The sequence below is a fragment of the Dermacentor silvarum genome, chromosome 3 (genome assembly GCF_013339745.2).
Source record: "Dermacentor silvarum isolate Dsil-2018 chromosome 3, BIME_Dsil_1.4, whole genome shotgun sequence".
Classification (NCBI taxonomy): domain Eukaryota; kingdom Metazoa; phylum Arthropoda; class Arachnida; order Ixodida; family Ixodidae; genus Dermacentor; species Dermacentor silvarum.
In genome coordinates this window covers 81397804-81469892 of record NC_051156.1, presented here as the reverse complement: position 1 = coordinate 81469892, position 72089 = coordinate 81397804, and the positions used below count along the sequence as shown (strand labels likewise).

The following is a 72089-nucleotide window of genomic DNA, read 5'->3' as shown; positions in this document are numbered from 1 at the left end:
CCGTCCCAGGCAACGCTTCAGTGCATCCTTAATTGTGCGGATTACACGCTCCCAGAAGCCTCCCCACCACGGCGCACATTCAGCAATAAAGCGCCATTGGATTCGGTGAGAGCTGGCATAGTCTTGAACGTTGTCTTTGACAGGGGAGCACAAATGCTTGGCGCTGCAGCGGAATGTTTTCGCGTTGTCAGAGTGCACGATAGCAGGAATTCCACGTCGTGCTGCAAAGCGTCTGAAGGCTAGCAAAAATGCTTGCGCTGTCATATCTGTGGTGAGCTCCAGGTGTACTGCCCTCGTCACAGCACAAGAAAAAACAACGATGTACACTTTTACAGTGGATGGTAATTCAGCACGACAATAGAGTGGCCCGCAGAAGTCAATTCCCACCACTTCAAACGGTGTTGCTTCACTAATTCTTTCCCTTGGCAAGGGTGCTACAGGGGCAGCTTCGGGAAGTAGGCGCCGTCGGCGGCATGCTAAGCACGCTTTCAGAACGCGCTTCACTGTGCGACGCCCCTTGAGGATCCAAAAGCGTTCCCGAAGGTCCAGGAGGGTGAGCTGAACTCCTCCATGTAGGAGCCTTACGTGTGTTGCATCAACCAAGAGGTCGGTGAACCGGTGATCTGAAGGAAGCAAGATCGGATGCTTCAATTCCTCTCGGTCGTTAAGCTGCTGCAGTCGGCCTCCTACACGAAGTAGTCTGTCACGGTCGAGAAACGGCTGTAGCGTCAGCACACTGGAGGTGTTGGGAACTCGTTGTTCTTCCTCCAAGGCCTTGACTTCGATTGCGAATGCGGAGTGTTGGACATGCCTCAACCAATACATCTCCGCCTGGTGCAACTCTGACGCCGTAAGTGGTCCGGTACAAGATGGCATGTTCTGCGAAGCGTTCCGACGAAACCGCATGATCCAAGCCGTTACTCGCAGTAATCGGGAGAGGCGTCCAAAGCTTGCAACCTCAAGCAATGGCTCGTGTGGGGGCGACGAGAGTACCACTACTGCGGTGGGGCAAGCGGATATCTCTTCACTGGTCTCGCTAGAAAGGGCCTCCGGTGAAGGAGCAGAACAAATATTCGCAGGCCATTGCAAATGGGGCTGTGACAACCACGTAGGACCGGTCCACCAGCAAAACTTGCGCGTCAATAACTGGGCTGCTACTCCACGCGTGAGCAAATCTGCTGGGTTGTCGGTGCCTGCACAGTGCCTCCAAGAATACCCCGAAGTCAAGCGTTGGATTTCGAGAACACGGTTTCTCACGAAAGTCTCCCAACGTCTCGCGTCAGCAGCAATCCAGTGTAGGGCTATCGATGAGTCGCTCCAAAACACGCCCTGACAGCTGGATGTCTCTGGAATTCCTCGGAGGTAGTTCCAAAGCCTGGCAGCCAACAGGCACGCAAGCAGCTCTAGGCGTGGCAGCGAGGTAGTCTTCAGCGGTGCGACCCTGCACTTGCTCATGAGCAGCTGAACCTTAACTGTTCCTCCTCTGATCTCGTAGCGCATGTAGACGGCTACGCCGTATGCCAGTGGGCTTGCATCGCAGAACAGGTGAAGTTCAAACGGTGAAATCTGTCGCGGATTGTGACAGATGACGCAGCGTGGAATTCGCAGCGAGGAGAGCGTTGGTAGTTCGGATGTCCAGCCTTCCCACTGTTTCTCGACGTCTTCCGGTAATGGCTCATCCCACGGTGAGTTCCTACGCCACAGCTGCTGGAACAATAATTTCGCTCGAATGATGAACGGAGCCATAAGACCTAAAGGATCATAGATTCTTGCGAATGACTGCAGAATGGTGCGTTTCGTGGCTGAGTGCGCAGCGACATACTCGGAAACGGCTTTGGTGGTAAGCACGATATCGTCAGCTTCGCGGTCCCATACTAAGCCAAGCAGCTTTGTTGTTGCTTTGGCTTCTCCAATGGTGTCGAGAGAAGTGTTGTCCTTCAGGAATTGATGGCAAAGAACGCTGGAGTTGGAGCACCACTTTCTCAACTCCATACTTGCATCTGCTAAGATGGCTAATGCAGCACGGTAGATTTCGAGGGCCTCTTCTTCAGTGGAAGCTCCTATGACGAGGTCGTCCACGTAGAATGATGTCTTTAGGCGTGTAGCTATTATTGGCTGAGCCCTTTTCCACATTTCGAAGTGATGCTGCAAAGTAGCAGATAGAAGGAAAGGGCTAGACGACGCTCCGAAGGGCACACGAGTCATTCGCCATTCGACGATGGAAGGTATTTTCCCCTCGTCGCCGGGCAGTCGGTCAACCCATAGAAAGCGGAGAGCGTCGCGGTCTTCAGGTCGGATTGAAATTTGAAGGAAAGCCTTCCGGATGTCCGCTGTCAGGATAATTGGGTTCATCCTGAACTGTACAAGCAGTTGCAAGAGCTCGGCACCAAGTTTCACCCCTTTGTCCAAGATATCGTTGAGCGATGACTCGCCCCGTTCATGGGAAGAGGCGTCAAACACTACGCGTATCTTCGTAGTGATAGCTTCCCGACGGATGACTGCATGGTGCGGAAGGTAGTAAACCGTCGCTTCGGGTTCTCGAGAGGTGTCGACACGTTCGGCGTGACCTTCTTTGAAGTACTCACTGATGGTGCGGTCATACTCCTGGAGTAGCTCCTGTTGTCCGTCGAAGCGCTGAAGCTGGCGTCTGAGCCGGTTTTCGGCGACACTTCGATTGGTGCTAGTCAGTCTTCCCTGGTGCCTTATCATCAGAGGAACCACGTAACGTCCAGCTTCCTTGTGCACGTACTGTGTGAACTGAGTCATTGCCGTTTGGTCACAAACTCCAGCGGTATCCTGAGGGTCGGTTATCCCTATTGCATCGAGTCGCCACATCTCCGTCGGGTCAGCAATGTCAGGTTCGGCTTGCCCATTCCGCTCACACGCAAGGAATAGGGCAGATGCGCTGCAGTTCCAATTAGGCAAGGCATTGGCGGGCCTTACTGGGTAGACGCCTTGCACTAGCCAACCGAAGACCGTCTCAACCGCGCATAGATCGCTGCGTAGACGTTCTATTCTTCCGGTCACTATGCGCCAATAGCAATCTGATCCTATAAGGACACTGATTGTCGGTATCGGCCGATCGCCCAGTCGATTATCATCTGCGACAAACATCTTGCGTTCACGCAACTGTGCGAGGAGATCTGGTCCGATGGCTGGAGTCTTCACGGTGCAGACTTCCGGTACCTCCAACGCATCTACGGTGACGCTACGTGAGTCGAACCGACTATGAAGTTCGAGCTTGACACTTCGACAGCTGTAAGGGCGGGAACACTTAGAAGTGCCAAACGTCCAGAGAGAGAGAGGTCTTCTGTCCCGAGGGAAGGCAGGTCGAGCCTTTTGGACAGGTCGCGTCGAATAAAGGTTCTCTGGCTGCCGGTGTCAAGCAGTAGTCGAACTAACACGGAATTGTGTTTTCCGGACGCCCAAACTGTGGCCGTTTGCATCAAGACAGGTGCAGACATATCACTACTAGCTGGAGCACTTGTCACTGGCGGCTTGACACTTTTCGTTGGATCATGGTGGACAAGTGGATCCCTGCTCTCCGGAGACGGGTAGTTGCGATCTTGGTTCCATATGGCGCAAAGTACGGAAAGGTGACGTTTCGAGCATAACTTGCACTTGATCCACGCGGCGTTGCGGCACATTCGTGCTACATGGCCCTCTCTGCCACATTTAAAACAACAGTTCTTTCCAGCAAGCCGGCGTCTGATCTCGTGGGCTGACAAAGTGGCGTGGCAGTCCTTTATGGTGTGGTCACGGTCATCACACAGTACACAGCAGGGATGCTCGTTCGATGCTGATCCTGCGGCCAAGGCTAATGCTGACGGTACCGGCGGTGGTAGACAAGGTCGGCACCGCCCTTGTCCCGCGGAGGTAGTTTTCGGTAGGCACCTTGAACGGGAGGCGTGGCTCTCTTCTCTGCTCTCGACTTGCACCTGCAGGAACTTCATGACCTTTCTCACCTCCTCTTGCCGCGACCTCGGAGTAGCCCCGTCATCGGGCTCAGTCTCCTTCATGCGTTGACGGTAGAGAATAGCGATATCTTCGGGAAGCGATCGCATAAGAACGCGATGAAGGATGACCGCGTATTCTGACGCTGGAACGCCGAGGCTGTCGAGGCAGCTTGTACGAAAGTGCACCTCTTCGTAGAGTTCCCGCAGCTGCGATACTTGAGAAGAGCGATCAATGGGCGCAATGGCAAGTAAACAGTCGATGTGGTCGTCAACGAGGGCGGTATGACGGCCGAACCTCTCTTGGAGCAATTTCACTGCTACAGCGTAGTTCGCTTCCGCCAGACGCACACCTTCGATTGCACGCTTCGCTGTTCCGGTTAAGTATGATCTTAAGTACGAAAATTTCTCGATGTCGGACAGCTCGCGGTTGTTATGGATCGTGGCCTCGAAATGTTCCCAGAAGCCCTGCCACTCGCGAAGTTCACCGGAGAAAACGGGTACCTGTAGTTTCGGTAGGGCAACTCGGTGTAACGGTGCTCGGGAACTTGCTTGAGTGGAGACGCCTTGGGTGGCGGTGTCGCTCAGAACGCTCTGTGTGGCGCTGTCTCCGGCTCTTGCAGCAGAATTCAGAATGAAGCGGACCCGGCTCATGGTGTTGCGGATCTTGTCGTGGTACTCCAGAGCGACGGTGGCTTCCGCCTCATACTCGTCACCATCGTCCATGAGGTCGGCAATCATCTCGTTGAGCGCTGCTAGTGCCGAGTCCTTGTCCTGCAGGTCATCCAGAATAACTTGCAGGTCGGATGGCGAAGGATGCTCGGCTTGTAGCGCTTCGGTAGCGGACGAGATGAGCCTTGTAGCAGCGGCTCGAAGTACGCCTCTGCTGCGTCGCAGTCGATCCATCGTCGGTGCAGGACGCCAGTCGTCTCCCGGGTTTCACGGCACCATAAATGTAAGGAACGAAGCGACTGCGCGTCCGCCGGTAGCGGTTTATTGAACCGACTGCTCAAAGATGGCGCTAGCGCGAGCCTTTTTTTTTTTTTCACGCGTTCTCTCCTCTTCGTCGTCTTCAGTTTTCATCAGAGGTTAACAAAGAAGCTCGAGAACAAGTTGGACCGCACAAAGAGCGATGTAACGAAAACTTTTAGGCCTAACGTTAAGAGACGACAGGATGAGAGCGGTGTGGATCAGAGAACAAACGGGGATAACCGATATTCTAGTTGACATTAAACGGAAAAAATGAAGCTGGGCAGGCCATGTAATGCGTAGGGTAGATAAACGGTGGATCATTAGAGTTTCAGAATGGATTCCAAGAGAAGGGAATCGCAGTCGAGGACGGCAGAAAACTAGTTTGGGTGACGAAATTAGGAAATTTGCAGGCGCAAGCAAGACAGGGGTAATTGGAGATCACAGAGTAAGGTCTTCGCCCTGCAGTGGACATAAATATAGGCTGATGATGATGATGATGATGATGAAACGCATTTGCGTTGACAGTCTTCGGGAGATGGATTTCGCTGATTCTTTTGTTTCTTTTGTTTTGAAGCGAAAGCATCATTACGTTACATCGGGCTGCCGTCGGCGTATCAAACCACAAGAGAGCATTTAGGCTCGTTTAGATTCCGGTGGTATCGTTGCTCACACTTTGCCTTGTATTATTTACAAAATTATTCCTCGTATGTTTGAATATGAAAGCCCACATACAAATATCAGGAAAGAAAACGCTGGAGCGCATGCCTTTTATGCTAAATATTGTTACGAGGCATTGCGTATGAGCCTGCCATTAAAGGACCGCTGTGCTACGAGAAGAGGAAGAAGACGGGACATGCTTCGTGAGATGCTGTCAGCATTCTCTGATAGCAGCAGCCTGTATATATTGTCCCTCCTGTGTGCTTGTGAATCCCCGTGACAATTTGGTGGAGGTGCGGGGTACCAGAAGACGCGCTGTACAACGGAGCTCCGCAGTGGTCGTCGAGTCGGGGTCATCATTATGACAGACGAGACCACGACCACGCCGCCTGCGCTGGCCAGTGCGATGCCTGCACCAGCGCCGACCACAACGTCAACGATCGTCGTTACGCACCCTAAAGACCCGGGAACGTTCTGCGGTACGGATGAAGTTGACGTCGATGATTGGATTGCCAATTATAAACGCATCGGTGAGGTCAATCGTTGGTACCCGACGATGATGCTGTCGAACATGCTGTTTTACCCTAAAGGAACGGCAAAGGTGTGGTTCGATAACAATGAGGCAGAGATTGGAAGTTGGGACACCTTCAAAACAAAATTTAGTGCCTTGTTTGGGAAGCCCATGGGTCGAAAGGTGGCCGCTACGCAAGAGCTGTCCATCCGCGCTCAGACGTCCACGGAACCATACATCTCCTACATTCAGGACGTCTTGGCTCTTTGCCGTAAAGTGGACATGAACATGACGGAGTCGGACAAGGTTGGTCACGTACTAAAGGGAATCGCAGACGATGCGTTCAACCTATTACTGTGCCGAAAGTGTGCGACCGTCGACGCAATTATTGAAGAATGCCGGCGTTTTGAGCAGGCCAAAAGTCGGCGTATTGCGAGGTCATTCGCTCGGCTACCGAACACCGCCCCGACGTCATCATGCGAAGACGGACAGGCCTCTCGTCTGCAGTCATCGCCACCGTCGGAAATTACACGAATCGTCCGTCGGGAAATCGAAGCTATTGCTCCTGCTCTCCCCAACAACGGCCACGGCGATTTTCACGTGCCGGCCGTTTCCCTGGTCCAGTCCATTGTGCGGGAGGAACTCGGCAACTTGGGTTTCGCCGTCTGCACCGTTGCTCAATCTCGGACAACCGAATTTCGCCCTAGGTCACCGCCTCGCCCGAGATCACCGCCCCAGGAACAACGGTTTTATCCGCGCTCCCGTAATCCGGCTGAATGGCGGACGGCAGATGATCGGCCGATTTGCTTCCACTGCCGCCGTATCGGTCACGTTGCGCGCCATTGCAACAACCGTTGGGTGTCGCCGTTAACCCGGGATGACACTGCTAGCCGCACCGACAACTACCGCCGTTTTCAGCCCGCTCAGCCATAACAACCGTACCACACTGATAGCTACCGCCGCTTCCAGCCTTTTGAGCCGTACAACGTCGATGCCACCCCTACGCCGCACAGCCGTTCCCCGTCGCCCCGAGGTCATCAGTCTCGTTCGCCGCCAGCGCGTCGGCCGTCGTCTCCTTCGCCTCTTCGACGACGTCCGACATCGCCGCTCAGCCTTCAACAGGGAAACTAAGGGATGCAGCTCTTAGAGGTGACGCTGCATCTTCGACTTGCACCTCGAATCCTCTCCTCGTATTGCCGACGCGACAAAACTTGATCGACGTTGACGTTGACGGCTTAACTGTTCCCGCAGTCGTCAATAGTGGGGCACAAATATCCGTGATGAGTAATCACCTTCGTCGTCGCCTTAAGAAAGTACTTACCCCCGCCGCTACTGGTATTATTCGCGTCGCTGATGGAAGAAGTCCCGTAGTCATCGGAATGTGCAGAGCTCGCATCACCATCGCCGGTCACCATATATCTGTTTTGTTTACGGTTCTCGAGCAATGCCCCAACGACGTCATTCTCGGACTTGATTTCTTGTCGGCCTATGCCGCTCTCATTGACTGTGCAACCGGCATCCTTCAACTTGAGCTTCCTCAACTGGCGGATGATCCAGATTTACCGTCACACCGCTTATGCTCTGTCGATTATGTTCGGTTGGCACCGCAAGCCGCCACGTGTGTTGCCTTGACGACGGCATCTCCAGTTCCAGACGGCGACTACATAGTATCTCCACTAGTTGAAGTACTGTTGACCAGAAATATTGCTGTGCCACACACCCTCGTGACTGTTGTCGACAACGACGTCCAGCTCCCGCTTCTGAACTTCAGCAACTCGACTCAAGCTCTCCCGCAAGGCATCTCAGTGGCAACGTGTCTGCGCTTGATGAATGTGACGTCGCGGCACTAGACGCGGACACTTGTTCATCCTTTCTCGCAAGTGGTCCGGCAAGTCCACTCCCCGACGAAATTACCACGATGATTGCCCCTGATCTTCCGACTTGTCAAGCCACGGAACTCCACCACCTCCTAACGACCTATAGGGATATCTTCGACTTCGATGACCGCCCTCTCGGTCAAACGTCTCTCGTAAGTCATCGAATACATACCGGAGATGCTATTCCTATCAGACGGCGACCCTATCGTGTGTCCCATTGCGAAAGCCAGGTCATACAACGAGAAGTCGACAAGATGATCTATCTCTAAAGACGTCATAGAGGCTTCAAGTCCGTGGGCGTCACCTGTCGTCTTGGTCAAAATGAAGGATGGCAGCTGGAGATTTTGCGTCGACTATCGTGCCTTAAACAAAATAACGCGCAAAGACGTATATCCGCTGCCACGGATCGATGACGCCCTGGACTGTCTTCACGGTGCGAAGTATTTCTCATCCATCGACCTGCCCTCGGGTTACTGGCAGATTTCTGTTGATGACTTGGATCGAGAAAAGACTGCCTTTATCACACCGGACGGCCTCTATCAGTTCAAAGTTATACCCTTTGGACTGTGCAACGCCCCCGCAACGTTCGAACGCATGATGGACTCTATCCTTCGTGGCTACAAATGGTCTATCTGCCTCTGCTACCTAGACGACGTAATTGTGTTTTCGCCAACGTTTGAAAGTCACCTTACTCGTTTGGTGACAATTCTAGCGGTCTTTCGTCGAGCAGGACTCCAGCTAAACTCCAAAAAGTGTAATTTCGGCAGACAACAAATCACTGTGCTTGGTCATCTTGTAAGTGCTACAGGTGTCCAACCTGACCCCGCCAAGATTAGCGCTGTTAAGAACTTCCCTGTGCCCTCGTCTACTAAAGCTGTTCGGAGTTTCGTTGGATTATGCTCCTACTTCCGCCGTTTTATACGCAATTTCGTCATCATAGCCCGACCCCTCACCGACCTTCTCAAGAAGGACGTGCCCTTCTCGTGGGGCCCCGACCAAGCAACCGCATTCTCGGCGCTGACCAACTTGCTCACTTCACCGTCTATCTTGGCTCACTTTGACCCATCCGCGCCTACTGAGGTTCGCGCAGATGCTAGTGGGCATGGAATCGGCGCCGTCCTCGCTCAGCACCAGCATGGCCACACACGTGTTATTGCATACGCCAGCCGCCTGCTCTCCACATCAGAACGGAACTATTCTATCACAGAGCGCGAGTGCCTTGCATTGGTTTGGGCTGTCGCAAAATTTCGCCCGTATTTGTACGGCCGCGCATTCTCGGTTATTACCGACCACCACGTTCTTTGTTGGGTGTCCTCGCTCAAGGACCCAACTGGTCGCCTTGGTCGCTGGGCTCTGAGGCTACAGGAATATACCTTTGGGGTACTTTATAAATCGGGTAGGCTACATTGCGATGCCGATTGTCTTTCGCGCCATCCTATGGACCCTGCTAGCCTCGCCGACCATGCGCATGATTCCTGTCTGCTGGCCATCTCTGATCTACGCGACATCGGCAACGAACAGCGTCGGGATGCAGCCGTAAAGCTCACCATTCAACGACTCTCTTCTGCGCGTTCCGACCCTGCTCTAAGCCAGTATGTCCTACGCGATGACGTCCTTTACCGTCGCAACATGAAACCTGACGGGCCAGAATTCTTGCTAGTTATTCCCCGACACCTGCGCACCACCATTCTTCAACATCTACATGATGCTCCAACTGCCGGCCACCTGGGCGTTTCACGCACCTACGACCGCGTGCGACAGCGGTTCTTTTGGCCTGGCTTATATCGTTCGGTGCGCCGATACGTTGCTGCCTGCGAACGCTGTCAACGCCGCAAACGTCCTGCTCTTCCTCAGGCTGGCCTGCTTCAACCTGTCGACATTCCACCGGAGCCTTTCTTCCGCATCGGCCTTGACTTGCTCGGACCTTTCCCTACGTCCGTATCCAGCAACAAATGGATTGCCGTCGTAACTGACTACGCCACCAGATATGCCATCACGCGCGCCATGCCCAGTAGCTGCGCTACGGACGTTGCAGACTTTCTGCTCAATGACGTCATTCTTCGACACGGAGCTCCGCGTCAGCTTCTTACGGATCGTGGACGCTGTTTCCTTGCAAAGGTCAGTGACGAAATTCTGCGTAGCTGCTCTACTGAGCATCGCCTTACGACAGCCTATCATCCACAGACCAACGGTCTTACCGAGCGGCTCAACCGAACTCTCACGGATATGCTGTCCATGTACGTCTCTACTGATCACCGCGATTGAGACGCCGCCCTACCCTACGTTACTTTTGCCTACAACTCGTCCCGACATGACACTGCCGGCTATTCGCCGTTCTTTCTCATGTACGGCCGCAACCCTGCGTTGCCCTTCGAGACGCTCCTTCCTGCTGATCCATCCGTACCAACCGCATATGCTCAGGACGTCCTCTCCCGAGACAGAATGGCTCGCCAGGTTGCTCACACTAGGCTGTGTGCGTCGCAGGCCTCCCAAAAAGAGCGCTATGATAGCCGGCACCACGAAGTAGAGTACCCTCCTGAATCTCTGGTCCTACTCTGGACGCCGTCTCGACGCCAAGGCCTGTGCGAGAAGCTCCTCCCTCGCTACACAGGACCCTACAAGGTTCTCCGCAAGCTCAACGATGTTGACTACCTCATCACCCCGCTCCGAGATCGCCCATCTTCTTCTTTTGCGTCTGCTGCTGATGCTGTCCATGTGTCGCGGCTAAAACCCGACTACACCAGCAGTGCTGACTCATTTTAGAAGGCGCCGTGACGGCGCTCAGTCCGCCGGGGGTGATGTTACGAGGCATTGCGTATGAGCCTGCCATTAAAGGACCGCTGTGCTACGAGAAGAGGAAGAAGACGGGACATGCTTCGTGAGATGCTGTCAGCCATTCCCTGATGGCTGACAGCATCTCACGAAGCATGTCCCGTCTTCTTCCTCTTCTCGCAGCCATTCTCTGATTACGAGGCATGTTTTGAGGCAACAACAACAACAACATTCTCTGATAGCAGCAGCCTGTATATATTGTCTTTCCAGTGTACTTGTGAATCCCCGTGACAATATTCTCAAACTTAATATTAAAGTGCGAGACAAAACATTGACAGCCACTTTAGCATACGCCAAAGAGGATCAAAGCGAAAGTCTGTACGCTCAAGTGACATTCATTAAATTACTGACATTCTCATTCGAATGCATCGTTACTTTTGAAGCGAAATCTCCATTACGCTACCTCGGGCAGCCGTCAGCGACTCAACAGTTTTCACCTTGAGAGCTAGAGGTCAAACCACAAGAGAGCATTAAGGCGCGTTTATAGTCCGACGCTATCGGCACGCGGGCGAGCGTCATTAGACGCCGGGCGCGTTCGGAGCGCATTGGTCGCGCGTCCGATTACGTTGGCGGCGCCAGTACGTCGAACCATCGGTCGAACTATAGCCGTTGTTGTTCTCGCCAATGTGACATAACCTGTGAGCGCGTTCACGCTACCTCGAACTATATTTAGGCCTTTACGGAGCCCTGAATGGAGACATTGTCGTCGTTTCCCGAGTAAAGTTGGGCCCGTCTTCGAGTTGCAACCAAGTCTCACTACTTTACTGTTAACCGCAGTGTCTTCATAGGCATATAAAATAATGAATAAACACTGTATTTATTTCAAACATGTCTGTATATCATTGCGAAACCACACCTCGGAAACAGATCGACAATGGGCCTAGCCAGGGCAGTGAAGATTTCGTAATCAACCAGGGTTAACGAAAGCTAAGCCACACCAATGTTTTTTGGCATCCTTCACTATCGGCCACCTTTGTCACAACAAAAAAATCTACATGGCATTGATAAAATCATAAGGACGTTGTATACCCGATATTTTAAATACGAATCAAATTGTATTAATTATTAGATTTCATTCAGGAGTTTACTACTCGAAGTTGTCGAATATTTGTTCCAGTTTTAATATTATGGATGCAAACACTAATTACAGTGTGCTGGGAGAAAGAAAAATACAAGTTCTGTAGCCACATGTCTTTGGCATGCTGAAATTGTGTTGTATGTGTATTTAAATAAATTGAAAGTCAAGTCAAGTCGAGTGAAATGGAGACTTGCTACGGAATGCACTGTAGGAGAACCACAATTACCCCTATATGCGTCAGTTCTTGGATCAATACATTAAGAAGGTGATCTCGCGCACAATAGCTTCCTCTCGTTGAATAAACATATCTTGACTTACGCAGCATAATAATTGGTCGTCTTGATCTAGGCAAAGCAATTTATTATTTGTTAAATGTCACCATGTTCGCACTCATTTAAAACAATCTGAGCCTCTGCAGAGCCGCAGATTGTTTTACTGCAGTTGGCTCAATTGTGCCCTCGTATCAGACGTGATGGGCTGCGGGGTTGCCAGAAGCAGAATCCCAATCCTGTAAGGCACATTATTGAAATGGTAGTCAGAGATACCCCTAGACTATGGTATGTGCTATATTAATTGGAAAAACGGAACGTTGCATCAATGACCGACTGAAGGAGCATGCTAATATTCTTGGTAAGTGGGACAATGTGCTCCTTCATGCGCACTGTACGGCCTGTCCTTGTGAACCACGCTTTAAGCAAGTATCGATTCTGGGCAAAAGTGCGGACAAGACTTCCGGAGAGTTGTTGGAAACTTTCTTTATTAAAAAGAAAGAGTCGGATTGTGTAAGCGATACATCTATTACATTGTATTCGGCAGAAATGTGCTTTCTTGAAAAAATGTTATCATGAACATGTTGCTTTATGTCACACCTTGGCTCTCTGCGCACGCGCGGAAGTTAAACTTATTTCCCTATGTTCTGACGCGGTCATTAAACACTTGGTAGTTTGGCGCTTCCCTGTCTCCTCTTTTCTGTCCCCTTTTCACGAAATGTATTTCGCGCCACATTCAAGTATACCTAGGAAATGTGTTGATTATCTGCATCGCGTAAGAGAATTTTTGTGTAACTTTTGTTTGCGCAGTGCCGGCAACTACACAAAAACAGGGAGAAAAGCGACAGCCTCCTACCGTCTATACATCGTTGTTTGTAAAATGGGTGAGAAGATTCTTTCCTTTGTTATTTAACTTAACCGCATCAGTGCTTAACCGAGTCAGTGCTTTGGCCACCAGGGGGGGGGGGGGGCTATGTTATGAGCTATGCACCTATCCTGCGGACGAAATAGAAGTGGCAAAGCAGACGTGAAAGAGAACGAGCTGTATCCCGACCCACCATTTTTGTTGTTGCGGTGTCCCTCGCTGTCACTAGTAAATATTGGATATAAACCCTTTTTGACATCTCCCCGTAACAATATGCACGCGTGCTAATCAAAACACAATCTCGCTTGTATCCTGCTCGGACAGTTAAGGGTAACCTGCCCGTCAACCATGAGCGATAATAAGGGAGTGACAAAATGCTCTTCCACAGTTTAGTTCCACCTTTCTTGGCGAAATTGATGAAAACGTATGCTAGTGCAGTATTTGGCAGAGTAAGCATTGCGTATCTCAGGAATCGATTACGGGCTCCTTGGATGACGGGCTTGAAGTCATCCATTCCACAAAATCATTCGCCCAGGTAAAGATAATTCATAAAGTAATTATGGAAAGTAAACTAAGTACTACCTCAAGTTATTGCAATATGTTTGAATCTTTTGTAAAGAAATCACGAGGAAATCATTTAGACATCACATCTTCCCAATTAATAAGCGCAATATGTGCAATCTTTTTCCTAGACAGCCTCTATAATGGGTGTTCTATTACGTATGTATACTGGCCCGGCAGTTGGGTAGCTGTCGCGTTGCGATGCTGAGCACAAGGTCGCGAGCCCTCTCCCGACCATGCGGCCGCATTTAGGCGGGCACGTAACTCAAAGACGCTCGTGTTCTTAGATTCAGACTCGCATAGGTACACATGGGCCACTCCACCACTGCGTCTCCTACATCCTAAGTTTCGCTTTCGGACGGTAAACTCATGACTAATTCAATCATTGTGTATGCAGGATCAGTACCAGTGTTAGTGCTTGTTTTAAATTTCTTATGAAACCAACATACTTGCATATACTTCATTGAAACCTATTTTCGCATCGAGCGAAGTACTGCGGATGTTCTCTGTTATGCTGAGGATGATAGAAGACGCTACATCACTGGGCCATTTCAGAAATAGTTATCATTTCATAAAGAGCCTCTCCGCAGAATCGGGCATCCGAAACAAGCGCGGTGCGTATATAACACGCTGACGATTGTGTCAACAAAGAATCAAACGGCTTCGTGGTGCGAAAAAAGCTGTAATTTTAAATGAAAGCCATAGTGCCCTTCTACTCAATTGAGACCCTATCCTGCAGGAGAACGAATGTCCCTTGTCTGACCACGTTTAAGTGAGACGCATTGCCTGAAACGCTACCAAATATGGCCTACCACTTCAGAAACCATCCGAGATAGAACGCGGAATAGTGCCGCCGGAAACAAAGAATATCATGGAGGAGCGGCTCATGTCGTAAATATGACGCGGTTGCTCGGCTTCGGTGTGGGAGAAGGCAGAAAACGATCGTCGCTTTCAAAATTTACGATAACGTTTGGAAAGGGCCTTTTTAAGCGAAACAAGAATCTGCCATTCATGAATGCAGTATGTTGACATGGAGACGACATATGCACTCAACGGTGGTGCAGGGTGTCCAGGGGTGTCATGCATTAGTCAGCGCTGCGTCAGTTCGCTGCGTTAGGCTTGGTAAGACTACATTACTGGTACAGAAAATTCTTCTTCGTTCTTGTTTTTCCCACGAAAAAAAAGTTATTACACCTTACGAAATACCTTGCATTGTGCATACATAGTTCCTTTTATTGTAGCAGCGTGTTATTTTTCTTCTTCGAATTTTTGTATTTCTTATCAACAATCAATAAAAATATCCACGCCTGCCTGGGCCACGTGTTAGCCTGCAGTATTCTGTAAATAACCTAAATATTAATATTAAAAAGTAAAATAAACGACTGTTTCAAGGCGATACAAGCATAATAGGCACCTCATGCTAAGCAAACTCTGCAACTTAATACACTGTGGTGCAAATTATACGGCTCTTAGCGATCATTTTGCAATTTACTGAATTCATATGTCAAACAGAAGCACCAATCAAATTCAGATATACATTCCCAACGTATACATTCACATACGATTTCGTGCATCCAAGAGAAAATGGGGACATTGATTAAAATGACAATCTATGCAAGTTTATCTATTTATTTAGGATACCTTACAGGGTCTGAAGCGTTGAGTAAGGGGGACGTACAAGGATAGTATAAGAAAATGCGAGATGCACAGGGCAAAAAGAGAGCTAGGTCTAAAAGACATAAGTACTAGGCACACAATATTATAAGTAGAACATTTTGCTGGGCAAGTTGGTTGACATCTGAGGAAAGCATGTTTGCGCTAACAGGCAAACAAATTGGTTTCTACTGGAAAAGTAGAAAAGGATAGCTCGCGCGGTGAAACAGACGTTTCAGTGCCCGACCTATCCTTTCCTACTTTTCTTTCCAAGTCTTTCTTTTCCTGTTAGCGCAACCATGTTTTCCTCACACAATATTATCATTGGAGGTACACAATATTATCATTATCAGTGATTGTACACAAACAGCCCAAGAACAGCGCAATAGCATAGAAACACAATATGGTACACAAGTAAGCCTTATTGTTGTCTTGATGTGTTTGAAGATATTTGCGCAGCTGAAGATGGGATGGTTGCAGATAGATGCGATCATACCGGGAAGATCATTCCAAAAAATGATGGCACGTAGAAGAGCTGATCAGTTAAAGGGTTATGTTCTTTCGTGTATGTGCCTTATGTTTAGGGATTATGTACGTCGTCTTAAATGCCTGAGGACGCTTCAAGAAGTAACGGAGATGGCCTGGCGCTGTAACAATATTGGTGAAATAAGCCGAAAATTGCAAAGGCGGGAGGAATGTCTCATGACTCGAGAGAAGTATCAAATTTGATCTGTGATATGTTCTAATAGGGACTGTTATGGTGGTCGCAAAATAAAATGTTGCACCTTCATCTAACTCAAGGGAAAGTTTGGCTGTCGTGAAACAACTTCTCAATAAATTTTGATCAAAGGCAAATTTTCAGGAAAAATATGATGTCAGATACCATCGCGAGTTTAGTAGACGCTCGTTCGTGCACTTGCAAATAATTATGTGATTAGCCTTCTTTGGGCATATCACCAAGTTTGCGCTTTGTGTCTATGTATGTATGCATGTATGTGTGTGTGTGCATGTATGTGTGTGTGTGCATGTATGTATGTATGTATGTATGTATGCATTATGTACGTATGCATGTGTGCATGTATGTCAGCACCTAACCTCTTTCCCGCCAACTTGGGTCCATGGTATTTGGCGCTCTTCAACGAACCTTTTTGAAACCTAATTGGGTCACCAGACACGCCCTCTTTTCAAGTTTTCAGTTTTCATATATGAAACACGTAATAAACAGTTACGCAGCAATCATAAAATTATTGGCAATCGTATCAAAATCCCCAATCATCTCTAAATGACGGATACACCGCCGATTTTCATTTTTCTGGTCTCCACTAACGTCCTACACCATTCACTGACCCAAGTAACACAGAACGTTGTGTAAACGTTGCTTGATCATAACAAATGTCAGGCAACGTTAAACAGCCAACCTCAACGTTGAACGTACGTTGCCAGCTGTACGTTCAAGTGATGTCACAAATAAATGTCACAGCAACATCCCGACACCCACGTTGTGTCAACGTTGCATGTAAACATCAATTTACCGTGTAAATGCTATCAATGAAGCAACGTTACAAAACAGCACGTTCCCGAAACGTGGCCGGATGTCACAAATATTGACATTAATGTGATGCCAGGCTGCTGTAGCATTTCGCATGTGTGCGTTCATGCAATTATAAGATATTTTCATTCTCAACTCAAAACTCATCTTTATCATACAGTGAGGTATGGAGATGTATAGTGGTTATGCAGTAATTAATATTTTCTAAGAAATACCATGTTAAATTATGTGTATTGTGCTTCTCCACAGATAAGAACTGCTACAAATTATATTAATTAAATGACACAAGCATTCACATGACGAAAATGCTAATTGTTGCAACGGTTTACCTATAGTAGACAAAGTTACGCATAAAAGTATTCCCTTCTTCCGCACCAAATGCACTAGACCTTGCGACTGCTTGCACGCCAGATGCCCCTATAAGTGGAAACATTAGGCAGTCGCCATCATGAAAGGCACAAGCCCCATGATACCAGCTGCATAAAAATAACGAACACATCCACACTGCACAGTGGATACACACAGATCATATCTACTTGTCGATATGAAAAACAGCGCATTTTTTTCAGTTCACGTATGGCTTACATCATAGAAACGGCACTAGAGCAAATGACTAAGCCACCAATACGGCTACAAACACATCGTACACCACCGAACGTTTCTGCCACAGACCACATAGGACACATGCACGCTGCAGAGACATGTTTTTTTAGGAGGAATCTTCGCGAGCCGCCCGATAAACACAGAAGCCACGGACGACAGGAGCGCAACCCGCTCACATTGAACACACCGACACGAAATGAAATGCGGACGATACGGGTGTAATCTGCGCCACACGAGCTATCAACCCTCGTATAGATTTGATCCTTTCCGACTGAAACAGTCACAACGCGCACGGAAACATCGCACACAGCACATGTGTACCTCCGATATCGTGTCAACAATTCCTGAGGCTACAATTCATGTTGACGACATGAGAAAGTTATTTAAAACGAAGTGGTGGCGTAGGAAAAGTAGGCAGCATCGCGAAATCTCATGGATTGGCTTCGAGACAGCTTCGAGACAGCCCAAACCGTTGAAATCATGCCACAGCGACGGCTTGATAAGGATAACGTTAGCTGATCTCGAAGACCATGCTTTTGCTGGCTGCAGACGGCGGAAGCAATTCAAAGGTAAAAATAAGTGATAGAATTTCTTTCTGCGCAGAACTATAGCGTGAAATATAGATTGTTCTATGATTATTTTGTCTCGCAACATCTATACGTAGTTGGGTGTAACCGGGCACAAAATTTTAGCCTGTGAGTGTACCGGTTAATATTGTTACGGGGAGTATTTAACTCACAGTAAGCGGCTAGCGCTTGTCAAGTCAAGAATGCACAGAGCGCACAACTTCCAGCAGGTTTCAGTCCGACAAGAGAGACTCTGACCCAGCCCCACTATAACGTCTGTCTTTTTCCCATTGCTCGTGACATTATCCCCGGCCGATGAAGCACCGTCCCGGTGCTTGTTGTGGTCAAAATGGATTATCACAGTTGTAAAGTTTGAGGCGGGGAACATGTACGATGTCACTTCGTGGTGCGGCAGTCGATGAGGTAGATGCCATGGGAGATATCTCATAGGTGACAGAAGTCACCTGGCGCACCACGCGGTAGGGTCCGACGTACCGCGACATTAACTTTTCACAGAGGCCGACACGACGAGATGGGAGCCAGAGAAGGACGAGAGAGCCCGGTGGAAAATCAGTATCCCGGTGTCGACGATCGTAGATGGCCTTTTGTGCGGTCTGCGATGACAAGAGCCGAGCGCGGGCTACTGTGCGCGCGACGAGCGCACGCGTGATGGCATCTTGCGGATAGGAAGTCGTAGACGTGGAGGCCTGATCAGAAGGGAGCAAGGTGTCGAAGGGTAGTAAGTGATGGCGTCCAAAGAGAAGATAGAAGGGTGAGTAGCCGGCAGTTTCATGACGCGATGAGTTATATGCAAATGTGAGGAACGCGAGCGCAACGTACCAATCGTGGTGGTCATCGGAAACGTACATGGAAATCATGTCGGTCAGTGTACGGTTTAAGCGTTCAGTGAGTCCATTGGTTTGCGGGTGATATGAGGTCGTGAAGTTGTGATGAGTAGCACATGATCGGAGTACATTGTCAACCACACGAGACGTGAAGCAGCGACCGCGTTCTGTGAGTAGGTGACATGGAGCACCATGTTGGAGGATGACGTCGTAGAGTAGGAAGTCGGCTACTCCTGTGGCGCAGCTGGTTGGCAACGCTCGAGTAATTGCAAATCGAGTGGTATAATCCGTAGCGACTGCAATCCATTTGACGCCTTTCGTGGAAATTGGAAAGGGACCCAGCAAGTCCACGCCCACTCGATAAAACGGCTCGGCTGGAACGTCAATTGGCTGAAGGAGACCAGCAGGTAGCGTTGCAGGTTTCTTGCGACGCTGACACAGGTCACAAGATGTTACGTAGCGGCGAACGGACCGATAAAGGCCCTTCCAGAAAAAACGTCGTCGTATGCGATCATAAGTTCAGGAGACGCCTAAGTGCTTGGAAGTTGGGGCGTCATGAAACTGGATGAGGACATCCCTGCGCAGATGATGCGGGACAACGAGCAGGAATTCTGCGCCATCGGGGTGCATGGTGCGGCGGTAAATAACGTTATCCCGAAGTAAGAACATGTTGATGGAAGGGACGAGGGTGCCGGATGGGAGATGGTCAATAAGAGAGAGTAACGATGTATCTCTACGTTGTTCGTCGGCCACATGGGTGAAGTCTGTTATCCCCAAGACATAGGTGTCGGGGTCCGTTTCAGTGGAGTCGGATGGTTCAACGGGATAGCGGGAGAGGCAGTCGGCGTCATTGTTTAACTTGCCAGATTTGTACACTAGCGAGAACGTGTACTCCTGTAATCGTAATGCCCAACGGCCGAGCCTCCCTGTGGGGTCTTTAAGTGTTGAGAGCCAGCAGAGTGCATGATGGTCTGTTATGACCACGAACGGCCGTCCATATAGGTACGGACGGAATTTCGCGACAGCCCAGACGAGAGTTAAACACTCCCGCTAAGTAATGGTGTAATTCTTCTCCGACTGTGACAGAAGACGACTAGCATACGCTATCACACGGTTGGCGCCGTTCTGTGTTTGGGCGAGGATACCACCAATGCCATGGCCACTTGCGTCGGTGCGAAGTTCTGTTCCAGCAGCCGGGTCAAAATGAGCCAGCACAGGTGGTGTAGTGAGGGAAGAAATCAACGACGCAAAGGAAGACGCTTGGTCCGCGCCCCAAGAAAAGGCCGCATCCTTTTTGAGCAGGTCCATGAGGGGTCGAGAAATGTCCGCGAAGTTGAGGACAAAGCGGCGAAAGTAGGAGCAGAGTCCAAGAAAGCTGCATACTTCTTGCGTGGACCGTGGAACCGGGAACTCGCGGACGGCACGGACCTTGTCAGGGTCCAGTTGGACACCAGTAGCGTCGACTAGGTGTCCAAGTAATTTGATCTGGCGGCGCCCGAAGGTACACTTAGATGAATTGAGCTGGAGGCCAGCCCGGTGAAAGATGTCGAGAATGGCCGACAGACGAGGGAGGTGGCTGTCAAAGCAGGGCGAGAAAACGATGACGTCGTCCAGATAACAAAGACAGGTTGACCATTTCAGAGCGCGTAGAAGAGTAGTCCATCATGCGTTCAAAAGTTGCAGGACCATTACACAACCCAAAAGGCATAACCTTAAATTGGTAGAGGCCGTCGGGTGTGACGAATGCGGTCTTCTCGCGGTCGCGGTCATCGACGGCAATTTACCAGTATCCCGAGCGGAGATCTAGCGACGAGAAATATTTGGCACCATGGAGGCAGTCGAGTGCATCATCGATTCGTGGGAGAGGATGCACATCCTTTTTCGTTACCTGATTGAGATGGCGATAATCGACGCAAAACCGCCAGCTGTTGTCCTTTTTCACAAGCACTACAGGGGATGCCCAAGGGCTAGAGGAAGGCTCTACAACATCTTTATCAAGCATTTTCGCTACCTCCTTTTGGATGACTTGGCGCTCAGAGTGAGATACTCGGTAAGGGTGCTTGTGAAGGGGGCTGGCGTCTCCAGTGTGGATGCGATGGGCCACGACATTTGTACGGCCTAGTGGACTGTTCGAAACATCAAATACGTCAAGGTACGAAAATAGGACACCACGGAGTGCTTCATTTTGGGAAGGTAAAAGGTCAGGAGATATGTTGTCCAGGAGTGCCTGGGTAGGCGCCGGTATGGCAGGTTGCGTCGCGGTCTTAGCGTCAGCAGCGAATGCAGCAACAATACATTCTTCCAAAGGGGACAGTTTGGCTAGTGAAATTCCTTGAGGAAGCACATTGGTCGAAGTAGAAAAGTTGAGGACTGGAAGCAACGTTCTGTTGCTGGCAATGAGCACTACGGTATGAGGAAGTGCGATGTTGCGCGAGAGGATCAAATCTATGAGGGGAGCGACCACATATTCACCATCAGGGACTGGTGTAACGGTGACATAAGGACGTAGGTAGCAGCCTGCGCGGGTAGTCGTAGAAACTCCAGGGAACGCAGACGAGTGTTGCTTGATGCGGCGTCATCAGGACACAATGGCAGTTCGAGCCGCAAAGTGCCAGAAGAACAATCGATGAGGGCAGAGTGGGCACTCAAGAAGTCAATACCAAGAATGACATCATGTGGGCAAGCGTCGAGAACAGCGAAGAGAACTGAAGTGTGGTGGCCGGCAACAGTAACGCGGGCAGTGCACATACCAAGAACAGGTGTTCGGGTGCCATCAGCTACTCGCACAGTAGGAGAGACGGCAGGTGTCAGCACTTTGCGTAGGCGGCGTCGGAGCTTAGAACTCATAACAGATAAGTGGGCGCCATTATCAATGAGAGCTGTAATGGGCACGCCGTCGACGAGAACACCGAGCAAATTGCATCTTGAAGTAGGGGTCAATAGAGGTTTAGCGGTCCTTGTCGTCAATGCAGCCTCACCTCCCGGAGCTGCACTGGCTAGTTTCCCGGGTGGTGTCCAGAGGAAGCCGGAGGAGGAGAGCGACAGCGCTGAGGGGAACGCGACTGGCGACTCTGAGGGGACGGCGATCGGCTGGACCAGTGTCCTTGTACGGCAATGTCGGCATAGGTCGATTGATAGCGCGAAGAAATAGGGTGAGAATCACGGGCCGGGAGTTGGTCGTAGAGAAAAGATGTGCTGTAGCACGATCTTGGCGGCGCTCACCGGGGAAACTGGGTCCGTAATTCCGACGATTGCGGCAGTGACGTGAAATGTGGCCGACGCGAGAGCAAGAAAAACAGATTGGTCGATCGTCAGGCCTCCTCCACTCAAAAGCGTTGCGGTAGCGGGGTGGGAACCGGGGAGCGGAAGCGGCAGCAGCAACAATTGGGGCGGTGTGGTGTTCAGTGGGAGGACCGGAAGCGCACATGGGCGGAGGGGCGTAACTGGGGGCTTGTGGAAATAGGACGCCCATATTTGCAACCTCCTGACGTACGGCGACCTGAATGAGAGATATTGTCGCCAAATGGTCGTGAGCAGGTGCCTGATAAGCGGCTGGAGCCATGGCTTCGAGCTCCTGGCGAACAATCCTGGCCAAGTTAGGCGGCGAGAACGGAGGGGGCGTCACGGGATCATCGCACAAGGAGGTCGCAGCTGTATTCAGGAGTCTGTTAAAGCGCGGAGTAATCCGCCTGCTTTTTGCTTGTTCAAACCGCCCGCATTCTGTGATGGAGTCAACCGTGGTGCAGTGCTTACACATGAGGATGTTGAAGGAATCGTCAGCTACGCCTTTCAAAACGTGGCCAACCTTGTCTGTCTCTGGCATGTCTTTGTCAATGGCACGGCACAAGGTTAGTACGTCTTGGATGTATGCGACATACGACTCCGTGGACGTCTGAGCTCTGACCGCCAGCTCGGGCCGGGCTGTCATTTGGCGAGCGGCCTATCGGCCAAACAATGCGCGCATCTTCTCCTTGCATAGGTCCCAACTTGTAATTTCTTCTTCGTGCGTGTTAAACCACACCCGAGCCGTGCCCCGTAGGTAGAAAATGACGTTGGCAAGCATGAGAGTGTCATCCCACCTGTGGTGCTTGCTGACGCGCTCGTACAATAGGAGCCAATCGTCGACGTCTTTGTTGTCCGTGTCGCAAAACGTGCCGGGGTCGAGGAGCTGCGAAAGGACCACGGTTTTCGGCGCCGCGGGCGCGGGCTGCGATGGCTGCGTACTGTCTTCGGCCATGGAGGCCGGAGAAACGTGGCGTCCGCTCCGAAGATCCAGGGCCGGAAGGAATAGAGCCCGTAACCTCCACGAAAAAGATGTTACGGGGAGTATTTAATTACCAGTAAGCGGCTAGCACTTGTCAAGTCAAGACTGCACAGAGCGCACAGGTTCCAGCAGGTTTCAGTCCGACAAGAGAGACTCTGACCCAGCCCCACTACAACGTCTTTGTCTTTCCCATTGCTCATGACAATATATTTGGCATCACAGAGGCCACAACAGGCTCACAAGCATGCAGGCGGCGCTGTTGTTTTTCCTCCGTGTTCTGTGATAGCGGTCGTATGTCCGGGGTGGCACGATGCGTTTGCTTGATCTTGTGTTTTTGTGTTTGCTGTAATGAAGTGGGTCGCAGTTAGCGTGCACAGAAGTGCCTGAAGATACCTTGTGTCATGCTTCAAACTCGCCGTATGCGTGGCGCGCCAGGCAAATGTGGACCAACGATTTTCTGCCGTGGAGTGTGGCCCCTTTCTCGTTGTGGAATGTTGGGTGGACGCCCCAAAGAAATAATGCGTGTTAGCGCGCCTCAGCTCGTGCACTACGCAGCGGCATGTATGCGGGGAGTAACATCGTCGACGCAGCACCGGCAACTTGGCCACCGCCTTGCGAATGCGTCGTACCACTCAAAAGGTAAGTAATCGTGCTGGCTAACTACACCCGTATTGTGCGAGCTTCGCGGGTGTGCATAGCGTGTGCGAAAGTAGGAAATAGAAGTCCCACGACAACAGTGAAACCTGTGCTGATGCTTGCTGAACGCTGGTTGTCAGCACTTAGTTACGCAAGTTTATTGCTTCGATGCGAAATTAAAAATCTTGATAAGCGTTTTCTTCCGATGAGAAATATAACGTTCGGAAATAATCGTGTTCATCATGTGCGCGCTGTGTGCGATCTCCCGCTTTTCTGCTGAAGTTGCATAATAACGACTCATTTGCCTTTTCACCGATTCTTATTGCAATGATGTTTCCTCGCATATAAATGTTTAGACGTTCTAAATAATCTCTGCTTAAGAAGTTTTCGGCTTACGACAGTTTCAGAGAAAAAAAATGTAAGCAATCACAGCTTGCTACTAGTAAAACTTACTTTTAAAGACATGTTTTGACATACCTTATACGTAACTAAACATGACAGGGGAAAGTTGCTTAAACTGAGTCATGAAAAAAATGAATTGTTTTGTAAACAAACATTTCTTTGCTATGTGCTGCTGCTGCGTGTCAATATTTTACTGTGATGAAAGGGTCACCATTATCAAGACATTCATCCGTGACTTCTACTTTGTGCTCTGTTGCCACCCTGCACTAATGCAAACTTGTTTTCGTGACTTTTTAGGTGCTCCATGCATGTGTAGACAATTTGACTGCTTCATAAAGCTATGTGCCACTGCTATTTCCTAACACAGAACTTATTTTATACTGGCGACACTGTGACCTACAACAGTGCCCACATAACGGAGGAGCCACGAGACCCCTTGGCTATGCCTGCCGTAGCGCAACGTGTTATCTGGATGGTCGGGTCAGGTATGTATGTAGTGTACGTGTTCCAAAAAGTAGAATCTCGGTATCATTCGTGTCTAAGTTAATCGACGCTACTCAACACAGCTTACTAAATAGGTCCGATATTTACGCAACTTGCTGTTTATTTGTGTTCATAGCTGTTATGCACACCTTATCGTGTTCTATATAAAACTACCTAACATGCCCCGATGTTAAGTATTTTTCTTGCATCAATCGCTTGGCTGCAAGTAACATTTTAATTTTGCTTAGTACACACTCGATTTATCACTTTTTATTTTGGTTTTCTTATTTTGAAACTGTTTCCTATGCTGCAGGTTTTATTTCCGAATTTGTTGTGTTTATGCTACACTCTTGTGCAGCTTCTGCGAATGTAAGAATTCAAAGTGTAGTGGGTCAAATATGTCATAGGTGTAAGCACACAGTGTGCTTACCATCGTTTAACATTCATATTCACAATTATTCCTGTCTTGTTCCCAGAATAACTGCCACTGGCAAATACACATTTGATGAGCTTAAACGTCTTGAAATGATACATGAAGGCCAGTATTCACTGTGCTGCAGTTACTACAGTTTTCAAGTGTTTTCTAGTAATCTTGCTTTTTTCAATCCCATGTTAAATTCTTGGGAAGCTATCCCAATTCATGCAAGTGGGCATTGTAGGAGTTGCAAGTCTGTGTCCAGTTACATTATTTTTCACTTTAAGTCAATACATAGAACACAGAGTTAACTGGTAGGTAGTTCATTGTATTGAGTTTTGAAAAATAAGAGTAAAGTAAAGGCAAAGTAAAACAGCTTTACACCAAGGGAAGCAGTAGAGCTGTTTTTTGAATTTCTTGCTTTTCAAACCTTAGTAGCCGCTGCTCGCACGAGGGGACACTGTGGAGGCTGAATTCACCAAAATGATGTGCTTATGCATTCGAATAAGTGTGTTTTGTTCCTATAAATATGTGGTTTCTTGTTTGGACATTGCAGTGCGTTCGAAAGTAATAAGTCAAATTAACCGAGGTCAAGTTACTAAGTGTTGATTGTATGTATGTGTCATTTTTCGTTGTATTGTTGTGAATGTAGCCGACATAAAACTACCTTTTGCTGTTCTTTTTTTTTGCTAAGGCACGCCCCAGCTATCCTCTGATAAAGTACGGGCTTGCCAAGTGGCATCTTTTCAAGAAAAGCTTACGCCCTAACATCTTGTACTGCTATAGTGAGGAACCACAGACCTATATCCTGGAAGTTCACAAAGCTGAGGACTCGCCGAACTATGATGCAAGTGCTACATGTTACCTGCTCGACATGCCACTCAGGCACTCTACTGATGACAAAACATTTATTGTGGGAGTTCCGCAGGCTACAAAGGCAATGTGTAGACATATCTTAAGCTGCACATTAGGACCTAAAAAAAAGGACAATACCCAATAACAACAGCCCACGCGACACTACAGTCCTTCACTACAGTCCTCGCGACACTTCACTCCTTGTCTGTCGTACTCACTTCCGTCCCGTCCTAGCGCTGTTTGTTCCCGTCCTAATCATGTACCAACCAGCCCAGACCAGCAGACTCCTTCTGGGACTTCATACACGAGAGGCATGGATGGACCATTTTTGTCATTTCTCCCTTTCTCCTTTATTTACCCCATTTCCCTATATAGTCTTTCAAGCCAGTAGTTTCTATGCACGTACAAATTTATGGGTGAATTGCAGTGCAGATGTAGGCAATAACAGAGTCAAGACGACAGACATGCGGCAAATTTTAACAAGATTTATTTTCGCTGAGCCATGTTTATAGCCGTCAGTCACCACATTGCACATGCGCAATTCGCACCCTTAGGAAGAAAGTTAACTCTGTCTGACAAGTGTACAGATGGTGTGCTGATACACACAGCCAAGTCGCGAAATCTTTTCAGCCTCAATTATTTCAGGTGTTAGTTTATCACCGCTTCTGCGGGAAACAGTACACTGAGCAAACGACGGTGCACAGTCACATGAACTGCAATAACATTCAAGCCTACCGTCACGCATGTTTTTCTTGAGATTGTATGAGTGTTTTCTCAGCCGGTCGTTGATACAGCATCCCATTTGACCTATATACTGTTTACCATGAGAAAGAGGGATACAATAAACCACGTTGCTAACACAGGTGACTAACATAATTTGGTGTTTTTGTTACATATGTGTGGCGTGCTGCGACATTGCCTTTGATTACACAACTTTAGAATGATATGCAATTTTCATGATATTGTGAGAGCTTATGAATGTAGGGTATGACGGCCAGTGTTTATGTCTGTCAGATGCAGTGACCACATGACCTCTACTCTGAAAAGCGCATGCGCCGAGTGGTTGCCATGTGGTCACTGCATCTGGCAGACATAAAGTGGCTGGCGTACCATACATTCATAAGCTGCAGTATCATGAAAACTGGAGATTGTTTCAAAGTTGAAGTTGTTTTATCTGCACCTCAGAAGCTTATAAAGTTGTGTAATCAAAGGAAATGTGGCAGCGCCGCACAGAAGTGTAACAAAAAGCACGAAAATCCGTTCGTCACCTATATTAAAACATGGTTTAGTGTACCACTCTTTCTTGTGGTAAACAGTACATAGGTCAAACAGGACGCTGCATCAATGACCGGCTGTGAGAACACTCATACAATGTCAAGAAAAACGTGTGTGATAGTTGGCTTGCATGTTGTTGCAGTTCGTGTGCCTGTGAACCATTGTTTGCTCGGTGAACTGTTGTCAGCAGAAGCAGTGATCAACTAACACGTGAAATTATTGAGGCTGAAAAGATTGCGCGACTTGGCTCTGTGTGTGTCAGCATCTGTACACTTATCAGACACAGAGTTGACCTTCCTAAGGGTGTGAATTACGCTTGTGCATTGTGATGAGTGGCGGCTATAAACATGGGTCGCCCTCAAATAAAGCTTTTTGTTGGAAGTTAGCATACCTCTATTGTCTCGTCTTTTCTGTCGTCTATATCTCTGCTGCAATGCACCAATATGTTGTACCAACAAGTCAAATTTATCACTCATTGGAACTTTCTTTCATCACGAATGAAATGTGGATTTGGTACCATGGTAGAGCATTCACTTCATTTGTTAATTATTGTTCTCTGCCAAGACTGAACTAGATGTAACAAGGAGCCGTGGCATTGCAAGGAAGCTTTATGTTAAAGGAATATATTTGTACCAACGTCTTAACTGCTTAGCGCAATAAAGGCTCTCCTGCGTAAGGTCACTATTGTTTGTTTCACAGTTATGTGAAGCTTAAGTTGTTTGTAAGCATTTTTATAGCCTGTTTTCACAGTAAACATGGCTTACTTCAGGTTTTCGGATGGCACTTCATAGTTTGATGTAATTCATGTCTCTGCAGATTACCACATTATTGACTTGGAAACCAGTGAGGTCTCTGGATGCAAGTGAAGCTACCGAGGGAAGGATGTCCTGCATCTCTTGTGCTGCTGACCATCCTCTGCAGAAGTGAAGGCTGGCCGTCAGTCCTTGAATGACTTTGTTACTCTACCCCCTGGGCTGTGTTGAGTACTTCACACTTGCTGCAAGCTTAGGCAAAAAGACCGGCGGGATGCTTGGCTGGACATAGTATCCAACTGCAGTGGTACTGTGCTGTGTTTTTGTACATTACAGAGTGAAGGACAGTATTTGTGCTGTTATTAAGTATAAAATGTGTTCTGCCATTTAAATAAAGAAACTTGACAAAAAAGCGAAAAATTTCGAAGTCTGACCTAAATGGGAAGGCAACAAATATTGTGCTGTAGCTCTTAGTAGTGTCTTAATATGTGATAAAAGACCTTGATGTTTAATGAAAAATATATTTGTGTTATCAGTACAGTTCACATTGTTTTTCTAAGTTACTGTTACCTAAGTGTCATTATTTGTTTGCCAGCATGATGTAAGGAGACGGTAAATAAATGCATGGTTTGACATAATGACCAAGTTTGTCTATGACATATTCACTATTATTTAAGGTGGACCGATGCATATTCATGGGTGCATATTCAACCACCACATATTCCTCCTGCACAAACAATTCCTACATACAAGCGTTTGTTCTTAGAAGGTGATGTTGGCTATTATGCAATTTCTTGAAAGCACATGTAGCTACCGACACATGATTTTTAGAGCAGTAAGTCGGAAGCAAAGAAACTGATTTTTTCTGTGGCCTAAGCTTAAATGATATGTTTAAAGAAAATGAACATTGGTGGAAGATTTTTACTTTCTTCCTGTGCGAGCTTTTATACGAGAACCTTTGCACAATGGACGTGCATGCTGCTCTCTTACTGTTATAGCCGAAATGAAAAAGTGTTCTATGAACCGCTTTGTAGCTTTGCATTATGCTCTTTTACTTGCAGTCAGCATCTAAATGCTGTGCTATGGACAACAGCAAGGCAAGTCAGGCAAGTCCGGATTAGGGCGAGTTGGTACTATAGTGCAAGACAAATCAGCTGCCTGTACAGCAGTGCTGTGAGCATGACATGGCTGACAGCACCACAAACCCTTAAATTTATATTTGTTTGACAGATTATGCATTCTAGTAGTTTTCATGTTGCATATGGATGAAAATGTAATCAAGAATTGGTGAAAAACGGCATTCTTTTACGTATATATCTTGTGTATCTTACCACCACAGGGTAAAATACAGATATCTTGGTACGATGCACAAGATATATACGTAATAGAATGCTGTTTTTCACCAATTCTTGTTTCACATTTTCATGCATATGCAACATGAATACTAGAATGCTTAATCTGTCAAGCAAATATAAATTTAAGGGTTTGCGGTGCTGTCAGCCGTGCCATGCTGACAGCACTGCTGTTATGTATATCGATAAATATTCTGCAATGTAATCGGAGTGTTGCTTGAACGTCACGTACGTACATTGCCTGAAAGCTCAAGTGACGTAAGGCAACATCTAAATTACGTTGTCAGGAAGTTCCGTTAACGTTATGTCAATGTCGCGAATGTGCTGCTCAACGCTGCCACAACGTTACGGCCCAACGTTGCCGGGCGATCAAAAAAGCGGACATTAGCAGCATGTAGGCAACGTTGTGCACTGACATTCGTGCACATTCACAGAACGTTACGGCAACATTTTGTGTTACTTGGGGATACTCACAAAGACTCACAGTCACGTATTAAATACGTGTGCACTCATCACGTTGCGTTTCTAACCTATGTAAGGCCAACGTTAGAGTACGCAAACAATGTATGGGATCCGTCCCAAGTGGGTCTAATAAGCGACCTCGAAAGGGTCGAAAGATGGGCTGCACAGCTTATTTTGTGCAAATATTCCTCGACCGACTCGGTAACAGAGATGTTAAACCTGCTTCACCTACCACTTCTGTCGCAGTGGCGTCTAGTGACAATAATAAAATTCCCAATGTCCCTCTCTAACCACCATTATAACGTCGATATTGCATCCTGCTTAGCTGCCCAAATAAAGCGACATCTCAGAAAAAAGTATGGCTCAATGTTCGTTGTGCCACAGCTACATATAGACGCATATGCAAACTTATTCCTACCTAGTACTATAAAAGATTGCAACGCCCTGCCATCATCGGTTATGCAGTACACCTCAGCTGAAACCTTCGAAAAATGCATAATGACGTCATTACAAACCCGAATGTTTGTTTGCTTCTGTTCTTGTACATATTATACATACTCTTTTTATCAGCTGCTACCACATAGTATGTATGGTCTCTTTTATGAATTCGAATGTTTCTCGTGAATTAAATTTACAAAATTGATTGCCGAAGTGTTATGCTGCTCTTCAAATCACTTGTTTACCGGTTTTCTATGACTGTCACTTCAATGATGTAACTTACTGTTCTAACACTCAGTTCATATTTTAATAACTTATTGTTGATACACCCAGTTTATATTTCTGATGCTTTAAACCCACTTTGTAACGGCCTTATGGCGAACACTACCGCAAATAAAATTAACGAGTGTGCCAACCAGTGTGTTACGTGTTTACCTGTTTTGTGACAGTAACTTCACTAATGTAATTTACTGTTGCAACACCCATTTTACTGCGATAGCAATTATATGGACACTTCAACGGGATTTCTGCCGTCGGCGTCGCCGTCAGGTTCCGTATAGATTCCGAGGGCGATAAAATCGTCGCCGCGCGCCGCACGAGTAAAAGCGCGCGGGGGACGCGCGCTATCACGGAGAGCCAACGCACGGCGGAAAGCAAACGCGATTGTCGCCCAAAAGGCCGTGGGGGAATGGGGGGGAGGGAGGCGGGGCGACGCTGTGCTACGGCACCAAATGCTTATCTTGCAACCCAGCGCAAGGAAAACTGGCAACGCAATCTCCCACGCGAAAGCAAAAAAAAAAGCGGGGAGGCAGCGCGGGAGGGACGGGGGGAGCAGCTTCTACTCTGCCAACAAATACGCTTGCACTGGCTGTGGTAGCCGTCGCCCGCACCGTCTCTTCATCTCCACCACGGCCGAGCCCGGCTGTGTCTCCACACGGCTCTGACCTTTATGCGCTGTCCATTCGCCGCTCAGTTTCCGTTGAAGCGACAGACCACACGATTCTTCGCCCGCTGCAGCGGCCGCGCCAGCATTTTGACAGTCGTTGTCTGCGGTCATTCAGTGTGATCAATTCATGCTGCTTGTGCGCGATGACACCACAATTGTCGATTCAGTTAGAAAGCGAATGTGTCCAAGTTTATGCGGCCGATAAAACTACTCTACTATCCCTACTCCGAATAGCTCTCTACCAATTTGCTATCGCAATTAATGCTTCGCCTTTCGGGCGAAACTGCGACATTTTTTTGTACTTTATTAACTTATTGTTGTAAAGCACAGTTTGTATTTCTGAGGCCTTGAAACCAACTTTCTAACGGCGGTACGACCAATAGCATCGTAAATAAAATTACCGAGTATACGTATCAGTTAATGGTCTACATATGTTCCGTAAGAATGTCAGCAACTGAACGTCTCATCCTGATCCGGAACGTGAACGGGTGACAAACGATATTAGGTCTTTTCTCTAAGATAATATAGACCTTCTAGACATGGACATTCTAGGCTCGGAGAGCAGTGTAAACAAATGTAGCGCAAATAACGCGTTCGCCCGTGATTGCATAAAAATGAATAACGTAAAGGCAATACACCGAAAAAAACGTTACTCAACCCAAGACATGACAGCTACTGGCCGCCCTTGCCAATAAATAAAGAAAAAACGATGAGCAAATGACAGGTAGCCGAATATAATACAGCGCCTAAAATTACGTACCCCTGTGTCTAGCAAAACAATTTCCACCTCCTCCTTCAAGTACGTGCACCCTACTTTAGCGGTGGTGGCATTTGAAGAAGGCGTAATTCGCTCGGAAAAAATGGTTACACGAGTTTTACGTGTCTTCTGTAGTTTTGAGAAACCTATTGTGCTATTCGCGTAATTTCGGCGACAAACGCAGAAACAGTGGTTTGCTGTCCTGCATGCAGTCATTCGCTGCCATAGCAAACAAAGGCAGAGGAGGACGCCTGAGGCAAGTAATGGAGGCGTCATCACGCGATTAAACGTGGCGGACTTACGGTAGCGTAGTGAAAAGGTTCTAGGTCACGAATTATTCAAGAGTGCCACTTCGCATGATTTTGTAGCTCAAATGTACTTCGTCAGGCTCTGCTGCGGAAAACCGTAGTGCACCGCCGCGATATCATAGCTGCTGTCCTGTAGGTAGGGATAACAACGGCACGTAGTAGATTCTCTCGATTGATATATTCCCGCCTTAGCCAGATCTGTGATGCGATATCGTTTGTGCCCCTAGACCACAGATGAAAGAATGTCTTCGCCCTTTCAAGATCATGGGCGCTATTACGTAAACTGATTCCAAACTGTTTTGATCCCAATTTCTGCAATCAGCCTCCACGATTGTTCAAAACATGTTCGGGCGACTACCAACTTCGCCTGCCTGCACACGCGACCCCACGAAAACCGCGATTGGTTCCCATCTGATATAACGTGTATACACTGACAACGCATGATGAAACCGCATATAAGAATAATAATCATTCCTGATTCGACGCCTTTTCACCATTAGCCCTCTGCTATAGGTCCAATGCTTTCTGCCCCGACCACTTCGCCTGTCTGTCATGCGACCTCACAAAACCGTGAAAACTGACCACGTCAAAGTGGCATGTATGCGAAAAAAATGCATTAATATGCCGAACAAAACTGAAAATTTTTCTGAATAGCCACAGACTGCCCCGTTCCGAAAGGAATAGAAGATGGCTGCCCGCCGATTCCTCTGGCCCCCATTACTGGCACCTGCCGGTGAGCATGTATTTATTTGCGAATGATAAACCTTTTTGCGAGGCAGTAAAACGTTATGGAGTCCTTTTGGCATGCATACGACATCGCTCTGCCAACTGTACCTAGCTGAGGATCCGTTTTAGCGGCATCCTTAGCGTACGGCCACGCTAGCGGCAAAAAACGCGCGCGTCATGCCGCGGGCGGCAAGTTGCCGCGCGTCACCGCCTTGCCGCGAGGCCACCGTGGCAAGCGCGAAAAGATCTCCCGCGCTCTCCGAACGCGCGAGCAACACCGCCAGCGCTCGTTGTTTCATGCGAGACGATGACGATCGTCGATTGAAAACCTGGCGATAAAGAAAGAAATTCTACAAGAGGGGACACTCGGCAAAAACTGGCAACAGGAAACACGTCACCATATGTCACGCTATACTTTTGACACCGAACGTTAGCTGCGTCGAGCATCGAAAAAAAAGTGAACTTAAGTTAACAGGCATTGATTTATTTTCTAATTCTTTGCCGCGAAAACTAAAACGTTTTGCGTATAAATGAACTTAAGCTTTGCGACTTAATTTCGTTGCCTTACCTAGCCACAGGTAATGACGCGCCAGATACATGCGTCATCCGCCAGGCACTTCCCCGTAGCCAGCGAGGGTGGCTGCGCGCGCGTTTGAGCGCTCGCCCGCGGCGACCCGTCTGTCTCCTTTTTTTTAAAATCTAACTAGGTTAACAGTCTACGACGCAATTAGGCTTACGGCACGGGACCGAGACTTAAGACGCAGTTTGCGAAAAACAGCTCGGCCATCCTAGCGCAGTTAATTTGAGTTAATCAATCGGGCTGAGACATGTTTCGGACGCTTCCTAGGGGATTGTGGTAACTTATTTCGGTTTTGTAGCCACACACTGGCCGCACAGGGCGCCGTGTCGCAGTTGGCGAGAACTAACTCGACCGTGGTGCGTAGTCTAGTGCATCTTGCTAGGAGAAGTTTGTGCCGCTTTCTCTGACGCCAGACATTACAGAAAAGTAATTTCGTTACTTTCTGGGGTACTTTTGAGGCACGCTGGCCGCACAGCGCGCTGTGACGCAGTTAGCGATAAGCAGCCCCGCCGTCGTGATAAAGCTAGTTTGGCGTGTAATGAATCTGAGGGACAAGTCTGTGACGTCTTTTGTGGCTCCGCAACAACATATACCTTCTTTCGGTACTCACGCCTGTTGAAAACGCGATTGGCGATTGCCAAGAGTGATACCATGGTGTGTGCTGCTGGCGCCGGCAGAACGCGCGAAAGATAACGCCGACGAACATATCAGAAACTTGTAATTCGAAAATTCCGTCTTCTAAAGGACTGAAAAAGGACATTGCACCCACGCATTTGTCTTAAGTGCCTGTTGCGTCCGTCTCTATGTATGTAGCGTACCATCGCGTCGCCCGAGGCCAAGTTTTGGAAACGCGAAGTCGCCCGAGTATTTGTGCTGCCAAAGTGCCGGAAATAATGCCCGGAAATGGGGGAACGCTTGGAAATCAGATGTTTTCATATTTTATGGTATTGTTTTGGTTTAGTCGGGTATTTTATACGCCATGTATGTACAAGCTAATTGCTTTTGTTTGTAATGACGCCCATTCACCGCTTTCGCACGTTTCGCCTCTACACGCAGTATTCCTATGTCTAAATTCCAAAATGACACATGCTCGTAACATGCTGTTACGTGCTTGTAGATGTAACATGCTTATAATTTACTTTTTTTCAGCTGGTGCCGTCCGGTGGAGCTTCATACAGGAACTACTGCCTTACCTGCTGGGGTCACAACGTTGGATGAACGCACAAAAGTGCGGAACGAGCTTTTATATAGTGCAAAATAAATATTTCCTCATTGCACAAAAGGTCTTGCGTCTACTTTGTGAAATTGCACATGGCACAGATTCGATGGGACTGTACGAGATCGCTCGCAATCATTTTAACTAAATAATAAACCGATTCTGCACGAAGAGCAAAAAAATGAGGGGGGGGGGGGACGCAGCCGGCGTGCTAGCTTGCGCTCAAAATACGCGCGCCCAAAACCGAAAGTGATTGACGCCGACCGCTTGGCACGCTGCAGTCAATTCGGCCGCTGGCCCTATGGGCGTGTCCCCTCTTGTTGAATTTCTTTCGCTATGACCCGGCGCGGACCGGCAGCGGTCCAGTTGTGATGGCTCCGTGACGTCACCCTCGTCGCTCTTGATTGGTTCATCTCGTGGCACGCGGCATTTGCCGCAGAAATGTGTCTCGAACCCATTTTGCGCGGCACGCCGCAAGACCCCCGATTCCTGCCGCTTTTGCCGCGCGCGGCATGACGCGTTGCCGCGTGTTTTTGCCGCTAGCGTGGCCGTACCCTTATGCTTCCGTTGCACGCCGCCGCAATTTTTGACTAGCCACCGCAAGCTAAGCAAGGCGAAGCGGACCAATCGGAGAAACCGGCACCACCCTCTTCATGCCGTTATCTATTTTCAGTGTGCTGGCTCGGCCCCATCGAATACCTCTCCACTAGAGCATGCTCCTCGCCTCTTGTCAGCCAATTAGATAAGAAAAACCGCTGAGTGTAGACAATGTTATTGGTTTTGAAAGCGAACAAAGGTAACCTCCTATAAAAGAGGACAGTGTTTGATTGGGTTGTTCAGACAACGTTGCGGGTCACCGCCCGATGCTTGCGTCGGTGGTTACGTAAACTTGACGTCAGGAGTTTGGAATCAGAACAGTTTGGAAACATTTTACGTTATAGCGCCCTATGTCCGCAGTGGCAGAGCCAGCTCAGCACTGCATTTTTCTTTTTAGTTTTCTTTCTCATCGCGCAACGTGAAAATTTGGTTTCTATGTCGCCGGTTTTCTCTGTCTTTTTTCTTATTTCTTTTATTTCGCAACGAGATTCATGAGGCATCCACAATTCATTGCTTGACTGGCTGCAATCTCTTCGAAATTAATTTCGCCTATTTTCTTTCACAACAGGCTGGTTTGGACCTGGGCTGTTTTGATAAAAGAGGAAACAAGTATGCTGACGGAATGGGATGCACAGTAGAAAGAAAATACGTAGGTTTCAAAACTCATTTCACTTTTATATTGTATACAATTTCTTTTTATCTTGCACATGCCAGTACAAAGTGCGCGGACAGTGTACGGAATGAACGTGCGTATAAGATTGTTACACCTCTCTGTGACTGTCAGAGTACATATTGGTCATGCCTGAGGCCTCTCATTTTGGTAGTGGGACGACTGCCCCGACCTTCGTATAGTTGTTTAAGTGCATTACGAAATTGTCTTGTCTGGTAAAAAATACTTGTTGACTGATTACGATGTTATATTACTGCGACTGTCAACGTTGCAAATCTGCGCCTCTGTATTACACGCATGAATATTAGGGTCACTTCTGGTTTGGGCGTTGCTGCTTTGACTCTCAAATATGGAAGAGATGCACACACATGGTCAGTCTGTGCAGGACGAGCTAAATTACGCGCAATAACTGTGTACTGTGATCATGCACAGTAACCTTGGTGGGCAGGAAACAATACCGGTCTCTCTCTCTCTCTGTCTATATATATCTATATATATATACACGCGCATGACATTCTATCATTTGTACATGCGTTTTCAGAGTCGTTTGAAAAACCCCATTGATTGTCACACACTTCGATTCCTTTAGAAATGATATTCAAGGTAAATTATTTCGAATTTTATGGCAATCACTTCTTGCAAGTCAACGGCACATCAATGGGCACTAAACTAGGTCCCAGTTACGCCAACATATTCATGGACATACTGGAATCAGAGTTTCTTGAGAGCGACATGTAAAACCAATGTTTTACAAAAGGTTTAGAGAAGACGGTTTCTAATCTGTTCCCAGGGCGATGAAGAGTTATTGAAGTTCTCAGTTCAATGTAGTTCATCCCACCATCGCACTCTCCCATACACATTCGGCTTCCGCACCCTATTGCAAAACCAGCGTCTTCCAGTGCCTTCCAGTGTGAAACCAGCGCGTTTTTTGACACTGGGTGGCACTGGGGACTCTGGCGCACGCTGGGGTTCACTGGGAGTCACTGCGACACTGGTGAGATCGCTGGAGCAGTGCTGGGTCACACTGGACGAGATGATCATTTCACTGCTATGACGCTGGGGCGCACTGGTTTGCACTGTACACGCGCTGGTTGTTGCTTGAGTTCGCTGTCCCGTACTGGAGACTGCGCTGGGGTGCTATGCAGGATGCGCCGAGTTTCTCGTTCACCCGAGTTTTACCCGAGTTTGCTCGATGGCAGTCAGTGAACGAAGATAGCAAGGAACGTGCAATAACAGCAGGCAAAAAGAAATGTCGAGATAAAGCCGCGTATGACAACATGAGCGCACCCTGCGCGGCACAGTGCTGCCGGGCTTCAAGCACAGAGGACTGCGCAACAAAACGCGCCAGCGCCGCGTATTGTTATCAACGTATTATCGCAATTTAGCAATACCGTCACTGTCCCGCTGTCTGTCTGCACACTTGCCGTGAGCCGCTGGGCACGCCTTTCTCGGGCGCGTCAAGGGCGTGCCTCCTTTTTCGGGCATTATCTTTCTATCCTCCGTCGAATGCGAACAGGGCACATGCGGTGCATTCTTGCACCTATACTTTCCCTCAATCGAATACTTTGACATACAACAAATAAAATAACCAACATTTTACTTCGTAAAGTATCGGTTTTTTTGTTTTGAATGCTGTAAATTTGTGATGACAAACGGACATATAATGAATTATTAAATTTTGTTCTTTTTTGCCGCGAGTGGCGACAGTGAGGCGAAAGCTTACAAGCGGATACATTCTAGAGGGTCACGCGCACGAGGGAGTTCATGCGGTGAGCAGTCGCCAGGGGCGCTGCAGTGCTATGTTCGATAAAGTCAGTCATGACTAACGATCTGCCCATTCCCTGTCTAATAGGGGAATGGCAACGCAGCGCTGCGGCATGGCTGTTCACCGCTGGTGCTTCACTGCGGCGGCTGTTAAAGCCTGCCGCTTTACCAACTGAAACGACACTTTAGCCATAGAGACGGGAGCAACGGCTGTCGCTGCAAAATGGCTGTGCGGTATTCTGGGTCCGTAGTGACGCAGCACAATGAAAATGCACCAGTTTATCTGCGTGCGCGAAGTCTCCGCGATGCATTGCGAACACGAGCGTGCTGCCCAGCGACACAGTTCGTCGCTTGTCACCGCTTGCCCATTGAAGGTGCCTCCGTGCGCATGTGCGCAGAATTTGAGTGTGTTGTTCACTCCAATGTGCTTGCCGATTGCCTCTGCTGCTGAGCTAACAGCGATCGCAGATGGATATCGTAAAGACAGCGCAGCAATCGCATTTTGGTGGGTGAGGGCTCTTGTGTGCAGTTAGGAAATTAGACTTCGAACGCAGGAAGGTGTTGCAATTGTTTAGTGTGCCGTGCTTGTGACGACAAAATGCCATTGCACTGGGTGTGTTTGCGCTGACCGCTGACCGTGTTTGCTGCACTATATCATTGACAGAGCAGCATCTCAAATGACAGCTGCGATACGTTGTCGTTGGAAAACACTACGCACTGCTCAAGATAGTCGTCCACCACGGCGCATCGACGCCTTGCAAGCAGCTACAGTGACGTGCGGATAATTATTTGCTGTGCGCTACGGAGCCACAACGCAGGCAATGAACCGTGTTGTGGGGTCATCACAGCCCAAGAAGACATATGCATAAGGCAGCGAAAGTCGACGCTTTTTTTATATATAGTGGTGCTGAGTACATCACCGATGACAGCGCGTTGTGCGGGTTTTATTTCGCCGGTCAAGATTGTTAATGCCTCTCAGTTCCGCACCACGTCGCTGTTGTCGAAAAATAAGTTGGGCGTGGCCCAACCGTGGTGGGCGCGCACAAGAGTTACATGCCTCGCTCGGGGCGTGACCTATGGTTTTGATTGACACGCGAACTCGGGCCAAGCTCGTACATCGCGAAACCCCCCACGAGTTAAACTCGGGAGCATGGCGGCGGCAGCAGCAGCCTGTGTCATCGCATCCAGCGGCGGCAAGCGTCAATATGACCATGTGGACCCGTTCAGCTACATGACCGACGTAGAGATTCAGCGTCGTTTTTGCCTTTCCAAAACGTCAGTGCGCTGGCTGTGTGACGAGTTAGGCGAACGCCCTTGTCTGCTGAGACTGCGTGGCGGGCATATTATGCTTTCCGAGCACAGACTGATGTGACTAGGCTGCGGAGGAAAAGTTCGTGCGATCGCTTCGGCTCTCTCCTGTTTCAAGCGCTGCTCGTCCACCGCGCCCTAGCCCCAGGCCAGGTCCGGCGTCGTCATCGGAGTACTGGGGAACCTACGAGCACCTGCGGTTCAACCCGAGCCAACCAACCTGCGTAGGCGAAGTGGTCACATTATATTGGAAGACTCAGAATGGAAGCCGGGCTGCCTTCCGATGCAACAGGTGCAGAAATCAGTTTTCGCAGTTACACGGTAAAGCTGCACTGCACGGTCAGAGAGGCGAAGGACGTTACTTCGCCAACACGGACCGCCTCGGCCATCCGAACGACCACCTCTCCAGGCGGCAAATGATTTGGCTCACGTACTGCGTGAGCAAAAGCGTAGACATATGGCGGTTGAAGGAGATGACCGGCGACTTGTTTCCTCTATAGGAGCACACCATCTCCGACAGGACGAACTACCCCCGTAAGGTCGCGAGGGAAGAGCTGCTGGCGCGACCTCCACTTGGTACCCCGGGTAGATAGCGCTAATTGATGAGTGCCTTCTTCGCGGCGAGCAAAAGTATACAATCGAGGCCGCCTAATGACGGGCGAAACTTTCCGCCAGTCGCCAAAATTACGGCGGTGTTAAAGTTGGGGGCCCATGGGTCTTCGGCATGTTCTGCGCGACCAGAGGGGTGCTGCGACTTTCAAAGTCGACCGACGAAAGGCGGCGACGCTAGGCGCCATTAATGCAGCCAATGTTCAACCGGGGACCATTATTCATAGTGACGAATTGGCCGCATACAAATGTATCCCAAATTTAGTGGATGCTAACGGGGCTATGCCTCAATCCGCATTGGTAGACAGTCAACCAAAGCGTGAACTTTGTGGACCCCATCACGAGCGTTCACACGCAAAAAAAGAAAGTTATTGTCAAAAAGTGAAGCGCTCCCTCGTCAGCGATGGGTACAGGGTAACTGCACCGATGCTGGAGTCCCACCTGGGATGCATGTGGTGGCAGTCAACATCCACGTGCGCTGCAAAGACCCTTTCGTGCGTTTGTTAGAAGCCACGGATCGCTCGGGCTAGACACTACAAAGACTCTTTCCTGCGCTTGTTAGAAGCCATCGCTCGACGCTTGCCAGTGTGGAGGTGTATCGCAAAGTAAAAGAAAATAAAGCGTAGTTTTCTGACCCTTGTATGTGTGCTTTCCGGCATTCCTGTGTGCTTACACGGTATGCGCGCGGCAAACCACTTATGCGCTAGCCGACGCTCACTTCGTCTTGTAGCTGGATGCGCGCGCTACTCGCAGCTTTTCTTTAGCGCGAGCAACGAGCGATCTGTTAAAAGCCCAGTGTGAAAACCAGGCGCACACCAATCTCTGCTCGGAAATGGGAGCGCAAGCACGTAGCGAGCCGCACCAATCCAATCTAGAGCAAAGGAGCAACGAGCGATCTGTTGGAAACCCAGTGAGAAAAGCAAGCGCACACCAATCGGTGCTCGGAAATGCTAGAGCAAGCACGTATCGAGCCGTGCCAATCGAATCCAGAAAAAAAAGAGGGGGGCGAGCGTCCCCTCGTGGCATAACGCGAAACGTATTTAAATACAAATTAGTCTAATACACATTCCGTGTACATCGTGGAAACATTAAAATGCTTACAACCCACGTTAATGTGACTAATATTATTGTACTAAATGAATTTATTTTATAACTTGCTTGTGCCTGTATTGCACTCGGTGGAACGACAAACAAGTGAAAGAAGGCACGACCATGCACCGACCGTATGATCACGTGAGCCCCAGTTTGTCGACCACCCATATGGCTACGCCCAAGGGATAATAGCCATCCAGAGTGAATCTAGATTAACCAATGAAACTGGAGGCGTGCCGATGGACAAACTTCGTCTTGTTACCATTTGTTCTTTGATCTTGGGGCGTCGCCAGAGCTCGTGAAGATCCCGAGTTTCGCCAAACTCGGGGCATCCTGCATAGCACCCCTGGGGTGCTATGCAGGATGCCCCGAGTTTGGCGAAACTCGGGATCTTCACAAGCTCTGGCGACGCCCCAAGATGAAAGAACTAATGGTAACAAGACAAAGTTTGTCCGTCGGCACACCTCGAGTTTCATTGGTTTATCTAGATTCACTCTGAGTGGCCATCATCCCTTGGGCGTTGCCATATGGGCGGTCGACAAACTGGGGCTCACGTGATCATACGGTCGGTGCATGGTCGTGCATTCTTTCACTTGTTTGTCGTTCCACCGAGTGCATTAGAGGCACAAGCAAGTTATCAAATAAATGCATTTAGTACAATGATATTAGTCACATTACCGTAGGGTATAGGTGTTTTAATGTTTACAAATTGTACACTGAATGTGTATGAGACTAATTTGTAGTTTAATCGTTTCGCGTTATACCACGAGGGCACGCTCGCCCTCATCTTTCTTCCTCTGGATTGGATTGGGGCGGCTCGCTACGTGCTTGCGCTAGCATTTCCGAGCACCGATTGGTGTGCATTGGTTTTCGCACTTGGCTTTGAACAGATCGTTCGTTGCTCGTCCTCTTTCCTCTGGATTTAATTGGTGCGGCTCGCTACGTGCTTGCGCTCCCATTTCCGAGCACAGATTGGTGTGCGCCTGATTTTTACACTGGCCTTTCAACAGATCGCTCGTTGCTCGCGCTAAAGTAAGGCTTCGAGACGAAGGGAGCGTCGGCTAGCGCAGAAGTGGTTTGCCGCGCGCTCACCGTGTAAGCACTCAGGAATGTCGGAAAACACTCATGCAAGGATAAAAAAAACTACGCTTTATTTTCTTTTACATTGTGACGCACCTTCATACTGGCTAGCGCCGAGCGATGGCTTCTAACAACCGCAGGAAAGAGTCTTTATACTGGGTAGCCCCAGCGATCCGTGGCTTCTAACAAACGCAAGAAAGGGTTTGCAGCGCACGTGGCCGTTGAGTTCCACCACATTCATCCCAGGTGGGACTCCAGCATCAGTGCAGTTACTCTGTACCCACTGCTGACGAGGTGGCGCTTCACTTTTTAACAATAACTTTCTATTTTTTGCGTGTGAACGCCCGTGTTGGTTTCCACTAAGTGCACGCTGTGGTTAACTGTCTCCCAATGCAGATTGAGGCATAGCCCCGTTAGCATCCACTGAATTTGGGATACAGTTGTATGCGGCCAATTCGTCACTATGAATAATGGTCCCCGGTTGAACATTGGCTGCAATAATGGCGCCTAGCGTCGCCGCCTTTCGTCGGTCGACCTTGAAAAGTAGCAGCACCCCTCAGGTCGCGCATACCATGCCGAAGACCCATGGGCCACCATCTTTAACACCACCGTAGTTTTGGCGGCTCGGCGGAAGTTGTCGCCCGTCATTAGGCGCCCTCGATTGCACTTTTGCTCGCCGCGAAGAAGGTACTCGTCAATTTGCGCTGTCTTCCCGGGGCCACCGAGTGGAGCTCGCGCCAGCAGCTCGTCCCTCGCGACCTTACGGGGGTAGCTCCTCCAGTCGGCGATGGCGTGCTCTGTTACAGGAAACAAGTCTACGGTCTCTTTCAACATCCATATCTCTACGCTTTTGCTCACGCAGTACGTGAGCCAAATCATTTGCCGCCTGGAGAGGTGGTCGTTTGGACGGCCGAGGCGGTCCGTGTTGGCGCAGTAACTTCCTTCGCCTCTCTGCCCGTGCCGTGCAGCGGTACCGTGTACCTGCCACAACTGATTTCGGCACCTGTTGCACCGGAAGGCAGCCCGGCGTCCATTCTGAGTCTTCCAATATAATGTGACTACTTCGCCTGCTCAGGTTGGTTGGTCCGGGTTGAACCCCAGGTGCTCGCAGGTGCTCCAGTACGCCGATGACGACACCGGACCTGGCCTGGGGCTGGGGCGCGGTGGACGAGCTTGCTCGAAACAGGAGAGAGCCGAAGCGATCGCACGAACTATTCCTCCGCAGCCTAGTCACACCAGTCTACGCTGGGAAAGCATAATTTGCCCGCCACCCCATCTCTGCAGACGACGGCCTTCGCCTAACTCGTCACACAGCCAGCGCACTCACGTTTTGGAAAGGCAAAATGACGCTGAAACTCTACGTCGGACATGTAGGTGAACGGGTCCAGATGGTCATATTGACGCTTGCTGCCGCTGGATGCGATTACACAGGCTGCTGCTGCCGCCACCATGTTCCCGAGTTCAACTCGAGGGGGGTTTCGCGATGTACGAGTTTGGCCCGAGTTCGCGTGTCAATCAAAACCACACGTCACGCCCCGCGCGAGGCATGTAACTCTTGTGCGGGCGCCCGCCACGGTTGGGCCACGCCCAACTTATTTTCCGACAACAGCGACGTGGTGCGGAACTGAGAGGCATCAACAATCTTGACCGCCGACAGAACATACGCACAACACACTGTCATCGGTGATGCACTGTAACTAAGAACCACTATCAAAAACAAAGCGGCAACTTTCTCTGGCTCATGCATCTATCTTCTTAGGCTGTGATGGCCCCACAACATGGTTCATTGTCTGCATTGTAGCGACGTAGCACAGAGCAAATAATTATCGGAATGACACTGTAGCTGCTTGCAAGGCGTCGATGCGCCGTGGTGGATGACGATGCTGAGCAGTGCGTAGTGTTTTCCAACGTAACGGTATCGCAACTGTTGTTTGAGATGGCTGCTCTGTCATCGGTGGTGCATCGGATCTGCAGTGTCGCAAACACGGTCAGCGCCGAGAAACGCTCGCTTTTTAAAACCCAGTGCGATGGCATTTCTTCATCAGAAGCACGGCACACTAAATAGTTGCAACCCCTTCCTGCGTTCGAAGTTTAATTTCCTAACTGCACACAGGAGCCATCACCCGCCAAAATGCGATTGCTGCGCTGTCGTTTCTATATCTATCTGCGATCGCTGTTAGCTCAGCAGCAGAGGCAATCGGCAAGCACATTGGAGAGAATAACACACTCAAACTCTGCGTATACATGCCAATGGAGGCACCTTCACTGGGCTAGCGATGGCAAGCGATGAATTTTGTCACTGGGCAGCGCGCTCTTCTTTGCAATGCATCGCGGAGGCTTCCTGCTCGCAGATAAACGGGCGCATTTTCACTGTGCTGCGTCACTACAGACCCTAGAATACCGCACAGCCATTTTGCAGTGACAACCGTTGCTCCCGTCGTTTCAGTTGATAAAGCGGTAGCCTTAATAGCCGCCGAAGTGAAGCACCTACGGTGAACAACCATGCCGTAGCGCTGCGTTGCCATTCCCCTAATAGTCAGGAAATGGAAAGATCATTGTCATGACTGACTTTATCAAGGATTAGAGTGCCTCGATGCGCGCGGGCATCAAGGCACCCTATCAAGGATAGCACTGCAGTGCCCCTGGTGACTGCGCACCGTATGAACTCCCTCGTGCGTGCGACCCTCAAAAATGTATCCGCTTGTAAGCTTTCGCCTCACTGTCGCCACTCGCGGCAAAAAAGTGCAAAATTTAATAATTCGCTCGATCTCTGTTTGTTATCAAACATTTATGGCATTCCGAACGAAAAACAGATACTTCAAGAAATAAAGTGTTTCTTATTTTATTTGTTGTATTTGAACGTAATCGATTGAGGGAAAGTGTAGGCGCAACAATGCACCGCATGTGCCCTGTTCGAATTCGACGGAGGATAGAAAGATAATGCTCGAAAGAGGATGCACGCCCTTTACGCACCCGAGAAAGGCGTGGCAAGTGGCTCACGGCAAGTGTGCAGATAGACAGCGGTACAGTCACGGTATTGCTAAATGGTGATAATACGTTGATAACAATACGCGGCGCTGGCGCGTTTTGCTGCGCAGTCTTCTGTGGTTGAAGCACGGAATCACTGTGCCGCGCAGGGTGCGCTCATGTTGTCATACGCGGCTTTATCTCGACATTTCTTTTTGCCTGCTGTTCTTGCACGTTCCTTGCTATCTCCGTTCACTGACTGCCATCGAGCAAAGTCGGGTGAAACTCGTGCGAACGAGAAACTCGGCGCATCCTGCATAGCACCCCTGGTTTCGTTTATGCCGCACTGCCGGAGTATAAGCGCTGTTGAATATTAAATGCTTCATACAATTTCATGTGCATATCCTGTCTAAAAAACAGACCCTTGTCCTAAATAGTGCTATAATTTGGGACCATAAATGTCTGTTTCGTGTCAGCGGTGTTGCAGCTTGGAATAAAGGTGCATGGGCTATGCAACGCTTCAGATCACTTTCGCATTGTACCTTTTGACTGTGCGGATAGCTGTATTCGTGTACGAAATTACGCTAACGCAAATACCGCCTCGTTTTCTAGAAGTTTGTACGCAACCGATGACTGAAAGTTGTCGCAGTGTTGTACAGTCGACACGAAACCCAGCAGCCGTTCAGACGCGTTCGAACGGACCTCAGGAAGCCTGCCGCTGATTGATATTATCGCACCGACAACAAAGCTGTGGCGATTCGTGCGCTTACACTTTCCCTGATGTACTAAAAATAATAGTCAAAAGGTTCTGAAGCTCAAATAGAAACATTTTCGCATTCGCCAGGTACCCACACTGAGATCGTTCGCTTCCCCCGAAGGCTAGGCCTACCGTACCCGCGGAGTCCGTCTACACTCTATCGGCCCGTCTGGGCTGAGGAATCAACAAGTCTAACGAGGATAAATGACTCTGTAGTTCAGTTTTTCCATCCGTGTTTTTAGACAGACCATTTTTTCGTGTCTACAGTGTCAGCACAACAAGCGATGAGCGCGGATATGATGCGTTATAAACATACCTATATGTCCTGTCACCGAAGGCTGCCAGCCGCATTAACCGACCGCTTCTCTGACGGAGATATGTTACTAAACACACGTGTCGATTGAAAAGCATTGTCGAGCTATGGAAATGTTGCATTACCTTTGTGCGTAGAACAAAAAACGGTTGTCAAAATCGGCAGTAACAGCCCGTACACCATACCGTGTCGGCGGTTCATTTAAGGCTTTTTTCGTAGTTAATATACCAATCGCAAAAGCAAATCAGTCTTGCAGCAATTCCAGGCATACTATGCAATACGGACAACAACTTTTTCGTTCTGATAGAGGCGTAAGTTTTAGTTGAAGGCGATATAGGCATCTACCATGTCTGTGCGAGACGTCAGTGCAAAGCTGCAACTGTGTCCGCGCCTTGACATGGCAAAATATGAATAGGTAATCACGCTATAGGAGTGCTGAAGTGCTAACATGCATCACTGATAACGCTGGCCTCATTGATACCTGGTCTTGTGCTAGGAGTTCATACTCCTACACACATTTCCAAGGCTGTTCCCATGCTCGTCTGGATCGCATATATATCTCTTCAGCACTCCTAAATTGCCGGATTTCCTGTGAAGTGCAGCCTATTTCATTCTATGATCACTGCATGGTGATCGCTCGGTTTGGTGATAATGGTCGCACTAATTTCAAACCAAAGTGGAAACTATGGAAGCTTAATGTAAGCCTAATTAGCGATAAAGAATTCATATCTCGAGTACGTTCATTGCTATCATCTTGCTTTTCTAAGAGTTTACACTCATTTGCAGCCTGTGAAATGTTTAAACTGGAAATTCGAGACATAGCAATCGAAATTAGCTCGATAAGGTCGTATGTCAAAAAGTGCGAAGAAAAAATTGTTGCGGAAAAGCCTTTATAACCTTCATGAGCTGGAATCAGAAACACCTGGCACATATATAAATGAAATCACTCTTGTTAAAAGCCACCTTCAAAAATACGATGCTGAACGCTATAGAGGTGCTCGCATTCGCGCTCGTACAACCCGTGCCTTGCACTCGGAAGAACCAACGCGCCAGGCGTTACTTGATGAGCGTCGGCATGCAAATTCAAAACATATCTCAGATATATATTCTAATGGCGTGCTTGTAACAAAAACGGAAGAGATTATCAAAGAATTTCAAAGATATTATACAACGCTGTTCAGCTCAGCTCATACGCCAATCCTGATGTTCTGACACATTTCGTCTCCCTAGTTAACCCTCTCTCAGAGGATGATGGATCTGTGATTAGTGGACCATTTACCCAACAAGAAATAGAACTTGCCATTGATCAGTTACCGCTTTCCAAAACACCAGGTCCTGATGGAATCTCTGGAGAATTTTATAAAGCCTTTAAATTTATATTAAGCCCTGTTTTACTTAATATATTTACTGCTAGTTTTGATGAAGATCGCCTACCACAATCTTTTACTAAAAGCCATATTATCTTAATCCCTAAAAGTAGTGAAAAAGAAAAAAACTGCGGTTTGTAGAATGCTATAGACCCATTACATTGACGAATGTAGACTACAAAATTTATGCAAAAGTCTTATCTAATCGACTCCAGTATGCAATGGCATTACTTATTGGACCTCACCAGACTTGCGGATTAAAAGGCCGTTCCATACAAACAAACTTGCATCTAGTCCGAACAGCTCTTCAGTACTGCTCGTCCCACTGTGATCATTTTGCATTGCTTCAGATCGATTTAGCGAAAGCATTTGACCGAGTGAACCACACGTTCCTTTTCAAACTTTTAGAACACGCCAATGTTGGATCCGTTGTCTATAACGGTGTTCGCATGTGCTACACTAACTGTTCTACCAATATAATTTTTAATGGAAATCTGTCCGAGCCGGTGTATATTCTTTCCTCTGTAAAACAGGGTTGTCCGTTATCACCACTTCTATTTGCCCTTTATTTAGAGCCATTGTGTATAAGCATTCTAAAATGCAGTGACATTCATGGCTTTAACATTTTGGGCAATGAACTCAAAGTATTGGCTTATGCAGATGATCTTGCCTTTTTCTGCTCAGACAAACCGTGCATTGACAAGGTGCTATCATTGACTGAAAAATTTGGTATGGCTTCTAGTGCCCAGATAATTGGTCAAAAAGCTCAGGTCTTTGGTTTGGTTTATGGGGATGTACGCCGGACCCAATATGCTGGTATAGAATGGACAACCGTGCCACCTAAATACCTTGGTGTACCTTTTGATGCATATAAGCTTAGTGCACATTTCTGGCGGGAACGTGTACCGGCACTTCAACGCCGTGCGGATACCTTTACGCCACACCGCCTTTCAATATTTGGTAGGGCGGCGGCTTGTAACTTGTTCCTGGCTACAAAAATATTTTATGTACTGCAAATACTTCACTGTGCCCGGACTTATATTCAACGATTTCACAGAATATTTGCTACTTTTGTGTGGTCTTCCACCTTTGAGCCTATGAGACGAGATAATATCTTTAGACCCGTATGTGCTGGCGGACTTGGCCTAGTGCATCTATATGTGCGACAGATTGTTTGGCGTTTCTTCTTTTTTCGAGATACTTCACACCCGATACTACGATCATTCATACAAGTGAACTTATTCAATGCATTACCCAATCTGGTAGTTTCATCCCAATATTCTGAAAGACCTTGTTTGTGGGGTTTTATGTATGAAGTATATTTCGCTGTGCAGTTCCTCATGGTTCGATTTTCTACTGAGTATCTCTACACAGTGTCCAGAAAACAACTATACAAAGATTTGATATCAAGGATTTTCCCACCTCCACTTTACCGTTCTACATTCTCAAGTTTGCCAGGGAAAGACGTACTTAAACGAGTCCGCAAGATGCCTTTATCTCCATGTACAAAAACGTTTTTCTTTAAATTACACAGTGAAACATTACCTGTCAAAGCTTGGTTGCACAAAAAAGGAATTTTTGTATCCACTGTGAACTGTCGCCTTTGTGATGTACCTGAGACTATAGAGCATTGCTTTATAAGTTGTAAAGACGCAATATTGTTTTGGGATGTGCTCCAAAGAACTCTCAAGAAAGACTTCATTTTGAATCACCATACCATCCGATACTTGATTGCACCCCACGGAGAAGAAGTGCCTTTTGATATGTTATTCTTAATTGGACTACACAGCTTATGGAAGACGCGCATGTTAGACAGAAACGCTGAACCTGTTGTTTCGGCGAAATTTCACTACGCTCAAATGATTGGTCACCTGAAGGACATGTATGACTTGACAGAGTTTCAACCGGACTGGTACCATCTCTTGTTACGTTGCTTGTCGTTGCCACCTTTTTAGGATCAAAGTTACTTGCCACTTGTTTAAGAACAAAACTACTTGTAGTTTTGTTCAGTGTAGGGTGTGCTTAACGAGATTTTAGGCCATTCCTAGGCCATGAATATAAGATGTGTTGGCTGGTGCTTGCACGTTTTCCGCAGATAGTATTTCTCTCGCATATACATGATGCAATAAATACCACGTAAGAAAAAAATTTGGCGTGGCGTAGTGGTAAGATACTGGGATTGGGATCTTGTAGGTCTGTAGTTCGAATCCAGGAGGATTTTTTTTTGTTTTACTTTTTTTCTTCTTTTCTTGTTGCATTCCAGCGTACTCTGTTTCTTTTTGTATTCGAAAAAATATATAAGGTAGCCAGGCACCACGTATTTCTCGTTCTAGAGCTGCATTTCGCACCAGTACCACAAGCCCAGCGCATCCCAGTATGCCGCGCTTTGCCAGCGTCCCAGCATCCAGCGTGCGACACTGGGCCCATAATCAGGCATGGCACTGGGCACTGGATACTGGGTTTTGCAATAGGGCAATCACACTTCGGGGTGTTAGTTTTAGGGTGCACAACAAGCTTGTCACATAAATTCACAGAAAATCGTCCGACAAGCACCAGTACCTATATTTTCATAGTAGACAAGTAAATCATTGCAAAATGACAATCCCTCACAGCCAAGCTCTCCGTTTCAGGCGAATATGCACTAAAAAGAGGACTCTGCATCGCAATGTGAACACCGTAACGAGTTATTACGCCAGCGTTATCCTCCCTCTGTTATCAGTGACGCAATTTAAAGAGCAGACAACTTCGATCGGCATGCGCTCATCAACAGGAAACTAGCTCCCCCAGATTCATGGGCTAACCTTATCCTCAGATATATGGCTAACCTTATCCTCAGAAACACATACCACCATATCCTTATAGAGCGAGTAAATGGGCCAAATTATTCCTGAAGCTCCGCGGGTGGTATACAGATGGGTCACCAACGTGAGATGTCACGTCCTCCAAAATGAACCAAGCTAAATTCAAACTCTGTTCGGCATGAGGAGCACTTTAATGCAAATTCTGTCTCAGGCATAGGGCGAAATGAGCGAGCACACAACGTTTAACTTGAAATTCCTGAAAGAGGCCTTGATCCTGCAGTACACCTAAGTCAGGCTGATGACGTAGTATATAACAGTAGACTGGCCGACGGTACCTGTCAGACCAAAAATATTGCAAGAGCAGTCAAAAGGGACCATTGCGTTCCAGGTTGCTAGTGCGCTAGGCCCCATCCAGAGGTTTCTGGGTCCACAAGGTGGCCTCAAGGAGTGACGCTTCAAGCTTATATATATATATATATATATATATATATGCAATCCTGATCTCTTGCTCCGCTTTACGTTTAGGCCCATTTCCCCTTCCCCCGGACAGGACAGCAAGCTCGCCCTCTTTCGGGTTAGCCTCCCTCAGTTTCTCCTTTCAATGATCACCATGCTTGTTTTGTAGTGATGACAAATTATCTTTTGCAGGTTTCCATGGACGAGCGTAAAAATATACAAGTGCGTTGCCGGCTTGGGAAATGCAAAGATGGCAGATGTATTGAAGATGGCTACGGCAATTGTGCAGTGTACTGAGCGATATCACCCACCGCGTCGCAATCGTGACCACGCAAAAATGTGCTCTGAATAAATGAAATGTATTCACTGTGTTTCGACGTTTTTTCGACGTAATGAAGAGCTGGTCAGTTTCTATTTCTATCAGTATATAATATTTCAATGAATACGTTAGGAAATGAGAGAGTGCAACGTGGCTAAGGTCTACCTGTGGGCGACATCGGCATTTGGCTCCTGCACACTAACGGTGTCCATTACTTCGAAGGTTACATCTAATAGTAATGCACCTAAGGGTAACTATTTACAAATCATTCCCTGTAACAGAAATGTGAAGCACGTCCACTTTCTTGAGTTGCTCACGTTCAGTGCACAATGAGATACCCCGTAAATAAATGTTTGAGCGCCCCTGTTGTCTGTAGTAATTAACACTTATACTGTACCATCATATACAATGGATGTTTTTGGGAAAGGTACTATTACCAGCATTTATTAGATCAACAAAGCAGTTATCGATCAATGAGGTAGTAGATGAAAGATCTAAACAAACATATTAAAAAGGTTTGACACGGGAGAAACAAAATGAATTGGCATTTAGAAACCATGATCTCCGCCAGAGTATAAGTGTAAATATTGAACTGTTTGTGACAGTATACTTCCGAAAACATTTAGCATGCCGCAGTTTTTCGAGCATCATGTAAACATCTAGATACATGTCGACATTACTGTCACGTAGTAGTGTCGGTGAAGAGAACAGTCGTAAAACTGTGTATGACGAAACCGATTCTTTATTGGCAGAACCTGTGCCCACAAAAGCAAGCTACTCTCAAAGCACTACGATAGCGGCGAACACAGTCTGCGATTGTCGAAATCTGATCAGCGACGAAACGCGTCGGCTTTTATACGTGAGTCATCGAAGCTTCCAGAGTAATCCCTGGTGCCCGCGTGTCTTCCAGAAAGTACAAGACAATTCGCGTCGCTCATACAATCAGATTACATAAGCGTCGGTGACAACAGACAGCGGATAGAAGCATCGATAACGTTCAAAAAAACTTCCGATACATGCAGGCGCGTCGTGTGCCTAGCGATAACGTTTAACATTTGTTAGCCGCTGAAAGGTGGTCACCGGTGAAAGATAAATATGTACACGTGTCAGTAGCAAGGAATGCAAATGATGCGAACGCATATTCCGATACTCAACAGCACAGCACTGCAGAGAAACGCCACCCACCGCCGCCGATTCCTCAAGTACATTTGGTAGCTATATATCCCCGAAAAGAACATCTGCGAGCGTAGCGGCGATGTTCTGTGGTGTAATCATTAGCAAAGCCCCTATATATAAAACTTAGCGCCATTCTTAGATCTTGCCGCCATCGCGCTCACGCCGGCGTTTCCTCCTCGCCGACTCTTGTCGTCCCAGCCTCCTCCGCTCCCCCATTGGCTAATCCGTGTCACGTGGAAGAACGCGTTGCGCTTTTGTATATTTTTTTTTCTTTCCAGCGCGCTCCGACCGCCATTCTCGGGTCTGTGCGATGAAAGTGCTGTACGCACAGACGGATCAAACGCATTAAGGTGGATTCACACGACCGGACGGAGGAGGAATTTTCGCAGCGGATGGCGTATCACGTGACGCGCGCGTCATCAAAACGTGCCGCCCTCGCCTAGTCCGGGCTCCTCCGCTCGCGGTCCGGATTGAAAATGCTCGCCGGTATTTCCATCCGTCCGTTTCGCGGTCGTCTGACCTCAATTTAGCGTAGTCAGCGTCAAATCTGTCAACATCGGACGCATTGGCGTGGCTACGATGGCGTGTTATCGGCTTGGAGCCACGTGTGATTTCGTTGTGCAGCAGTGACCGTGCGTATTTTCTTGTGGTGCAGCGGGAAAGGCGAGTCGTGGTTGCGCGCGCATTGCTATTTACTCAGACCGCGCAGCCTGCATGACTTCAACATGAGTGAGGTGCACAATAAAACGCTAAGTGACGAGGCAACCGTCACTCTTTTGGTTCTTGTTAAAGGATTCATAGCACTATGGCATATAGGGCACGCCGAGTATGCAAACGCGCAGCTGCTAATAAACGTTGGAGTCGAGAGTACGCACGCGGATTCCGCAAACGGCGGTCCGGCTGTGCGAATGCGACCTAACTCGGCTGCGCCGGATGCAAGTGCTGACGTCACTGTTTGTCCGCGGAGCAGGCGGGATTTTGCCCTCGCGTGTGTATCCACCTTTAAAGGTGGATTCCCACGACCGGACGGAGGAGAAATTTTCGCAGCAGATGGCGAATCACGTGACGCGCGCGTCATGAAAACGTGCCGCCCTCGCCTAGTCCGGGCTCCGCCGCTCGCGGTCCGGGTTGAAAATGCTCGCCGGTATTTTCATCCGTCCGTTTGGCGGTCGTCTGATATCAATTTAGCATAGTCAGCGTCAAATCTGTCATCACCGGACGCATTGGCGTGGCTACGATGGCGTGTTATCGGCTTGGAGCCACGTGTGATTTCGTTGTGCAGCAGTGACCGCGTGTATTTTGTTGTGATGCAGCGGGAAAGGCGAGGCTATGGAGCCGCTTAGCGAACGGTATATCAGCGGCCGTAATTTGATCTGATTTCCTGCCTGCACCCGTGGATTCTAGCCAGGACTTGGCTAAGAGTGTAGCTGCGTCGTGTCTAACATTCTTTACTTATCTACTATAACGACATACATTTGTATCGAACTCCACAAAGTTTTATTTAAGAATGTCACCCAAATGTCAGCGTTTTAACGGTATAAAATCACTTTTCCATCAAATCGCAGTGTTAACGCACTGACATCAGTTAATTCGTTATTTGCGCATAAACAGTAACCGAGGTAGCAGTGTGATCGGTGAGCACTTCCGAACTAGAATCTGCGAATTACGCGCGGAGAGCTCATTGCTCCTTCTACCACAGAATAATTGAGCGACGTCCTCCTCAAGTGAAGCAGTTACGGTGTTCGTGGCGGTGGGACACTTTCCTCTCGTAATAAGCCCCAAATATTTGCTGTATTTGCGATCTTTGAATAGCACATCAGATACTGTCACTTGGTGTGAAGAACTACCACATTAACAAATGTGAAATTAATAACATTGCAAAAGGGCTTTTTAAGGCTAATTGCCAATGTACACTCGGCCACAAAATATTCCGGGGGGTGCGAGCGCGTGGCGACGCGGTCCTCCTCTCCTTCTAGCGGCGCACCCCTGGTGTCGAGACCGACGCTTGCGCGCATGCGCGTCCTCCCGTGACTGCAACCGTGCATGTTTCCGCGCTTGTTCCTTGTGAGCCGGCGATATCCGAGTGCAGCCGCGAGGTGTGCTATGGTGACTTCGACAGTAAAGCCCCTATATTTATAAACGTAGCGCCATTCTTAGATCTTGCCGCCACCGCGCTCACCCCGGCGCTTCCTCCTCGCCCTCTCTTAGCCGCCTCCTGTCGCCCCAGCCTCCTCCACTCCCCCATTGGCCAATCCGTGTCACGTGGAAGTTCGCGTCGCGCTTTTGTATATTTTTTTTCTTTCCAGCGCGCTCCGACTGCCATTCTCGGGCCTGTGCGACGAAAGTGCTGTACGCACAAACGGATCAAACGTGTTAAGGACAAGAACTTCGTTGTGATGGCATGCTGCTGCGCCTTAAGTTGCCGCAACCGACAAGGCGAGGGCCAAAGGCTTTTTTTGTTTACCATCCGGCGTGCGCAAACGCTTGCTGCACACTTGATATTTGCGCCGTCTCGCATCGTTGCGTTTCTACTTCCAAAACGGCCTTATTAAGACCAGTTACTGACTGACGAAGCAAAATCGCGCCTCAAAAACGTCTCCGCAGGGCGCGATCGAAGTTTTCCTCGGATTTCCTCTGGTAGCGCGTTAGCTGTCGTCTGCCACGGCAGGCCCGACGCAGGCGGCGCCACTGTCGATATCGCGTCTCGAATCGCGCTGGTCGCGCCGAGCGCGATAGTGGAACGGAGGAGGAGGGAAGTGGATGGCGCTACTTTTATAAATATAGGGGCTTTATTCGACAGCCCGCGCCGCTGCGGCCACTTTTTGTCGAAACACGAGCGCAGATATATATCGCCCGGTCGCAAACGCAACAAGTCATTTTATTTTCTACGCTGAGCCTTTACGTGGCCAATCTTCGTTCTTTCTTTTTAAGAACGGGACGTTATCCCGCAGAACAGCGTGGCAGAGAAATGAACCTAGTATACGGGCTGGCAAAGACTGTGCTGGCTGCTCGCCGAAGCGTATACCTTCAGATGACAGGCGACGCAAAAAAGTGCTGATCCCTGTTATCCCTGGCGCGGGCTGTCGAAGTCGCCACATCGCCCCTCGCGGCTACACTCGCATATCGCCGGCGCGCAAGGAATAAGCGCGGAAACATGCAAGCTTGCAGTCACGGAAGGACGCGCATGCGCGTAATCGTCGGTCTCGACACCAGAGGTTCGCCGCTAGAAGGAGAGGAGGACAGCTTCGCCACGCGCTCGCGCCCCCCGCAATATTTTGTGGCCGAGTGTACCTTTCCTTAACGCCCTCCGTACTACTGTACTCAAGTTTATGGGTGAGGAAAGCAACTTCTCTTTATCCCATGTGAATTCGCTATAGTCTCTACTTGTATAAGCCACACGTTCAGCACAGTATTACATTTTTATCCGAAACGGTGAATTTAATGAGCAGTCCAGTTCAGTACACAATATGACAACACGAATTGTGGTTTGTTCCACGGTTGCGCACAAATTATAGAATGCAAGTAATGAACTACACTATACCTTCAACTATAAGTCATCATTGCCTAAATAATTTGTATATCAAATATTTTCGTGTAAAACATTCCAAAACCAACTTTGTAATTTCTTCAGCATCCAACCTGTTTCTGGCTTTAAATTGATTACTAGGAGAGTGGAGAAACCAGTTTCGTAGAGGTAAGGGGGAGAACATTCAGGGTGAAATTGCTGTTCCTGTGGAAAGTGCAAAGCATTTTGGCCCGTCATTTTTAGTATTGTTCTTCCCGGAACATCTCTTTGCCTGTGGGGTTGCAAGAACGCGAAACTAACTGCGTCACAACGACCGAGCTGCTTTTCGCTAACTGCATCTCAACAGCGGGAACAGCCGACGTGCCTCAAAAAGTATTCGAAAACGTAAAGAAATTAGTTACAATAATGTTGGGGGTCAGTGGAAGTACCAAACGTGCCCTAGTAAGATTCAGTGCGCGCGAAACTAGCTGCGTCACAATGACCGAGCTGCTTTTTGCTAACTGCGTCACAACGCTAGTTACGGTTAGCGTACACAAAAATTGCCAAAATAAGTTACAATAATGTTGCCGCCCATAGAAAGCGTGACAAACATTTCTCATTGCCATTCAATACGCACTAAACCGTGGCGTGGAGCAGAGGCAGGATATTCGGCTTCAAATCTGAAGGTCATAAGTTCGAATCCCACTCCAGTTCACTACATTTTCAGGCATGGACTGGTGCCTGACACCGGCAAGAAAAATATATATATTGCCAAGAGCTAGTGGGGCTACACTAGTTCAGGTACAACCAAACTGGGAAGGCCCACTCAGCTTCATCAAAGCCACTCCTTCACCAGAACAGGAATTGGCCTCCCTGGTACAGTATTCGGCCACTACCTCCCTCATGACTCCGACAATCAACCCATGGCCCTAAGTCCCCAGTGGCTGAGGAGCACGTGACCAAGGCGGCCGTCAGACCTGATACGCGGCAGAGGGTGCTTAGAATCCTGGGTCCGGACAGGCCGCCAATGGAATCTAAACTTGGAAACGTTCAACACGCGCACCCTCTCGAGTGAGGCTAGCTTATCAGGACTATTTGAAGAATGATCAAGAATTGCCTGGGATATTATTGGCCTTAGTGAGGTTAGAAGAAGTGGTGAGGCTTACACAGTGCTGACTAACGGCCACGTCTTCTGGCACAAAGGTCTTCGAGATAAGAGAGAATCCGGAGTAGGATTTCTAGTCCATAATAGCATAGCGGGCAACATTGATGAATTCCACAGCATTAATGAGAGGGTAGCAGTTGTCGTAATAAAGCTGAATAGGGGGTACAGAATGAAGGTTGTACAAGCCTACGCCTCAACCTCTAGTCAGGATGATGAAGAAATAGAACAGTTTTATGATGATGTTGAATTAGCAACGAGAAAGGTGCAAACTCAGTATACTGTAGTCATGGGTGACGTCAATGCAAAAGTGGGTAAAAAGCAGGTTGGTGAGCAAGCAATTGGCAACTACGGCATCGATTCTAGTAATGCAAGAGGAGAGATGTTAGTAAGGATTCGCGGAAAGGAATAGGCTCCGACTAATGAATACCTTCTTCAGGAAGCGCAGCAACAGGAAATGGACCTGGAAAAGCCCTATGGAGAAACAAGGAATGAAATAGATTTCATACTCTCTGCCGATCCAACCATAGTGCAGGATGTAGAAGTGTTAGGTAAGGTAAAGTGCAGTGACCATAGGTTACTGACATCTAGGATATCTCTCAATTTGAAAAGAGAAAGAGTAAAATTAGTCAAGAAAAAACAGGCCAACCTAGAGGCAGTAAGGGTAAAAGCAGACCTCTTCAGGCTGGGGCTCGCAAACAAATATGCAGCATTAGAAAAGGAAGATAAAGACAACATAGAGGTAATGAATAAAACCGTAACTAGGTTGATCTCAGAAGCAGCAATTCAAGTGGGAGGTAAGGCACCAAGGCAACCAGTAGGTAAGCTCTCCCAAGAAACAAAAGGCCTAATAAAGACACGACAAAACATTAAAATATCCAACTCAAGAGATGAGATAGAATTCACTGAACTGTCAAAACTGATCAACAAGAAGAAAGTAAGGGATATTCGAAATTATAACTTGGGAAAGATTGAGGAAGCCGTAAAATATGGACGCAGCATTAAAGCAGTAAGAAGAAAGCTTGGCATAGGACAAGGCATGATATATGGACTGAAAGATAAGCATGGTAATATCATCAGCAATTTCGATGACATAGTAAAAGCCGCGGAAGAATTCTATACTGACCTGTACAGTGCCCAAAACATCCAAGCTATTTTCATTCGAAATAGTGATGAACCGGATACAGAGGCTCCTTCTATAACTAGCGATGAAGTTCGAAGGGCCTTGAAAGATATGACCAGGGGAAAAGCTGCTGGAGAAGATGGAATAAGACTAGATTTAATCAAAGATGGAGGAGATGTCATGCTTGAAAAGCTTGCGGCCCTTTATACGCAAGGCCTCACAACTTCAAGTGTACCAGAGAGCTGGAAGAACGACAATATTATACTAATCCACAAGAAGGGAGCCGTTAAAGAATTGAAGAATTATAGATCCATTAGCTTGCTTTCAGTGTTGTATAAAATATTCACCAAGATAATTTCCAATAGAATCAGGGCAACAGTTGACTTCTGCCAACCAAGAGAACAGGGTGGCTTCAGGAAAGGATATTCTATGATGGATCATATCCATGTCATCAATCAGGTAATCGAGAAATCTGCGGAGTACAATCAACCTCTCTATATGGCTTTCATAGATTATGAAAAGGAACTTGATTCAGTAGAGATGCCAGCAGTCATAGATGCATTGCGTGATCAAGCAGTACAGGAGGCATACGTGAATATCTTGGTAAATATCTACAAGGATTTTACAGCTACCTTGGTTCTCCACAAGAAAAGTAGAAAGTTACCAATCAAGAAATGGGTCAGGCAAGGATACCCAATCTCTCCAATGCTACTCACTGCATGCTTAGAAGAATTATTGAAGCTCTTAGACTGGGAAGGCTTAGGAGTGAGGATCAACGGCGAATATCACAGGAACCTTCGGTTTTTAGATGATATTGTCCTATTCAGCAACAATGGAGACGAATTACAGCAAATGATTGAGGACCTAAATCGATAAAGTGCAAGAGTTGGGTTGAATATGAATATGCAGAAGACAAAGATAATATTCGACAGCCAAGCAAGGGAACAAGAATTCAGGATCACCAGTCAGCGCCTAGAATATGTAAAAGAGTACGTTTATCTAGGTCAATTACTCACAGGAGACCCTGATCACGATAAAGAAATTTACAGAAGAATAAAATTGGGTTGGAGTGCATACGGCAGGCATTGCCAAATCCTGACTGGGAGGTTACCACTGTCAATGAGAAGAGAAGTCTACAGTCATTGCATTTTACCCGTGCTAACATATGGGGCAGAAACTTGGAGGTGAACAAAGAAGCTCGAGAACAAGTTAAGGACCGCACAAAGAGCGATGGAACGAAAAATCGTAGGACTAACTTTAAGAGACAGGAAGAGAGCGGTGTGGATCAGAGAATAGACGGGGATAGCAGATATTCTAGTTGACATTACGTGGAAGAAATGGAGCTGGGCAGGCCATGTAATGCGTAGGATGGATAACCGGTGGAGCATTAGGGTTACAGAATGGATACTAAGAGAAGGGCAGCGCAGTCGAGGTCGGCAGAAAACCAGATGGGATTATGAAGTTAGAAATTTGCAGGCGCAAGTTGCAATACGCTAGCGCAAGACAGGGGTAATTGGAGATCGCAGGGAGAGGCCTTCATCCTGCAGTGGACATAAAATATAGGCTGTTGATGATGATGTTGATGATGATGATGATGATGATGATGATACACTAAACGGCGCCACAACGCTCAGTGCCGTAAGCCTAAATTGCTTCGAAAGGAATGTCATGGTGCAATAACGAAGTGGTGTCATGTCCAAACATAACAAAACTGGCCGCATATCTACTTGCCTAGCTGCAAATGACGTTTACAGACCATAGTATTCTGCCACCCTGATACGTAACACCCTCTCTTCTCCGCCTCCCACGCTCTTCCCCTGCCCTCTCATTCCTCCCATGATGGATGCAATGGAGGTTTTGCTGAATTCAATTCAGATTTCCTTAGTTCGCCCTGCTCTCACACCATCTGTTGGGGCCTTTTATTACAGTTGACTTAAAGCCGGCTACAGAGCCGCGGCTTTAGTCGGCTTGTTTTTAACGCGTAGCGTCTCTTCGACACCATTACTAACGTGTTGATTTTTCATTTACTTACATAAAAACCAGTCCAATGCGTTTTCTTATTTAAATGAAAGCTGTAGAGCACGGTTATGTACATATACTTTGTCTCAAGTAGGATTGAGGTTTCATTACCGCTGTATAATGTTGATCAATGAATCAATTGATCAAATTTTCATTTCACAAATGTTTTGCGGATACAGGTATACAGAAGGAGGTTCCATAGTAAAAACTGAATTGGGACCTCCTGTTCATGGTTAATATAAAAAGTTACAATGGCAAGAACGGTAGCTGAATGAGGACAATTGCAAAAATGATAAATAATAATACAAATATAAGTAAATAATCATAATAATATACCACAGTGTATCGGCAGTAAGCAAAATAGTGGAACTATGTAAAACTAACATATAAGTGGAGGAAAAAGAAATGAAAAAAAAGAAAAATTAAAAAACAACTTAAGCAACATGTTGACGTACATGAGAACGGCAGGTCGAAAACGAAGTCGGGTTATACAGTACACTATGTCACATACATATCACATAAGAAAAAATTTTTCAATTCGTGGAAAAACCTGTGGACTTTCTGTAGATTTATGACAAATGGTAATGTATTCCATGGTGATATAGCTGCAAAGTGAACGGTCTGTTTGCCATAATTAGTACGTACTTTGGGCAGAATGAAGTTATTATGAAGCGCGAAACGTGTTGGGTTGGTGTTCGTTAGATGACATAGCAAATAGCGACAACGTGATCTTGTCATTTATTAGTTTGAAAAAAAAGTGACAAGGTTGAACTTGACAAGTGCGGCAACGTCAAGAATGTTATTTTCTTGTAGTAACTGTTGCATTGGCTGTGTGTGGACTCGACGTGATTACTCTAATAGCCTGGTTCTGGATAGTTTGTTAGGGTTTTAGGTGAGTAGTGTACGCGTTACCCCAGGAGGTTATGCAGTAATTAATGTGAGAGTGTACGAACGCGAAATAGAGTGAGAGCAACACAGGCCGTGAAAAGAACGGACGTGACCTAATGAGAATTCGTATTCCATATGATAACTTTTTATATGAGTTATATGGCGCTGAAATTTTAGGTTACAGTCAATAATAACACCTAAGTATGTGCATTCTTCACTTGCTGATAATAAATGGTTACCAATGAAATGGGCGGAATGCATAGTGATCATTTCTTTTGTGATGAGAAGAGAAGAAATTTAGTTTTAGTGGGATTAACGGTAAGTCTATTCATTTTGCACCATCCTAACAAGTTATGAAGATCAGTATTAAGCCTGGTTACTACCGTTGACAGACATTCATCAGAATTAATAATTGTTGTGTCATCGGCACATAGTATACACTTAGATGATGTGAGGCAGTTAGGTAGATTATTAATATATAGTAAAGAGAGCAACGGGCCCAAAAAGGATCCTTATGGTACACCTAAATTAGTCACTTTTGGTTTAGAATAAGCATCGGAAACACTAACAACCTGATATCTGTATCGTAAGTAGGTGCGCAATAGGTTATCGTAAGTAGTTGCGCAATGGAGGACGTGTTATACCTATTGAATCTAGTTTAACACTAAGAATGTCGTGGTTAATGCTATCAAATGCCTTTGAAAAGTCTACAAATAAAGATCCTGCAAATTTACCGTCATCCATGGCTTTCTTTAGCTTTTCAGTGAGGGATACAAGGGCCAGGTCAGTAGAGTAACCGGAGCTAAATTCGAATTGGTCAGGTGAAAGAATATTAAATTTGTTTAAGTATTTTATCAATCGCTTTTCAATTATTTTCTCGATGACCTTGCTTAAGAATGGTAAAACACAGATAGGCCTATAGTTAGATGGTAATGTTATATGTATGACCCCGTGCCACCAGTGCTAGTAGCTTAATTTGGTTGGTTTTGGCCGGTCGGTTCAATCGAGTGACAGACAAACAGAGGCGGAGGAATAAACATTTTAAATAAATAGGGGACTGAGGTTCATGCGGGCGAAGCCCCTATTCCAGGGTCCCGCTGGCTCTTGCGGCTCGTTTGACTTGGTCCAAGGTTATCTCCTGGCTTTCCCAGGTCTTCCCGGGCGAGTCGCGCCTCCCACTACCTTTTAAACTCGTTGCGTGCAGTGTTGTACACGTTCCTCTAAAACAGGAACGAAAGCTCGTTCCTTGTTTCTGCCCAATATTGAAACGAGTTCGCTTTACAAGTTCCTTTAATGCGAAAGGAACGCGTTCCAGTTACACTTCGAACATTGGAACGTGTCGTTACATTACCGTTACATTTTGTAATTTTTTAATTAAAATATAGTGTCGGATAATCCTGAGGCGAAATAAAATGAAAAATTTAAAGCTCACATTGAACTACGTATATTATAGATCTTGAATATCGCCGGCAGCAGATTTTCTGGAAATGAAAAGAATACAAAAAAACTCTCCTATAAGAATTTTTTCAGGGAGCACCGGACATAATCCAGAGACGCTTAAATGCAACTTTGGTGCTCGTCTATTACAAGTGCAACACATATGGTGCTTTCAACTTCGGTCTGCAAATGCACAGTCAGGCAACTACGCTTTAGATGTGCAAATAGAAAGTTACTCACATGCACCAATATAATTACATTTGTAGCACAAGAAACCACATCGAAAGGAACAATACATAGGCGTTCAACGAATGCTAATTCAATATTGCAGTATGAGTGGGGAAAAGAAATCTCCAGAATACATATTCGCAACTTAGTTAAGTCCCTTGTTTGAATTCAGCAAGGTTTGCATCTCTATGTTGGTGCCTGACAGACGAACCCGTTTTCAAGCAATGCGTGCATTGCTTCACAAGTGTTGCCGGTGCACGTGGTGCTGGTGTCACGCTAAAACTATATCGAAAACGTGTCGAAAACTCGCGTCTTGTTCACTTGGTATATACCAAAATTGGCATGGAATGGTACGAATGTATGACCTACATGACTGATAGGTCATGACATTAATAACATCATATGCTCGTCAGTTACATCACGATTGACGATAATAAAACAACGAGTGGCGCATACCCGCATTGGATATGCGCGAATGAGCCAGGGTCAAGAATTAAAGGAAGAAAGGAAGGAAAGAACAGACAAAGAACTTTATTCACAAGGTTCTGAGAAGAAAGAAAGAGAGAACGAAAGAAAGAAATCACGTGTGGCTCATACCAGGGCCGCACATTTGAGCTCCGCTCCCTGAGTAGAGCAGGTGCGGGGAAAGCTGCACCGGATCACCTGATGCGCTCGACCAATCAGGGTTGTTTGGTGTGTCACGCGGAGGGAAAGGAAAGGAGCTTGGCGCGCGCTCCGCCAGGCTTCCATCACCTCAGATCAGTTTCGGTACCGGATGGGAAGGCCCGCGCGTGGTGCGGTCCACCGAGGAACAGGCTGCATTTGAGTGAAGGCGCCGCGAACTCGCTCGGGAAAGGGCTCGTCGTCAATGTGCCGATTTTAGCGTGAGGAATTTCGAAGCCCAGGAGAAACGTCAGCGAAGAGCCGCGCACCCGAAGTAGCGGGAGCGCGATGGTGAGGCCAAACGTCAGCGAAGAGCCCCTGACCGTGAGTTTAGGGCAAACGAAGTGGAATGGCTGCGATAGCGTCGTGTTTCCAGAAGCTTCCCTTAACCCCATTTTCGCGACAGGGGAAGGGCTGGTGATTTTTTCGTTAGGCGCACTTCGTTGGCAATGTTGAAGAGCCGTCCCACGGAAGCGCTTGAGGGTACTGCCGTGTTGTATTTGAGGAAAATTTGGTTCAACTCTTCGAACTTCATCTGCGAAAGCGAGTAGTCAACTGGTACCGCGACAGTTTATCCTGTACCTCGGCTGGAAGGGTTCGGTAAATGCTGGCCAATCAGGAAAGTCGCGCTCATGGTTGAAAAACCAAGTTTGGGCGACCTGCCTCAGGTAGAAGGCAACGTTGCGGAGCTTGTCTGACTCGTCCCAATGGTTGCAAGCGCTCACACTGTCGTTCTGGTCAAGCCAGTCTTCCACGTCTTCGCCGCGAAGGCAAAAAAAAAATAACCTGAGGGTCGCGTGGCGGTCCGGTGACGGACCAAATAGGCCCAGCTGGCCGAGCTGAGGTGGTAGCAGCAGTGGATGCGGTGATTTGTGCCATGACTGGTGTTGGCGAGCACAACCGTCTGACCAGAGCGGAGCTCCAGCGGTGACCAGTCGAGCAAGAGGACGGGGAGATCAAAGCACGCTCCACCACTTGTGAGACGACGCCCGGGTCGAAGGCAGAGCTCTTCTATTGTCACACAGCGCGAGACAGCCCACGAACACCAACCCGACAAAATGACGATGATTATGAGGATGGGTATATACACATGAAAACGATGATGAACTGCACAGTTAGCGCTCACTATATATATATCGAAATACAAAATACAATTACAATAAGTGAAAAAGCCTGGATGTGAATATGTCAGACAATTTTATGTTTAACACACTAGACCTATTTCTCAATCACGCATAGTGAACCACGGGGGTTCTTATGGTTCACTATGTGGTTCACTATAGTGCACTACCATAGTGAACCACAATTATTTGAATTAGCATTTCTTATTGCGACAGCAATTACATGGACATTCAAAGAGGATTTCTGCCGTCGGCGTCGCCGTGAGGTTCCGTATGACGTCAACTCCTATGAAATCGTCGCCGCGCGAAGGACGCGCGCTTTCACGGGGAGCGAACGCACGGCGGAGAACAAACGCGCGTTCTGCGCCGTGCTTCCTGAAGGGCTGCAGAATTAAGCATCTCTTTCCTCCTCTACAATCACCATTTACAGGGTGTCCGAGTAATCACGCAGCACGATTTAAAAAAACAGGAACGGCGTTACGCGAAGCAAACCTAGTGCGTATTCTTTCCAGTACAGTGGAGTAGCCGCCAGCAATTTTTTCGTTATTGAGATTTAATTAGGTAATTGTAATTAATTATCTAACTCGAGAAGTACCGTTCAATTATCAAAGTGTCAATTAGAAAGTTGTAGAGCAACATGAAAAACTACCGATACAGCTTTCTGTTGCTCAATACGTGCTACATAAAAGTGTTTTTCCGAGCGTGAAAGAAGCCCACAAATGCACGGAAAGTGCCTCGAGCGGCTAGTCGTGCGGCAATTCTGCGAGTATTCGCGGGCTTCTTTCACACTCCGAAAAACACATTTATGTAACACCTATTGAGCAACATAGAGCTGTATCGGGAGTTTTTCATGTTGCTCTACAACTTTCTCATTGACACTTTGATAATTAGAACAGTACTTCTCGATTTAGATGATAAATTACAATTACCTAATTAAATCTCAGTAACGAAAAAAATACTGGCGGCTACTGCACTGTCTGTGGGTGTCGGGAACCTCGCAACGGCTGCAGTCTTTTCCGGATCTGGCCGAACGCCTTCAGCACTGATGACGTGTCCGAGAAACCGAAGTTCATTGAAGCCGAATTGCCATGTTTCCGGCTTAATTGTCAAGTCTGCAGCGCGAATAGCTTCTAATACTAGTCGCAGTCGCTCTAGATGTTGGTCAAATGTTGTTGAAGATACAACCACATCATCCAAATACACTAAGCACGACTGCCATTTCAATCCAGCGAGCACAGTGTCCATCATTCGCTGGAACGTTGCAGGCGCCGAACAGAGGCCGAATGGGAGCGCTTTAAACTCGTTGAGGCCGTCAGGGGTTACGAATGCTGTCTTTTCACGGTCCCGCTCATCCACCTCTATTTGCCAATAACCACTCTTGAGATCCAGGGAGGAGAAAAACTTTGCACATCAGAGCCGACCTAACGTATCGTCGATGCGCGGCAGGGGGTATACATCCCGCTTAGTTACGCTGTTCAATTTACGGTAGTCAACGCAGAATCGAAGTGTGTTATCTTTTTTCTTAACGAGCACTACGGGAGACGCCCATGGACTGCTGGAAGGCTGAATAACGTCATCTGAAAGCATCTCCTCTACTTGCTTCTTGATGATCTCTCTTTCTTTTGGTGAAACTCGATACGGGTGCTGGCATACTGGTCTTGTGGGTGTCGATACGGGTGCTGGAATACTGGTCTTGTGGCGTCCTCTGTTATGATTCTGTGCTTTGCAACGGACGTGCGCCCAATACCAGGAATTAGGGACATTTCGTACGGTTTCCTTTTTTCGCCACCACGTGGCGTATCGACCTTAAAGAATTCGAAATTCCCGCTATGACGTATGCTATGACGCACAACTAAAGAAAGCGCAATAAAAATAAACACACCCTGAAGCTGTGGCTTCACCTCGGTGCTTGGAAACGAGCGCGCTTGTGTATCAGCGTTATCTCGAAGACAGCCGGCTACTTGCTCTACTGACAATGAATCGATGGTTTTGCTAGACACCTCGCCAGAAAGCTCGTCCGCATTCTGGAGAGATATCTGGCCGAGATAACGGCTCCCGCGAAGCTTCCGTTGAATATATATATATATTTTTCCTTGAGCAGACTTTATATTTGTGCACCACTGTGGCCACGGTCTTGCGTATACGTCAGGGTTCTGTTTCATGGGTTTGCTATAAAACTGGCGTGATCTATTGTTTAAGAGGAAGCTTTAGCTCGGGCCTAACTTCGATGTCGGATACTGAAATACATGTAAAAGGAAGGAATGCTTTTATGAGAAAACCGCTGAACCAATTTGAATGAAATGTGTTGCATTTAAGAGGGAAAGTTAAATTGCAGAGACTGCAGCAAATAGAATTTTCGTTTAGATAGTGTAATGTTTTCAAAGAATTGCAGGATGTTCGTAAATTTGAAAAAAAAATACAAGCATGAAGTTTACAAATCCGCAACTCAGCCATTAAAAACGAATATGGCATTTCTATAAACTGACCCCACCCCGTTGGAGCATCAAAAGCGAAAAATTTTTTTTTGCTTTACCTTAAATCTTACGTGAATTTGTTATAATGTTTGGAAGGGTTTTGCAAATGCAACATTCACAACATAGTGGTATATTTCAGGATGGTGTATGATATATGATTGCTATCCGCTTTCGATGTATTATTAGGTGCAGTTTACAGAATTCCGATATCATTTTTAGCTGCTGAGCTCTATACGCCAGGTTTTCTTTCTCGAAATTTGGCAATTCTTTAAGATTTGGCGTAACAAAAGTAGACAGCCTATAATAAAATATCCCTTTCTGCAATCACTACACCTTAACTTTTTTTCTAAATTCAACATAACTCATCAAATTTGGTGCATTGGTTGCTCTGAGAAACTGTTTCCGATTTCCCATGTATTTCGATAGGAGCCCCCAAGCTCAATGTTCCCCCTAAGTTCGAGCTTGAATAATATACTTGTTGGCAAGATACGTTTGTAAACGTGTGATCGTCGCCTAATGAGCTAGAGCACTGGCGTACTGAGCTCAACGGCAGAGGATATGTTTGCAAAGCGTCTTGGGAAGGAATAGGAGAAAAGAAAGGGAGAAGGCTGGTATGTTATTCAGAAGCATGTCTGGTTGGCTAAAAATTACTAAATGCGTTGGTCGTCATACCACCTTCCGTTCCATCAGCATAATTTCTATTTCATTCCGCTAGTATTGTGCTAGTATTGTCAATCAATCGAGATTAGAACACCGGTGTCATGACATTGTATTCCGTCGCCTTCCTTCAAGCCACTGGACTACATGCACGGCTATAGTGTGACCTCAACGGGATGGACATGTACATACGCACCTCCTAATCTTATCATCATCATTCATCGCTCTTTTTATCCCCTCCCCCCTTCCCCAGTGTAGAGTAGCAGGCCAGAGCAAACTGACGCTCAAGCCGACCTCTCTGCCTTTCTTCAAATAAACCTCTCTCTCTCTCTTGTATTCCGTCGCAATTATTTATGGCCATCACTTCAGAATCATCTCATCGTCGTCATGCCGTCGTCCTTATATGCCTTCGTCGTTCTATCGACATCATTCCTACCTCGTAATTCCATCGTCGTCACTGCATGCACCGTCGGCCTGCGGTCCTTGTTCTACCATCGGGAGGTAACATTGGCGAGCGATGGTCATAACAAAGCGGGTCAATCAGGGAGACAGTGCATGGCCGCATATAGCCGAATCACTTGAAACATCAGGGGAAACACTACGGATTCTAAATAAAGGTGTCTTAGCTAACACAATGTGTCGCTTCTTGTTCGCTAGATCGTGTGAATGTTAATCGCATTAACTTCGATAGTCATCTTAACATCGGTTCTACAGGAATTCTTTCGTCTTCGCGACACTAATGAACTCTTGTCCACATTGTTCCCAGCCTATTAACACCTCGAATTCCTAGAGGTGATCGTGCTAAGGCATGTGACGGACGACCCGAAGTTTGACGGAGGTAGCGGTATGATTTCGACAGCGGCGCCGCCTATCGACCAGGAGAAACGCATTTGGGTGGGTGGGAATAGCGGCGAAAGGCACACTTCAAGAGTTAATACACATCACAGATTTGAATCAACCTGACAAAGAGTTAGAAATATATATGCATTGCAGTCGTGCTAAAGAAATTGAAAACTATTGGATTGATGTGAGACTCGCTGCAAAAACATTCATTAGACTGTCTCAGGTACCCGAGCTATCCTTAACGGGAATCAATGAGATGAGTTTCGATAGAGCTCGTTACATTTTTCAAGAGCGGAAGACGTGCCTAGTGGCGGAGTCGACTGCAATATTATGTTGCTGCAGAAAAATATCTAGATTTTCGGCGTGATCATTTTAACGGAAAAACAAAAATTAAATAAGTTTTCAAGAAGTACTTAGAGTACATTGATAAAATTGTAGCAAATAAATTCTGTAATAACTTTTAATAATAAACTTTTTTGTGTCCTAAGGCACAAGGCAACTTACTACTGGTCTCCATTAATTTTCTTCGTTATATTTTCAAGCGAGTTGAACATTACTGCCATAGGTTAAGTCACAATTAGCCCAACTAATTAAACTGAGACTTTCAAGTGTATATTGTTCTTAGACAAATACTTTAAGTCTACGCGGATGCTGCAAAATTTCTCAACATTGGGGAGGGGAATATGAAAAACAAAATAGAAATGCAGAGCACTTTATTGCCTCAGTAAAATTTTATTTTGAATGCTATTTCCACTCGTTAAGTGGCTCGACCCTCGTGTTCGCAGCCTTGTATATGTTTTTGTAGCACTAGGTGCGTTGTCTGCGAATTTACGTGAATAAGCAAGCAGATCATACTTTAATCTGGCGGAGAAAAAAAACAAAACAAGCAAAGCCTACGTTGTAGATGCACTGTACTGAAACACAATTAGACAGAGTCTAAATTTGCATATATTTCTAAGCATAGATGCCTAAATTGTGGATTGAAAAATTGACATCATTATAATGAAGCCGAATAAAGCAATAAGAATGGCATGTTCCGCGTGAAAATATGATGAGCGTTAGCCTTGTGGGTCAACAATTTCTGTTTTATGAAAAAAAAAGCTTCTAGTGGCCATGTATTGTCCATGTATTATTTCGGAAAGCCAGTAACCAGCGTATCTAAATTTACATTCGCGCCAAAATTATTGGCTTGAGTTCTATCACTGTAGGTACATCCGAATGACTATATGAGATTCAAAAGTGAGATTAAATGGCGGGCGGCGGCGTGTACGGTAGTGTTCACCTACGCCTTCGCTATAGTATGTTGCCGCACACTTTAAAGCACGAGCATGGTGATCAACCGATGTGCTTTTCTACAACTTCATCCCTAAATGTAAGCCGGGGTTCTGCCACTCCCGGTGGTTGTTGCCTGCCTGATCCCTCCCTATTTTCCTAACTGTCCATTGTATGGTTTGTTTTCATACCAAATATTCACATAATAATGTGGGTGTTCGGCTAGTAATGAAATGTTTATTTCTCTCACAGTTAAATTATCAAGTAACCAGAAAGAAGGGATGCAGGGCAAAAACCTGCTATGATGCAGCTTGAAGACCGCCCGGCGGCCGTTCATCACATGACAGTATCTTCACAATAATCGAGAACGCGAGTTAGCTTCGTAAAGGCAAAAGGGCTAATGGGTCGAACAGAACCGGGCCGGCCAAAGAATGGTACTTTCGGGCTCGGGCCAGGCCCGGACCTGAAAAACCGGCCCCTGCAGTGCTCTACTTCAGATAGTCTGATCAGCAGATTCTCATACTGTCACGTAGTAGTGACGCTGAAGTAAACAGTCGTAAAACTGTGTGTGACGAAACTGATTCTTTATTGGGCGAACATGTGCCCACAAAAGCAAGCTACACTCGAAGCATAACGAAAGCGGTGAACACAGTCGGCGATCGTCGAAATCTGATCAGCGGCGAAACGCGTCGGCTTTTATACATGAGTCATCGAAGGCCCCAGAATAATCCCTGGTACCCGCATCTCTTCCAGAAAGATCTAGATAATTCGCGTCACTCATACAATTAGATTACATGAGCGTCGGTGACATAAGACAACGGATAGAAGCATCGATAACGTTCGAGAAAATTCCGATACATGCAGGCGCGTCCTGTGCCAAGCGATAACGTTTAACATTTGTTAGCCGGTGAAAAGCGGTCACCGGTGAAAGATAAACATGTATACATGTCAATACCCTCCGCTTAAAAAGCATCGTCCCGATGCTACAAACAAAAAACGAAAACAAAACCACGCGTACAGAGAGAGAGAGAGAGAAAAAAAAACAATAACAAAGTAACAAAGTACCGAAGTTCGTCAGCGGACGTAGAAAGGCTTAAGACGCACCACGTGTTTGACGTCAGGTCGTGCCCGGCGCCGCTGTGATTGCGAAATGCCGTCTGGCACGACCTCATAGTCCAGTGTGCCAATACGTCGGATGATCTTATATGGTCCGAAATAGCGACGTAACAGTTTCTCGCTAAGTACTCGTCGGCGTATCGGAGTCCAGACCCAAACACAGTCGCCGGGCTCGTACTCGACGTAGCGTCGTCGAAGATTGTAGTGTCGGCTGTCGGTCCTCTGCTGGTTCTTGATGCGCAGGCGGGCGAGCTGTCGGCCTTCTTCGGCACGCTGCAAATAGCTGGCAACGTCGAGATTTTCTTCGTCGGTGACGTCCGGTAGCATGGCTTCAAGCATCGTTGCCGGGTTCCTTCCATAGACCAGGTTGAACGGCGCCACGTGGGTCTTTTCTTGCACGGCCGTGTTGCATGCGAAGGTCACGTGTGGAAGGATGGCATCCCACGTCTTGTGCTCGACGTTGACGTACGTTGCCAGCATGTCGGCGATGGTCTTATTTAGGCGCTTGGGGAGGCCATTCGTCTGCGGGTGGTAGGCGGTGGTTCGGCGATGGCTTGTGCGGCTGTATCGCTGGATGTCTTGAGTTAGTTCTGCCGTAAAGGCTGTACCTCTGTCGGTGCTGAGGACATCTGGGGCGCCGTGACGCAGGAGGGTGTTCTCAACGAAAAATCGGGCTACCTCGGCGGCACTGCCTTTGGGCAAGGCTTTTGTTTCGGTGTAGCGCGTGAGGTAGTCCGTAGATACGACGATCCATTTATTCCCGGACGTCAACGTCAGGAAAGGCCCCAGTATGACCATCCCGATCATCTGGAACAGTCGGCGAGGTGGCTCGATCGGCTGTAGAAGTCCGGCTGGCCTTGTCGGCGGTGTTTTGCGTCGCTGACAGTTGGCATGTCCTTACGTAATGGGCGACGTCGGCAGAGAGGCGAGGCCAGTAGTATTTTTCATAGATCCTAGCGAGCGTGCGGGAAAAACTGAGGTGTCCAGCCGTTGGGTCGTCATGGAGAGCTTGCAGAACCTCTGGACGCAATGCTGAGGGTACCACGAGGAGGTAGTTGGCTCGAACTGTCGAGAAGTTCGTCTTTAAGGGAATGTCGTTTTGCAAGAAAAACGATGCCAATCCTCGCCTGAACACCTTGGGCACAATGACGGTCTTGCCTTCCAGGCAGTCCACAAGGCTCCTTAGTTCCGGGTCAGCTCGCTGTTGTTGGGTCCCAAGAAAGTATCGTCATCCTGGTCGTCCTGTGGCGGCGGTTCAACGGGGCGCGAGACAAGCAGTCGAACTTGAGGCCCGGACTTGTAAACGACGGTGATGTCGAATGCTTGAAGTCTCAGACTCCATTTTGTGAGGCGTCCTGAAGGATCCTTCAAGTTAGCTAGCCAACACAAGGCGTGGTGGTCGCTCACAACTTTGAAGGGCCTGCCATAGAGGTAGGGGTGAAACTTTGATGTAGCCCAGATGATGGCGAGGCATTCCTTTTCGGTTGTGGAATAATTTGTTTCCGCCTTCGACAGCGACCGGCTAGCGTAACTTACAACCCTTTCTAGTCCGTCAGTCCTCTGCACAAGCACAGCGCTGAGTCCTACACTGATTGCGTCGGTGTGAACTTCGGTATCGGCTTTTCGTCGAAATGTGCAAGTATTGGC

At 47.5% G+C, this 72089-nt stretch overlaps 1 long non-coding RNA gene across 1 annotated transcript; it reads left to right on the top strand.

Annotated features, from left to right (window-relative positions):
* Nucleotides 1-12955: 12955 nt before the first annotated feature.
* LOC125943855 (uncharacterized) lies at nucleotides 12956-50804 on the top strand. The gene is made up of 3 exons (XR_007465945.1): nucleotides 12956-13033; nucleotides 35824-35904; nucleotides 50632-50804. It is a non-coding gene; the product is annotated as an uncharacterized LOC125943855 (long non-coding RNA).
* Nucleotides 50805-72089: the final 21285 nt, after the last annotated feature.